The 72,089-nt window shown below is 42.3% G+C and overlaps 1 protein-coding gene and 1 pseudogene across 2 annotated transcripts; one reads left to right on the top strand and one right to left on the bottom strand.

The window, feature by feature from the left end:
• The first annotated feature begins 24,704 nt into the window (after positions 1-24,704).
• LOC129839098 (egl nine homolog 1-like) lies at positions 24,705-59,600 on the top strand. Of its 2 annotated transcripts, XM_055906376.1 has the most exons (5): positions 24,705-25,774; positions 45,748-45,867; positions 57,450-57,586; positions 58,021-58,088; positions 58,398-59,600. In XM_055906376.1, exons 1-5 carry the CDS (start codon positions 24,983-24,985, stop codon positions 58,451-58,453), a joined length of 1,173 nt encoding a protein of 390 aa, XP_055762351.1. In that variant the 5' UTR covers positions 24,705-24,982; the 3' UTR covers positions 58,454-59,600. The 2 variants fall into 2 exon arrangements, with proteins under 2 accessions (XP_055762351.1, XP_055762353.1); XM_055906378.1 differs by lacking the exon at positions 45,748-45,867.
• Positions 59,601-64,209: 4,609 nt separating this feature from the next.
• Positions 64,210-64,718, bottom strand: LOC129835184 (claudin-4-like; annotated as a pseudogene).
• Between the last annotated feature and the right edge of the window lie 7,371 nt (positions 64,719-72,089).

The raw sequence follows: 72,089 nt of genomic DNA, 5'->3' as shown, positions 1-72,089 counted from the left end.
TATGTGAGAATGCTGTTCATTGACTACAGCTCCGCATTCAATACCATAGTGCCCACGAAGCTCATCACTAAGCTAAGAACTCTGGGACTAAACCCCTCCCTCTGCAACTGGATCCTGGACATCCTGACGGGCCGTCCCCAGGTGGTAAGAGTAGGCAACAACACGTCTGCCATGCTGATCCTTAACACTGGGGCCCCTCAGGGGTGTGTACTTAATCCCCTACTGTATTCCCTGTTCACCCACGACTGCACAGCCAGGCACAACTCCAACACCATCATTAAGTTTGCTGATGACACAACAGTGGTAGGCCTGATCACCAACAACGATGAGATGAGACAGCCTATAGGGAGGAGGTCAGAGACCTGGCAGTGGGGTGCCAGGACAACAACCTCTCCCTCAACGTAATCAAGACAAAGGAGATGATTGTGGACTACAGGAAAAAGAGGACCAAGCACGCCCCCATTCTCATCAACAGGGCTGTAGTGGAGCAGGTTGAGAGCTTCAAGTTCCTTGGTGTAAGCATTTCACTGTAAGGTTTACACCTGTTGTATTCGGAGCATGTGACTAATACAATTTGATTTGATGTTAGTTTGTATACCTCAATTGTCAGTAGAAACCCCATTTGTTTAAGCAAGTCAGTCATATCAGCTGCAGTACCAGTCAGAAGTTTGGACACACTTACTCATTCAAGTTTTGTTTTTTTGTGACTCTTTTCTACATTTTAGAATAATAGTGAAGACATCAAAACTATGAAATACCACATATAGAATCATGTTGTAACCAAAAAAGTGTTAAACAAATCAAATTATATTTTATATTTGAGATTCTTCAAAGTATTCTTCAGTATCCACCCTTTGCCTTGATGACAGCTCTTGGCATTTTCTCAGGCAGCTTCATGAGGTAGTTACCTGGAATGCATTTCAATTAACAGGTGTGCCTTGTTAAAAGTTAATAATTTGTAGAATTTCTTTGCTTCTTAATGCGTTTGAGACAATCAGTTTTGTTGTGACAAGGTAGGGTTGGTATACAGAAGATAACCCTATTTGGTAAAAGACCAAGTCCATATTATGGCAAGAACAGCTCAAATAAGCAAAGCGAAACGACAGTCCATCATTACTGTATAACATGAAGGTCAGTCAACGCGAAACATTTCAAGAACTTTGAAAGTTTTTTTAAGTGCCGTCGCAAAAACCATCAAGCGCTATGATGAAACTGGCTCTCATGAGGACCGCCACTGGAAAGGAAGAACCAGAGTTACCTCTGCAGCGGAGGATAAGTTCATTAGAGTTACCAGCCTCAGAAATTGCAGCCCAAATAAATGCTTCACAGAGTTCAAGTAACAGACAGATCTCAACATCAACTGTTCAGAGGAGACTGCGTGAATCAGACCTTCATGTTCTAATTTCTGCAAAGAAACAACTACTAACGGACACCAATAATAAGAAGAGACTGGCTTGGGCCAAGAAACACGAGCAATGGGCAACAGACCAGTGGAAATCTGTCCTTTGGTCTAATGAGTCCAAATTTGAGATTTTTGGTTCCAACCGCCATGCCTATGTGAGACAGAGTAGGTGAACGGATGATCTCCACATGTGTGGTTCCCACCATGAAGCATGAAGGAGTAGGTGTGATGGTGCAGGGGTGCTTTGCTGGTGACACTGTCTGTGATTTATTTAGAATTCAATGCACACTTAACAAGCATGGCTACCACAGCATTCTGCAGCTATACGCCATCCCATCTGGTTTGCGATTAGTGGGACTATCATTTGTTTTTCAACAGGACAATGACCCAACACACCTCCAGTTTGTGTAAAGGTTATTTGACCAAGAAGGAAAGTGGCAGAGTGCTGCATCAGATGACCTGGCCTCCACAATCACCCGACCTCAACCCAATTGAGATGGTTTGGGATGAGTTGGACTGCAGAGTCAAGGAAAAGCAGCCAACAAGTGCTCAGCATATGTGGGAACTCCTTCAAGACTGTTGGAAAAGAATTCCAGGTGAAGCTGTTTGAGAGAATGCAAAGAGTGTGCAAAGCTGTCATCAAGGCAACGGATGGCTACGTTGTGTTGTTTCATAGTGTTGCTGTGTTCACTATTGTTCTGCATTGTAGAAAAGGATTCACTCCATGGTGCTGAAAATAAATCTCTGCTGTTGGGACAGCTTTATGTAGGCCCTAACCGTGTGTGGGCACATTTTGTTACCTTTATAGTGCAATGAATGTATTGTGTTGTGTTGTGTTGTGTAGTAGCTTTACTGGCATGCATCTGAAAAGAAATTGGGGAAGTTGCCCGACCAAGATTTACAAGCTAAAATTGCCACTGACGGCAGGTATAAACAGGGCTAAAGATAACTACAGTACACTGCAGGAACACAGGGCTCCAACTCAGATAAGTTGCCCTAGAGTACAGTGCTGTGCTAGTAGAGCTCAGTCCAGTGCCTAAGAGGGAACCTGTCATCTGATATCTCTTCCACACTGTAAACTGACCATGCTGATCCTCTGATCCCCAGTGTTCCCTCCTCATCCATCCTAGGGTTGTTTTGATCTATCCCAGCGTTGATTTGCTCCAGCACAGCCCAATGTGCTCTGGCCTTTCAGTCTCCACTGGACCTAACCAAGTATGACATGCTTGTGCCATTCACCCCTTACACACATACACACACACGCGCACGCACATACGCACGCACGCACGCACGCACGCACGCACGCACGCACGCACGCACGCACGCACGCACACACACACACACACACACACACACACACACACACACACACACACACACACATAGCCCTTTGCGCCAGAGAACAAGCCCCTAGGCCCCCATGTTCTTAATCTATCCTGCTGTGCAAGCGTTGTTGTCTTCTAGCTCCTCTTCCTCCCTCAGCCGGAGGTTGTTTGCAGTATTAAGATTGATGGGAAGTCAGGACTGTCCAAGCTCTTCCTTTGCAGTGTCCCCTGGTTGGCATGCTTTACATTTCTTGCTCAAAACATCTATGAGAAGGATTTAGTAGCTCAATAACTTTGTTTGAAGTTACTTTGACATGACTGATTGGGCATGACATTTAAAGCCCTATGTTTCAGAGGGTTAACCATGCAGGTTAGGTTTATTAAGTAGCAGTTCTCATAGTAATGTGCACCATAAGTAACAAACTGATTTCACAATATGCGCTTCGTCACATTAGTTAAATTTTTTACAAATACTGGTCTGGTGGATATGATCCGTTTGCTGCTGTAGCCTACATTTCCTTGAGAGGATGTCATTTTTTGTAAGATAATTACACAAACTTCTAAATGAAACTGGGCCATGCTGTCACGCCCTGACCATAGTTTGTTTTGTATGTTTCCATGTTTTGTTTGGTCAGGGTGTGATATGAGTGGGCATTCTTTGTTGTTTGTCTAGTTTGTCTATTTCTATTTGTTTGGCCTGATATGGTTCTCAATCAGAGGCAGGTGTTTGTCGTTGTCTCTGATCGGGAGCCATATTTAGGTAGCCTGTTTTGTATTGTGGGTTGTGGGTTATTGTTCCTGTTTTATGTGTACTTGTGTTCACGTTATGGGACTGTTTCGTCGTCGTCGTTTGTTTGTTTGTTGGTTTTTTGTTTTGTTTTTGTTCAAGTATTCTATTAAAATGAATACTCACCACGCTGCATCTTGGTCCTCCTCTCTTTCGCCCGACGAAGAACGTGACACATGCCAATTAAGTCACACATTATTTTAACTAACAGTGACTGTGGGCCAAGTTCCCCTACTCAGTCTTAAAGGGATGGTTAATCAATTTTACATATTTGTTTGGCTACTTTAACAAAATCAAAGTATCGATTGCAGTCACTCCATGTCCATAAACTGCTTTTAAGTAAGGAAATACATTTGTAAATATGTAAATTCACTGAACTGTTGTGACTTATTTCCTTGCTTGCTTCAGGAGACTATAATGTGAGTAATTGGACACACACTTTTCCTGCTGTCATGTCAAGATCTATCCGCCGGTCAGGAAATGCTCTTCTGAGCTACTGACTCACTGACTCATACTGTAGGCTCAGTGGAGATGAATTGAGCATGTGAAGTGAGTGCGTAAATGTCGAATTGGGGGCTTTTGGATTAAATATTTAATACACTTTGAGTGAACCTAATGTTTCTCAACATTCTTCAATGATATTTCTCTATCCTTTGTGAAGTCGAATGTCTCTAGTCTCAACGTACTTTTTTAGTTGTGTTCATGTGCCTGTGGGGGTTCTATGCTTGCCTTTCATTTATTTAATTTTTGTGGTCCTGTCTGCATTCTAAATGGTCAGCTGATTGTGTACGTGGAAATAATTGATGTTACATGGATAAGAGGAATACAGCTAATAGTTTATGCTCCATTTACCACACAGCACAAGCGTTTATTTCACCCGATTGCATAAAAGACAATGGTGGAGGGAGAATCATGGAGGAATGGTCCAAAATTCCTCCTGACCATCGTGCAGGTCTGATCCTCAACTACAGAAAACGTTTGGTTGAGGTTATTGCTGCCAAAGGATGGTCAACCAGTTATTTAATCCAAGGGTTCACATACTTTATCCAACCTACACTGTGAATGTTTAAATGATGTATTCAATATAGACAAGAAAAATACAATAATTTGTGTGTTATTAGTTTAAGCACATTGTGTTTGACTATTGTTGTGATTTAAATGAACATCAGATCAAATTGTATGACCAATTTATTCAGAAATCGAGGTAATTCCAAAGGGTTCACATACTTTTTCTTGCCACTGTATATATGTGATACGGTAAGAGCTGTATGTGCTCTCCTCTCACCTGTGCTAACCCTTCCTGGTCACCTGTGCGACCTCTGCACACAAGACCAGTGACCCATGACCAACATATAGTGCCCTCTAGTGTACAAAACAAGTAAAAAATAACCCTTGACAGACAACATATATATCATAAACAGGCCAAAATGGCTCCTACAGACAGGGAAACGTGTGTAGAGTGTAAGAAATGCAGAACGTGTTTTTAAAGGGACAACCTGGGATTCCAAAAAATGGATCAATCCCAGATTGTCCCTTTAAAAGGGCAGTCACTCCATGTCGGATCTAAAAATAACAAAGCGACTGATTTGTTAAACAGCTGAGGGGTGGAGCTGGAGAAATGTAACGACTCTCAAACTCATGGACAGAGCTATAGATACAAGGACTGATCATCCATAATATCAAATGTATAGTTTTAACCATGTTTTGAGGCTATACAGTATTTGTTTACATTCACGTTGTTGGATTAAAGCAAGCTTATATTTTGAGTTCTGATGGGGCACTACAGTTGAACTAAGCTCACGAGGCATCTATGAGTTATAGTATATTCTTCAATATTGAAGGGGTATATGTCACCCGATTCAGGAAACTAGGCATATGTCGCAAGTCCTGACTTCACATGAGAGCCGTTTGAACGTAAAAAAATATTTTTTTATCTAAATGTGTTTTTGGGCAGATATGTCTTCTTGAACATGTGAACTTTCATGAGCCTTAATAACAAACTTGTATGCCATCAAACTTGTATGCCATACGAATACAATTGTTAAATTATGAGCCTTGTTGGTTAAGCCACAGAAAAAGTCAGCAACCTTCCCACTAGCCATGATTGGTTGAGATAATGAGTGGGCTGGACATGCCGAGAGAGGAGTTTGGATTGGTCTGCCATAGAAGCTCTTCAGTCTGTGTTGGTAATCCTGTCGAACGCGGCCTTTTTTTAAATGTATTGTGTAGTGGAGCTGCATAAGTGTTGCTCCACTTTCTGGAGGATCACGTTTTGAACTCAGTGGAATTAGGGTATGATAGCTATAGAGATGGAGGAAACACCTGTCTCGGATTACATCTTCAAACTAAGGGCAACCGTGGCATGGCATTCTTGACAGGGAGACGCTTCAAAGCACGATGATGTATACAGGTAAGATAGTCTAGCGTTAGCTAGCTACATTTTCAGATATTACACGTTTTCTAATTTTGACAGAAAGTGCTTTCATTTCAAGTTAAAGTGTACTGTTAGCTAGCTAGCTAATGTTAGCTGGCTGGCTCCCTAGCTGATGTTATCTTTCATTTCCCAGAGCCGTTTGTAAATCTAGTTAGCTAACATTGAACATGGTTGGTTAGCTCCCAGTACTGTGGCATTGTTGTTTAACTAGCTAACGTTAGTTGGCTGGCTTGTTAGCTAACATTATGTGACTTGTGTGAACTTACACTTTGTTTACCTTTGTTTACCTTTGTTTACCTATATGTCTTAAACTAAAGTGTACTGTTAGCTAGCTAGCTAACGTTAGCTGGCTGGTTCCCTAGTTGACATTATTATTTGTTTCCCAGAGCCGTGTGCTGTTCTAGTTAGAGCCGAATGTTAGCTAGCTAACATTGAACATGGTCGGTTAGCTCCCAGCACCCTGGCATTGTTGCCACTGTTCATTGTTTAACTAGCTAACGTTGGCTGGCTGGCTGGCTGGCTGGCTGGCTCGTTACGTGACGTGTATACAACACCCTTTGAATATGGCCGGTGTCAGTAAACGTCTGCAAAAACGTGTAATGAAATTGTTGCCAGCAGAGCTGGTTAGGCTGTTTTCATGCTATCCAGAGGTAAACAAATCCTTGGCCAGAGCGTCAAGTGTGCGCTTCGAGAGTGAAACGAGATGGGGTGGCTAAAGCTTAGGGTGAGGTTGTGAACGATGCTGAATGGGTGTAGACAAAGAAGAGTTTTACAATAGATAGCAAAACATTCAAAAGCGATTTTGTCAAAAGTGAGTTTACAAGTTGATCAACTTTCAAAGCAGAATTACTTTCCCAATCTTCCTCAAAATTTGTGTATGATATACCATTTTGTATCTCTGAGTCTCTACTTTTATCTAATGTCAAAAACAACATTTCAAATTTTGCTACATAAGACCGAATCCAGCTCGTGAGTCACATATATCATTCATTTAAACGTCTAAATGGATGTAGCAATTGCAGATTGCCCCTTTAAATTTCTAATGTAAATGCACCAAGAAAAATGTAATTGAAGTACAGAATTCCATTGAGTACATTACAGGACAAGTACAGTCCAATAAAAGGCGAAGTCCTTCAGCAGTCATCTAAAAAAACACCCAAAAAGAAAATGTCCTACAGAGAGAGAGAGTCACAGAGTAAAATACCAGTAAAATGACCTTTTCTAATTTTACCACTGCACCAAAAATGCTTACCACTCTGGGTTTTTACCAGAGTGATATAATGGAATAATGGACGCACGCAATGACAATGTTACTACATAGTTCTGTTGTTGCAGCTGGAACTTCCATCAGAGAAAGCTATTTGAGGAAGACTGGAGGTCCTGTCTCCCCCGGGGCTACTCTTCAGGCTTGCCCGCCTCTGAACATCGACATCTCAAAGTGGAGCCTGAAGTGAACAAAGATTTTACAGCAGAGAGAACAACGACACAGCTGCATACACGCAGACATGGCCTCCATCACTCAACAAGCATAAACGAAACAATGACTTACTGAAGCAGTGTTCTCCACTTCACAGTTCTGATCTTAGAAATCTGTACATAGACAGTGTGTGCATTCTTTTATTCCAGCTCAACATTAAATCACCTAGTTTAATGATTCAGCTAATGCACTAATCATGGTCTTGGCCATTAGTTGACGAGACAAATCAGGTGTGTTGGTGCTGGGTTGAGACTAAAGCCCACACGTACTGCAGCCCACCATGCATAGGGCTGGTCAGTGACTTAAAGGGACAACACCCTCCAAAATCAAACTTTGTCAAAAGTAGTCTAATGTCAAGATGAGTTCATGTCCCAGGAGATCTGTTTTGTATATCCAGCCCTTTGCCACAATCCAAATTGAATAAGGTAATCACCATGTAATTTCGACATTTGCGGTGCTTATCTTTTCCATTAATTTGGGGTTGGGCTGGATCTACAAACCAATGGTGTTTGACATCAACAGGTGCTTTGGTATACTCTCTTACAAAAAAGGTGCTGTCTAGAACCTAAAAGGGTTGTTCGACTGTCCCCATACTGTAGGAGAACCTTTTCAAGAACCCTATTGGGTTCTATGCAGAACACTTTCTACCTGGAATCCAAAAGTGGGTTCTACCTGGAATCCAAAAGTGTTTGATCTGGAACCAAAAAGGGTTCTCCTATGGTGACAGCTGAAGAACCCTTATGAAACCTTGTTTGCTAACATGCTGACAACACCGCTCGCATCGCGTGGGCAAGCGTTGCAAAATAAATGTACACATACATGTTATTCAATCATTGCACCCACACCCACATTAACGAGTGTCTGCATGTCCAGGTACTAAAATAGGTTTCTATTTGGTTCTATTTGTGACGCTGGACGTGCTGCAAGTCCCGCCTCTCCCATCTACTCATTGGTTTTTAGGTTCATATACCTACGTGGGTGACTGAAAGACGAAATGAGGTCCACACTCCATTCCAGTTGGTAGTGGTAATGCACCTTAAAGTTGATTGCCAACCGCCATATGAAGACCAAAGAAGAAGAAGAAGCCTGAAGGAGGAGAGATTACCAGAAACAAACGTTTGCCATTTAATTTGTGGATTAATTGTCGGAGCAGAGGACCTTGTGCATTTCAGGTAAAATAACAACCCAATGTTTATATCCCAGGATAAATTAGCTAGCAATAGCAAGCTATCTAGCTAAATTGCCATAAATGTTTAATGTTTTTTGTCCCCAAATTAATATAGTTGGTTCAGAGTTTGTTTTGATATTTTAACCTAAGTGTCCTGATTGCGTCCAGTGTGGGGGGCACAGAATCAACATGCGCACCATGGCGAACACGGACGCACACGCATGTACGGTCTGGTCAGCATGTAGGAGGGTATTCTAGTGACAACCATGGCGAGGATGTCAGTAAGCTCTCACAGCATACCCATTAGGCTTCGCTGCTCTTGGTGGAATGGCTTGCGATTTTGACTGAGGGATGCAAGATTGCTCATTTGAAACCATCCTTTCCTCTGCCTACAAGACAGTACAATGAGAATTTTGTATATCTATGATTCCATCATATTGGTCAGACAGCATAACGAGATAACTTGGCATGGTATCATTCTGCAATATGACGATAGTAATACAACCAATTTGGAGGCATTTCCTCCATGTACTTGATAATGAACTTACAGTACTTGACATACAGTATATTCCGATATTCGATTAATATCATTTTCATAGATGCTAGATTGCAAAACTATATGCCTCAAAAAGGTTGAGATTGTCACATTCTGTATGACATTTAAATGACTTTGCAATGCTAAAGGCTTGTAGTGGGACAGCCATTGTCAAGCATGTACACACACAAATACACACACACACACTTTCTGTCATGTCATTGGTCTATTGGGACCTTGCGTGAGAACAAGAAGGTTTGAATCTTAAATGCATTTAACCTCCAGTCTGTAGTGGCTGCTAATTTCACTGGGTTAATTTGGTTATTGATGCATGAACAGACAATACCCACCCACACATTCCCATCCACACACACATATGCAAGCGTGTGCGGTCGCACATGCGCACACGTCATTCAACAAGCCTCTGTATACTCAGACTTGCTGATAAGAATACACACAGACAAGTATTATCACATAAACACACTCACACACACCAAACACGTAACAGTATAGCTTCCATCCCTCTCCTCGCCCCTACCTGGGCTCGAACCAGGGACCCTCTGCACACATCGACAACAGCCACCCTCGAAGCATCGTTACCCATTGCTCCACAAAAGCCGTGGCTCTTGCAGAGCAGAGGGAACAACTACTTCAAGGTCTCAGAGGGTGTGACGTCACCGATTGAAACGCTATTAGCGCGTACCACCGCTAACCATTTCACATCGGTTACACACACACACACACCAAACACACACACCAGTGCCTGCCCACTGGGCACAGACGTCAGTTCAATGTCTATTTTTGAATTACATTTGGTTGAGTTGTTAACTAACGTGAGTTCAACAAAAAATGTTACCATGACATTGGATTTAGGTTAAAAGTTCGTTAGAAAAAAACTCTAAATTCCCTTATGTTGTTGACGTTTTACAAACCCAATAATTTTTCCACATTGATACGTCATAAAGAAAATGTTTTAATCATGACGTGGAAACAACACTGATTCAACCAGTTTTTGCCCAGTGGGTGGCTGCCAAAGAGCCCCTGTCACTGGCATCCCCCTGGCAGCGGTGGAATTTCAACACTGATCTCCTTCCACGCAATAAGCTACTGTCACCTCCGTGAACAGTCACAAGTCTCAGCTCCTCCAACGCCAGCCATGCTATACACACACACACACACACACACACACACACACACACACACACACACACACACACACACACACACACACACACACACACACACACACACACACACACACACACACACACACACACACACACCCCTACACACAAACATGTGCTCGCACGCACACAGAGACACACCCTGATACAGACACACCCTGATACACCCCCCCCCCACCCCCAACACACATACACACACAAACACACACAGATACCCCCTTTCCACACACACCGCCCCCATACGCACACACGGCAGCCCCAGAAATGTCAAGTGGAAAGGAAGGTGCCTTGTCACAAAGGCCAAGCCAAATACTGTAAAGGTCAGTCCCAGAATCCACCTCTCAAATTGAACCCTATTCCCTATGTAGTACACTTCTTTCGGCCAGGGCCCATAGGGCTGTAGTCAGAAGTAGTGCACTATTTAGGAAATTGATTGCCATTTGGGACACAGTCACAGACTTCCTGGAGATAGCCATCATTAACTGTCAAACTGAAAAGAAGGTCTTCATATACCATTTTACTTTGTACTTTAAAAAAATAAACCCTGCTGTAAGTGATGTGGGTAAGTGTTTTAGGTCACAACTACCATAACTGCTTTTTCCTGTGCAGTAAAGTAATGTGTTACCCATGAAAAGATAGTGTAATTGAAAAATATGATTCTAGTTCTTTGGATTTCAAAGGCAATGGAGGGAGGGGCTTGCGTTGAGAAGCGCTGTCTTTGTTTTCCTTCTTTTGATACAGTTCTTTAGAATCCCATCTAACCATAAATCAAATGAAAAGAGCAGCCACAATTCTAACCGACAGACAATAATATCTGTTGTACACAATACTGTACATTTCTAGCTGAGCATTGCATTCTGTAATGGGGCCCTTCGGAACAGACTCCTGATTAAAGTTAGATGGGATTCTAGGTATCCTAGATGACCTATGCCCTTAAAGGTGAAAGGCAAAGGATTCCTGGTTTGACATTTAAAAAATAGAAAAATACAGTTAAATGTATTACATTTTGTTTAGACTCGAGCGACACTTGTGTGAGCATGCGTGTGCTTTCCATCAGCACAATGGGAACGGAAAGCAAGCGCATGCTCGCACACGGAAAAGTATCGCTCGAGTCCAACATAATGGAATATAACGTTGTGAAGTTCAGAATGACACATGTTCGTGTGTACAACATCTAAAGACCTACATCTCTACACTGAGAGCTTTGCCATTTCTAAAATCAAATCAAACTGTATTTGTCACATGCGCCGAATACAACAAGTGTAGACCATACCGTGAAATGCTTACTTACAAGCCCTTAACTAACAGTGCAGTTCAAGAAGAGTTAAGAACATTTTACAGAAATAAACTAAAGGGAAAAAAAATAAAAAATAAGTAACACAATAACAAAACAGTAACAAGGCTATGTACACTGGTACCGGTACCGAGTCAGTGTGCGGGGGTACAGGTTAGTTGATGTAATTTGTAGATGTAGGTAGGGGTGAAGTGACTATGCATAGGTAATAAACAGCGGGTAGCAGCAGTGTACAAAACAAATGGAATGGAGGGGGGGGGGGGAGGGGGGTCAATGTAATAGTCTTATGGCATAGGGGTAGAAGATGTTCAGGAGCCTTTTGGTCCTAGACTTGGCGCTCCGGTACCGCTTTCCATGCGATAGCAGAGAAAACAGTCTATGACTTGGGAGACCAGAGTCTCTGACAATTTTATGGGCTTTCCTCTGACACGCCTATTATATAGGTCCTGGATTGCAGGAAGCTTGGCCCCAGTGATGTACTGGGCCATACGCACTACCCTCTGTAGCGCCTTACAGGTCAAATGCAGAGCAGTTACCATACCAGGCGGTGATGCAACCAGTCAGGATGCTCTCGATGGTGCAGCTGTGGAACTTTTTGAGGATCTGGGGACCCATGCCAAATCTTTTCAGTCCCCTGAGGGGGAAAAGGTTTTGTGTGCCCTCTTCACGACTGTCTTGGTGTGTTTGAACCATGATAAATCGTTGGTGATGTGGACAACAAGGAACTTGAAACTCTCGACCCGCTCCACTACAGCCCCGTTGATGTTGCCTAACCTTACCACCTGGGGGCGGCCCGTCAGGAAGTCCAGGATCCAGTTGCAGAGGGAGGTGTTTAGTCCCAGAGTCCTTAGCTTAGTGATGAGTCGTGGGCACTATGGTGTTGAACGCTGAGCTGTAGTCAATGAACAGCATTCTCACATTGGTGCTCCTTTTGTAGAGGTGGGAAAGGGAAGTGTGGAGTGTGATTGAGAATACATCATCTGTGGATCTGGTGGGGCGGTATGCAAATTGGAGTGGGTCTAGGGTATCCGGGAGGATGCTATTGATGTGAGCCATGACCAGCCTTTCAAAACACTTCATGGCTACCGACGTGAGTGCTACGGGGCCGTAATCATTTAGGCAGGTTACCTTCGCTTCCTTGGGCACAGGGACTATACTGGTCTGCTTGAAACATGTAGGTATTACAGACTCAGTCAGAGAGAGGTTAAAAATGTCAGTGAAGACACTTGCCAGTTGGTTCACGCATGCTTTGAGTACACGTCCTGGTAATCTTTCTGGCCCCGCGGCTTTGTGAATGTTGACCTGTTTAAAGGTCTTACTCACATTTGCTACAGAGAGCCTTATCAAACAGTCATCCAGAACAGCTGGCGCTCCCGTGCATGCTTCAGTGTTGCTTGCCTCGAAGCGAGCAGAAAGGGCATTTAGCTCATCTGGTAGGATCCGGTCACTGTGCAGCTCGCATCTGGGTTTTCCTTTGTAGTCTGTAATAGTTTTCAAGCCCTGCCACATCCGACGAGCATCATATGGACATTTGTGGGTGTTTTTGGAGCCTTTGTACATGTTTTATCACCACACAAAGCTGATCAGTGTGGCTCAGTTGGTAGAGCTTAGCCCTTGCAACGCCAGCGTTGTGGGTTTGATTCCTATGGGGACCAGTACAAAAATGTATACACTCCAGCTGCTCTAGATAAGAGTGCTAAATGCCTTCATTAAAAAATATATATCAATGGTGGGGTAAGTGAAATCACAAAAAAAGTATCTGGACACTTCTATAATGTTCCATTTACATAAAAAATGTAGGTTTGGTTCACAAATATAATTTGTTCAAAAAGCTAACACCCACTGTAGCTGATCCTGGCTTCAAACTCCTCCGGGTATTTATCTGTGTGCGAGTGTGTTCCTGAAGGGGTTGGCTTTAAAGCAAAAACGACACATTTCGGTGATCTGAAAGCCCTCGCACAAAAACGTTTGACACGCCAGTGATTGAAAGACCAATCCAAAGTGTTCAACCAACATGCCAACCTATAACTTTGAATCTATCTTGACATTTACACTGTCCCTTTTACTGTCAAAAGACGTTGCAGAATCGAGTCACTCAAGTGTTGATTTTTCCTTCAAATGTGACAAATAAGCTGGCCCACTTTCCTGCTGAGAAGAAACCCTGCCAAGCATTTACCACGTCCTGCTATTTCTCTAAACATTTCTATGCTCTCCCTAGACATGGAGGGAGAAATGCTTGCAGTAGCAGCAGCGGCAGTGCTACCTCAACGACTCATGTCAGTTGTCCCTAGACATTGATCTTGGGTCAGTGTTGCATTTCCCCCAATAATGGTTAAGGTTAGTATTTGGGAAGGAGAAGCTGATCCTAGATCTGTACCTAGAGGAAACTTCACCCTGGAGCACCTCAGTGACTCACGTTCCAGAACAGGGAGAATGGTCCCAGACGGCACTGTGTGATGGTGTCATAAGCCCTGGTGCGGCTCCTAAAAGCAAAAGGCAGACAGGTATGCATTAGCCCCTTAAACCAGACAGCGGCCAATCTGGTTGAGTTCAGCATTCAGTAATATTGACCAGGCTAGACATATTCCAAAATAAAAAGTGTAGAATTCAGACTTGGGATAGTAATGTTTATGCCACTGTCTTCATTTATAAGTACACGCACAAACACACACAAGCACACCCCTCATAGTACACAGTAGGCCTATTTTACAGCTTCACTCACAACTGGGGCAAGAAGCCACGGGAGAAAATTACATTTGGGAAAAAAATACAAATATAAAGCAGTCTGTGAAAGAGACAGAAAGCGTCATGAATTCACAACAAAACATGGGAAATCTCTGGAAGCATGTGCTACTTGAGTAATTGTGTGAAAAGTCAAACTTGCTACAAATAACCCTCACACGAGCAAGGCATATTTAACCGTTTGGGACTTGAATTAGCCTAGTGCTTAAAGATTCATTACTTAAGAATCAGGTCGCTGTGCTGCCACCCCGAAACACTGTGACATGTAGACTGGTAGTAGCTAGAAAACAAACTAAATAAATGAAAAGAAGGAAATGACAATAAAGTCTTGGCAGTGATGGCTTGACTACTGTAAACTCACAGGCAGAAAACTCACAGGCAGCCAATGCAGAGACCTAAAAAGCGATGTAATGTTTGCTCTCCGTCTGGTCTTGGTCAGTACCCGTGCTGCATCAATCTGTATGTTTTGCAGTTGGCCAATGGCTTTCTTGGGTAGACCAGACAGGAGAGCTTGACTACTGTAATCCTCTCCTGTCTGGTCTACCGAAGAAAGTCATTGGCAAAACATACAGAATGCTCCAGCACGGGTACTGACCACGATCAGACGGAGAGCACACAGTACACCGTTTTTAAGGTCTCTGCACTGGCTGCCTGTGTTTCAGAATTCATTTTAAGATTGTTTTATTGGTTTTTAAATCAATCCACAATTCTGCACCCCAATACGTGTCAGAAATGCTTTTATGTGTCCAGTAGGTCCCTCAGGTCCTCTGGCACTGGCCTTTTAATAACCATCCCAAAGAGAGGTATTCTTTAGTTATTATGCTCCAGGCCTCTGGAATAGCCCGCCCGAGAACCCGAGTGGGGCCGAAACTGTGGACATATTTAAAAGAGATCTTAAAACACATATTTTTAGCTTTGCTTTTCCTTGGGGTGCTTTTTTAGTTTTTCAGTTTTTGTCATTATTTTAGTTTTTTATCTTATGTTTGTTGGTGTAGTAAATATTTCAGCTTTTATTTTCATTATTTTCATTATTTTTCCCCCCTGTGAAGCACATTGCGTTGCATTCCATGTCTGAAATGTGATCTATAAATAAAGCTTGATTTGATGGTTCTCAGCCATATATGTTTTTTTTTGCATGTGCTCGCTGTTTAGGTATATTTAAAAAATAAACCACAACCAATTACATCTGTGAGAATAATAAACCAATAAGCACACTTAAAATAAACTGTAATAATAAGCATAACCTTAACCATAGCCATAAACTTAAGGATAACCATAACCATGTAACTTGCTCCATTTCTCCAACACTGTGCATGCATTTTCACCATAAGCAAAGCCATATGACTTCCTCCATTTTCACCATACTGTAGCCTACATGCATTGATTATAGCTTGTGAAATCCAGCCGACTGGAAACTTTGACCACTAGATGAATCAAGTGTACAGAATGTTTTAACCAAGGTCATGAACCTTCCATTCACACGCAAACACACACGCGGAGAGATACTTCATGCCTGCAGATAAATGGCCAAACTCGCTGTAGCCAGAAAAGAGAGAGAGACAGAGAGACACAGAACAGAGAGAGAGAGAACAGGAGAAGGAGAGAAGAGAGAGGGAAAAGGTCACACCAATTAAGCAACACGGAGGTGGCGGAGAGTTCTCCAAATCGTGTCGTGGGGAGGCCAAGCGTGAGGGCCCTGATAGAGGCCATGCTCAACACTGACTCATCAAAAACAGGAGGGATGGATCAAATAAACAACCCAAAAAAGAAAAAAACACGTTTCTATTTTGACTATGGTTCCGGGCTACTGCTGTCCCTTGGCTCTCGAAGCTCTCACATATATTTCACTTTGCAACGGGGGTGATTTCTGTTTACAAATTTCACATGCGCCAAAGTGATACAACTAGGGCACACTGGCAGATGGGTTGGTTTATGTAAATCATGAGATGACGAGCCCCTCCCCACCGACTACTAGAGGCACAGTGAAGCGCAGATTGTCGACCAGACAGACGCCTTGTTGACCTGTTGCAATGCATTCATCCACCAGGCGGGAGTGTAACTACTCAAAATCTATATTGGAGCACTGAGGAGCCCAAGTTTGGCTCGTGTTCATTAGGACATACAACAGAATTTTTTTTTTTAAGTTTTAAAACAAGCAGTTCTTATTGGACAAGTACAGATAGCACCGCCCCATTTCACTCCATTTAGGTGCGTTTCCCTCCGTTTCATGCCTACCCAACACAGCTATGTTCTAGTTGTAGTGCTAAGATGAACCTGCCCATCGAACTGGGACAAACATCAAACGCATGTAGAAAAACCCACTATCTGTGTCTGCAACAACTACTGGTCTGAGTTACAGTAAGCATAGATGATGCTTGTTTCATTTCATTAACATCGACAACTCTGCAGAAATAGTGACTCCAGTCGATTGATGTGGTTCTTTTTCAAACAGTTTTGTTGTGACATTTTATTTTCTATCTGCACTGTACTGTATGTAAGACTAAATTTGCTGAGCACCAATTGCCTGTATTACAGCGACCTCTACTGGAAGCATGTTGGTGTGGTTCTCGTGACAGCTCTTTTGAATTGATGAGACGACAGACATTTTTGTTGTGATGATAATAACATCGTTGACTTGACATTTGACATCAAGATGTGCTGTGCTGTTTGTGTGACACTGCATTAAATAGTGCAGGAAAAATAAATACGATGTGATATCTTTACATTTGTATATTTTCACCAGTAGATCTGTTTTTCTCTTATTTTGCACTTTTTTTCCTCTCTTATATTGTGAACTTTAGTTAAGATGATTAGCACCCCACCACATAATTATAGACGGTACAATATCACCTCAAAATAATCTCCCTCCAGTACATTTGATACACTGTGACAGCGATGGGAAAAACAAGGAAACAGCTGTAGCCTATACATTAACTGTAAATCATCAAGCACATATAACAGACCAGAAAAGTAGCCGAGACACAAAATCAACACAGTTTAGCCAGCATTTCATCAGCTAGATGAGACTCTTAACGACAACCATGAACACAAATGAGGTCGTATGAGGTCTTGAGCGGCCCATCAGTAAATAATAGCTACAGGCCCAATAGCCACAGGAAGGAGGGTTCAGCACTTGGATCTATTTTTACTACCGCAATTAACATCAAAGAATGTGATATCTCTCCATTCTTTGGCCACAGTCTGACACGTAGCTTCGTCAAATGTTGGATGGCTCCTTTCAACGCTGCTGCTATCGCTTGGCTTGTCTCCATCTGTTGCAAGAGCATACCTCCACGATACAGATAGGAGGGAGATTGTGGTGGGAGAGGGGAAGGGAGAGGGAGATATAAAAAGAGAGCGAGAGAGAGAAAGAGAGAGAGAGAGAGAGAGTGTGTGTGTGTGTGTGTGTGTGTGTGTGTGTGTGTGTGTGTGTGTGTGTGTGTGTGTGTGTGTGTGTGTGTGTGTGTGTGTGTGTGTGTGTGTGTGTGTGTGTGTGTGTGTGTGTGTGTGTGTGTGTGTGTGTGTGTGTGTGTGTGTGTGTGTATCAGTGGAGTTCAGGGTTGGGGTCAATTCCAGGAAGTAAACTGAAAGTCCAACCCCCCCCCCCCCCCCCCCCCCCCCACCCCCCAAATGTAATGTTATAGGAGGCAATGAGGAAATTTGAGTTGATATTGGATAATTTACTTTTTGTATTGACTGAATTGATGGAGTTGCTACAGTAAACTTTGTGCTCTCTTTAAATGTGAACCTTTGCACTCTATGCTAGTTCAGGAAACACTGTTAATATCTCATTGGACATTTTCTTTTCTTTACTGAAACAATACATTTATATTATTCATGTTTAGAAGAGTGTTCAAGATGTAATTTCTGGGACATAGAAAAATTGAATAATGTGTCCTAATTAACAGTTTTATTTCATAAAGACCATGTTTTGGGGCCATCTTTCCATCATACATGTGTTTATGTAGTTTTTTATGAAATGACTGTATATTGAGTTGCCACAACTTAATTGGTTTAAAGTGTGTTGAGTTGTTGCAACTTAATAGGTTTAGTGCAATCGGTTTCCTTAAGCCATTTAAGTAGGAAGTTTTCATGTTCAAGTGAGCTTGTGAGGACAGACGCTGGGAGATGAGAAGCAAGTACATGGAGTGAGTATTTAATAAATAACAGACATGAAACAAAACAGGGACAGCATCTGGACAATGGGAACAAAACGACATTAATGCAGACACAGGGAAGAAACTAAGGAAGTGACAGATATAGGGGAGGCAATCAATAAGGTAATAGAGTTCAGGTGAGTCCCATGATGCGCTGATGCGCGTAATGATGGTGAAAGGTGTGCGTAATGATGTGAAGCCTGGCGCCATCGAGCACCAGACAGGAGCATGCGTGACAGAGCTTAACTCAAATAAGAATTTGTTCTTAACTGACTTGCCTAGTTAAATAAATGTTACATTTACGTTGATTATTTAAGTACGGTTAACAAGAACACGTGTTATGCTTACTCAAACATTGGCAGTACAGTATGCTCAAATTAGATATTTTTTTTAACTCAAATTGTTCAATACAAATCGGTTTTCTCAAACCATTTGAGTAAAATGAACTAATCAGGTTTTACAGTGACAGTATCCCTATGCATGCATGGGTGCATGTGAAAATATGTTATAAATATGTTTGGGAAAACCTGTTTATTACCTCATAACAATGGGGTAGAGTATAGCTGTCCTATGGCCTGAAACATTGCTGACTTTTGTCTACCTTATGACAACCTTATGTCTACCTTATGACTTACGACAGGGTTAGTTATGTCTAGCTTATGACAAGTTGTTATGTTTACCTTGTGACAGAGAGGTGCCTGGCAGTGCCCATGGTTGTGTGATTCGTGGGACCGTCTGGTTTATTTAAGGTGACGAGGACAAAGGGAAGAGAAAGAGAGAGAGAGAAAAGACAGCACATCTGACTTCCTCCACAATAAACAGTTGGGATCCATCCCAAATGGCACCCTATTTCCTATGTAGTGCTTAGGGCTCTGGGCCATAGGGCTCTGGTCAAAAGTGCACTAGATAGTGCACTAGATAGGGAAGAATATAGGGTGCCATTTCAGACGCAACCTCGTAAAATGAGCTGGCAAGAATATCAAGAATATCAAAACGTCTGCCCACATCGACAAAACCTCAACAAGACACCGGGTCCCTTGTTTTCCATGGGAGCGGTGAACCGCATAAGCGACACAAAAATGAGGACAAAACAGAGACGGTTAAATAGTATATTAATGACCTCCATCTTTTGCGGCATCTTCTAAAAGGGTTTGGTATATTGTGATACCCTCTAATGGAGGTGGTAATAGAGCAGCCGTGTAGATAGGGGCAGGAATTTATATCTGGTATGCATCTGATAAAAAAAACAGTGAACTTATCACTTTGGGTCGACTGGGCCTTTCTTAGCGAGACAATACATTATAGACTGAGAGATGTGGGAGTTTATGTGGGTCGTGAATGTGCTGTTGCTTGAGTCCTCTCTCCACGTTCTCTTTAAATGCTTACGCCCTTCTACTGTGAAGGTATGGCTTATTCAAAGCCCCTATGTGAGAATAATGGATAAATTGCAAAGATTTAAGGATAGCTTAAGGACTATTTATCCATAAATTGCAGGGTTCATTCTATCCAATCATTGATTATGATTTTGACTCTGCCTCCATAATGAGCTGGTGTTGTGCACTTTTCATTCATAACACTGCAAAAGGTCACTTTCACACAGCTGTTTTACATATACGTGCATCGGAGAGGTAAACACAGCTGCAAGCCAAAACTGGCAATGCCAATACTGTGACGCTTCCGACACCACGTGTGGGTTCAGGTCTACCCGCAGGTGCCAACGTCAGTACCGCCATGGCAGAGCCTAACAAAGCGTTCAGTGTTGGGGCGAGCAAAGTCGCTGCCGCCGTCAGATTGAGCAGAAAGGAGAAGGTGAGTTATTGCCAAACATACCCTGTGCCAATGTTGTTGAGTCATTGTGTATGTGGCAGTAAAGTGGGCCAAATAAGCAACTGAGGAGATGACCGTCAGGCTGGCCATGAAGTGAATATAATAGGCCTACCTACTATCTAAACATACAGTACCATTCAAAAGTTTGGACACACCTACTCATTCAAGCGTTTTGTAACGGCTGTCTAATTCCTCCTCCTCGGATGAGGAGAAGGAGTAGGGATCGGACCAAAACGCAGCGGTAGATGAATACATGAATGAATTTATTTAAAGACGAGACGAACACGAAAAAACACTTTGAAAAATTACAAAACAACAAAACGACGTAGACTGACCTGAACTTGAGAACTTACAATATACAACGAAGAACAGGAACAGACTAACCAAACGAACGAACACGAAACAGTCCCGTATGGTGCGACAGACACAGACACAGGAACAATCACCCACAAACAAACAGTGAGAACAGCCTACCTTAATATGGTTCTCAAACAGAGGAAACGTCAAACACCTGCCTCTAATTGAGAACCATATCAGGCAACACATTTAACCCAACATAGAAACACATAACATAGAATGCCCACCCCAACTCGCGCCCTGACCAACTAAACACATACAAAAAAAAACAAGGAAAACAGGTCAGGAACCTGACACGTTTTTCTTTATTTTTACTATTTTCTACATTGTAGAATAACAGTGAAGGCATCAAAGTATGAAATAACACATATGAAATCATATAGTAAACAAAAAAGTGATAAACAAATCAAAATATATTTTATAGTTGAGAATCTTCAAAGTAGCCACCCTTTGGCTTGATGAGAGCTTTGCACACTCTTGGCATTCTCTCAACCAGCTTCACCTGCTGCTTTTCCTTCACTCTGCAGTCCAACTCATCCCAAACCATCTCAATTGGGTTAAGGTCGGGTGATTGTGGAAGCCAGGTCACCTGATGCAGCACTCCATCACTCTTCTTCTTGGTCAAATAGCCCTTACACAGCCTGGAGGTGCATTTTGGGTCATTGTCCTGTTGAAAAACAAATGATAGTCCCACTAAGCCCAAACCAGATGGGATGGCGTATCGCTGCAGAATGTTGTGGTAGCCATGCTGGTTAAGTGTGCCTTGAATTCTAAATAAATCAGACAGTGTCACCAACAAAGCACCTTCACACCACCTCCTCCATGTTTCACGGTGGGAACCACACATCATCCTTGGAACCAAAAATCTCAAATTTGGCTTTATCAGACCAAAGGACAGATTTCCACCAGTCTAATGTCCATTGCTGGTGCTTCTTGGCTCAAGCAAGTCTCTTCTTCTTATTGGTGTCCTTTAGTAGTGGTTTCTTTGCAAGAATTCGACCATGAAGGCCTGATTCACACAGTCTCCTCTGAACAGTTGATGTTGAGATGTGTCTGTTACTTGAACTCTGTGAAGCATTTATTTGGGCTGCAATCAGAGGTGCAGTTATTCTAATGAATTTATCCTCTGCAGCAGAGGTAACTCTGGGTCTTCCTTTCCTGTGGTGGTCCTCATGAGAGCCAGTTTTATCATAGCGCATGATGGTTTTTGTGAAGAACCTTTCAAAGTTCTTGACATTTTCTGGATTGACTGACCTCCATGTCTTAAAGTAATGATGGACTGTTGTTTCTCTTTGCTTATTTGAGCTGTTCTTGCCATAATATGGACTTGGTCTTTTACCAAATAGAGCTATCTTCTGTATACCACCCCTATCTTGTCACAACACAACGGATTGTCTCAAACGCATTAAAAAGCAAAGACATTCCACAAATTAACTTTAACAAGGCACAACTGTTAATTGAAATGCATTCCAGGTGACTACCTCATGAAGCTGATTAAGAGAATGACAAGAGTGTGCAAAGCTGTCATCAAGGCAAAGGGTGGCTACTTTGAAGAATCTCAAATATAAAATATTTGTTTAACACTTTTTTTGGTTACTACATGATTCCATATGTGTTCTTTCATAGTTTTGATGTCTTCACTATTATTCTACAATGTAGAAAATAGTAAAACAATTAAGAAAAACCCTTGAATTAGTCAGTGTTTCCAAACTTTTGACTGGTACTGTATAACGGGCTATTTCAGAATTCAGAGGTGAGAGAGTGTATTATAAGGATGTTGTAACTACTTATGAGTTGTTATGACAGTTTACAGCAAGTGTTATAATACACTACAAGGGTAGGCCTATCACAAAGCATTATGAATGCATTTGCCTCATAGAAAGTTACTAAAAGTTGTGGTGAAGATAGCCTCCCCTTCTTAGCTTATCTAAGATAGCGTTAGCAGGAAAAGTTCCAGCAAGCCAACTGTTACTCAGACAGACCTTATCAAAGCACTTTTCATATCAGGGATAATTACGCCCCAGATGTAGCCACTGAGCGATGTTAATGGTTACTGGGCAAACAACAACCACTATAAAGACTTTCCCTGTGGGAGAACATAACATCTTAACCTTTAGGATTTACAATGTATAATTCAAGTTAAAACTCTATAGTGTTCAAAAGTAGTCAACTGTATTAGTGTTCATTTTCAATTCTTTACAGTTACTGAAACTCCCTGAAAGCTAACACTAATAGTGTTAAATGTAACACTAAAAAGTGTCTACACTTCACAGTGGTAGCTAACACAGTGTAGTATTTAACAACATCTACACTTTTTTTGCTGTGAGATAACCGTCACAAATGTTGGGCTGTCGATCAATTTAGAAAAGTTGATCAAAACTATATTTGTTGTTAAGAAAGCTTGAATTGTTGGGAAAGGGCCAGTGGTCAAGTCAGCTTAGATGAAAAAGCAATTCCCCCGGGACTGTAATCCAAAATTAACTCCAAGATAACTACAGTAAAAAGCAGTTGGAAAAAGTCCCTAATGTTCCCTTCAAAAACATGGCAGACAATATGTCTGTCCCAGACCAATTCTCTACCTCTCTCTAAGATAGCATTGGGAAATAATCATCTTTGGGTAGTTTTTTTTGTCTTATCCAAAGGGTGGCATGTCATAATCAGTGCCTTGGCACACTTCATGTGGTGGCTGAGTTGGCCCTAGTCTAGTGCCTAGAAGAAACTTGGTAACACTTTCCAGTGTTATAATTTACAATAAGTATATCATAAGGCATTATGCAATTTTAAGGTATGTGTGCCTCATAGAAAGTGTTACCAATTGATTTGTGTTGTTGTTTTATATTACATTTTATCCCTCTGATTATACAGCAAAATGTGTATTATCCCTATCCAAATATTGTTGTTATTGTTGATATTTTAATCATATTTTATTTAAAGTGCATGTTCAACTTTTTAAATGCCCCAACACCCTTTAATTCCAAAGTGGAGCATTATAATTTTGACTTTAGCAATGATACACTTCCAATTCACGGTTTATTATAACCCTGGAGACAGTAAGGTCGCAGGTTGGTCTTCCTTGATTTTTACAATGAAACACATGCATGTCTTCCTCTTCAGGAGAGGTGAAGGTCGAGTGTTATATGAGGTCCTCCTCTCTAAAAGGACGTGTGTACGTGCAGCCGGACTCAGTTCCAACAGTTCCTGTGAGAGTGCCAGTATTTACCAAGCAGGTGTTCAACTCGGTTTAATATTAATCCTCATTTATTATATGCTGCTGGTGTAGAGGAATTTCTAGGTAAAGGAACACGACCTTTCGTCAGTATCCGGTTTCAGTGAATGAGTCAAACATCAATGGGCAGTGAATTGCTGTCGACAGTTTTGATAAGGTGTTGCTGTTTATTATCATTACGGTCCAGGTATTTCTGGTTTATGACATAGGAGATGTATTCCTGATTTTATGATTATTACGATATTATATTTATAATGTTGCATCATATGTTTAAAATCAACTCTGAATATATAGTTGTTTTAATGTTAGGCTATAGTCACTCTTCATCCTAGTATAAAAGTCAATTTGATGACATCATATATACATTGAATGACATCATATATGGATGAGTGTCCAAAATAGGCTCATTTCATATTGCAAATTAACAAAGCTTCATTGTGGGTCAAAACTCTTTCTATTATGAAAACAACATTGGGGACATCAAATCATGATATGTACCTAAGGACTTCATAACACATTCATAATTTAGTGACACATTTATAAGCAGTAAACATAACATGCTTGTGTAAACAACCACTTTAACTTTAACTGAAAATATAAAATAATGAGTGGTTATAGCTTAATAATAATGATCTGAATGACAAAAACAACAGCGAATTGGAAAAAACGGCACGCTTTGTTTCTACCTTTGAATGGGCCTTGGCCCTCAGCGGTTGGCCCTGCCCTCGTTATGCTGACGTCAGGGGTTGGGTTACTTTGGACTACGTGTGGAGTGAAGTTGAGGGGGGAGGGGGTGGGGTACAGTACGGTGCGTCGGCGCCATGCGACTCGACCAGAACGACACACTGCAAACGACAGTCAGACAATTGGTAATGTCGTGCTCAAACAGTATTTTATCTATTACGAAACCCAAAAGGAGGGCAATTCACCACGTGATTAAATAATTTAGCTGGGATGCCGCCGCTCTCCAATTTCGTTTGTATTGTTTTAGGAGTCTTCCAAAACTTACACGGTAGCAGCGCGTGAAAAGAGCTAGGTTTAAAGGGGTGCTCGCTCTGCCTTAAAGCATGGAGACGGAGAGCGCAAAGGAAAGCGCCGTCGTGACCGATTTGGACAGGGACCAGCAGTATTGTGAGCTTTGTGGAAAGATGGAAAACCTGCTTAAATGTGGACGATGTCGGAACTCGTTCTACTGTAGTAAAGAACACCAGAAATCGGACTGGAAGAAGCACAAGCAGTTTTGTAAAGAGGCCGAAAAACCTCAGTGTCAGCCGCAGCCCGAATCAACACAACGGCCCGCACGGACTGCGAAAGGAGGGCAAGGCAAGCAGTTAAAAAAGAAAAGCACCGAGCAACCGAATGACACAGCTTCTCAGAGCACCACAAACACTGGACGTTCAAATCCGCCTGCAGATGGCGAAAGAATGAAAGATTTGATTACTTCGCCAACTCGCTCGGGTAGTGTGTCTGACAGCAAGCAGACTGGGGAAGGAATTAAGCTCAGCTATAAAACCAACGGACAAACGATGTCCCCCCCGCAAAAACTGGCTATGAACTATATCGTTCCATGTATGAATAAGCATGGCATCTGTGTTGTTGACAATTTCCTTGGAGAAGAGACTGGACTGAGTATTTTGGAAGATGTGAGAGCCCTCCACAAGACTGGTAAATTTACTGACGGACAGTTGGTTAGTCAAAGAAGCGACTCCACTAAAGATATACGAGGAGACAAAATAACTTGGACTGAAGGAAGAGAGCCTGGTTGTGAGAAGATAGCCTTTCTCATGAGTCGCATGGACGACCTGGTCCGACACTGTAATGGTAAACTGGGAAACTACAGAATAAATGGAAGGACGAAAGTAAGTAAACACTGAAAGTGAGTTGCACATTATTATTAGATGTTAACTTATTGAAATAGTTATTTATCTTCTCCAGTTAGGCCTGTTTAAAAGTTATGACTCTTAAACATTTGTTTTTGCAGCAACATAATAATCATAATATTGAAAACAGGAATCAAATATTTAAAAATGTGTAATAGAAATAGTATGAATATGGTATCATGAATAATACTATTATAAGAATATATAATACATATAATCTTATAATAACATATGCCTATTCTTAATATAATAATTAGTAAGAGTAGGCCTATTCTTGGAAAATATTTGGAAAATATTCAGACCCCTTGATTTTCCCCCCACATTTTGTTATGTTAGACATTCTAAAATTGATTAAATTGTTTTTCTCCTCAATCTACACACAGGACCCCATAATGACAAAGCAAAAATGTTTTTATAAAAATTTGCAAATGTATAAAAAAAAACTGAAATATCCCATTTTGCATATATTTTTTATTTACCCTTAGCTAAGTCAGTTAAGGACAAATTCTTATTTACAATGACGGCTTACACCGGTCAAACCCGGACGACGCTGGGCCAATTGTGCACCGCCCTATGGGACTCCCAATCACGGCCGGTTGTGATCCAGCCTGGATTCCAACCAGGATGTCTGTAGTGACACCTCTAGCCCTGAGATGCAGTGCCTTAGAACGCTGTGCCACTCGGGAGCCAGGTATTCAGACCCTTTACTCAGTACTTTGTTGAAGCACCTTTGGCAGCGATTACAGCCTCGAGTCTTCTTGGGTATGACACTACAATCTTGGCACACCTGTATTTGGGGAGTGTCTCTCATTCTTCTCTGCAGATACTCTCAAGCTCTTGTCAGGTTGGATGAGGAGCATCGCTACACAGCTACTTTCAGGTCTCTCCTTAAATATTCGATTGGATTCAAGTCCAGGCTCAGGCTGTGCCACTCAAGGACATTCAGAGACTTGGCTGTGTGCTTAGGGTCGTTGTCCTGTTGGAAGGTGAACCTTCACCTCAGTCTGAGGTCCTGAGCGCTCTGGAACAGGTTTTCATCAAGGATCTCTCTGTACTTTGCTCTGTTCATCTTTCCCTCGATCCTGCCTTTTGGCAAACTCCTTGAAGGGCTGATTGGTGGAGTGCTGCAGAAATGGTTGTCTTTCCGGAAGGTTCTCCCATCTCCACAGAGGAACTCTTGAGTTCTCTCAGAATGACCATCAGGATCTTGGTCACCTCCCTGACCAAGGCCCTACTAACCCGATTGCTCAGTTTGGCTGGGCGGCCAGCTCTAAGAAGATTCTTGGTGGTTCCAAACTTCTTCCATTTAAGAATGATGGAGGCCACTGTGTTCTTGGGGACCTTCAATGCTGCTCTGACATGAACTGGTCAACTGTGGGACCTTATATAGACAGGTGTGTGCCTTTCCAAATCATGTCCAATTAATTGAATTTACCACAGGGGCACTCCAATCAAGTTGTAGAAACATCTCAAGGATGATCAATGGAAACAGGATGCACCAGAGCTCAATTGCGAGTCTTATAGCAAAGGGTCTGAATACTTATGTAAATAAAGTATCTTTTATTTTTAATAAATTAGCAAACATTTCTAAAAACTGGTTTTCGCTTGGTCATTATGGGGTATTGTGTGTAGATTGATGAAGAAAAACATGAATTTCATACATTTTAGAATAAGGCTGTAACGTAACAAAATGTGAAAGTCAAGGGGTCTGAATACTTTTCGCATGCACTGTATGAACGAGAATATTAAAGTATTGTAGCGAATTCGGAAAGTAGCCCTGATATGACTAGAACCGTAGTCTGCAGCTGTGAGGCCGGTTGGACGTACTGCCAAAATCTTTAAAGCGACATTGGAGGCAGTTTATGGAAGAGAAATTAACATTAAATTCTATGGCAACAGCTCTGGTGGACATTCCTGCAGTCAGCATGCCAATTGTACCCAGCACAAGGTGCACCTGTGTAACGATCATGCTTGTTTAATCAGCTTCTTGATATGCCACACCTGTCAGGTGGATGGATTATCTTGGCAATGGAGATATGCTCACTGACAGGGATGTAAACAAATTTGTGCACAACACTTTGTATGGAACATCTCTGCAATTTTTTATTTCAGCTCATGAAACATGGGACCAACACTTCACATGTTGCGTTCATATACTTTTCCCACTGTAAATAGTAAAGCACAGACCCCCCCCTCCAAAATACTTTAGTAAAATTACTTTAAAGTACTACTTAAGTACTTTACACCACTACTTGAAACAAAACAGAATCAGTGTTACTCACAATAAAATAACTTGGTGCTTATTAAATTGTTAAATTAATTAAATATTACAGTCTTAATAAATGTAACTATTACTACAATATGCTACTTTCCATATGCTAGGATATTTTAGTTACAGGACAAAAAAAAACTGAGAGAATGGGGTATTCCCTATTACTGAGGAGTCTAGATTCTCTTTCCCTCCACCACCACCTCCCTTTTTTTGTAGGGATAATGGAGCTCTGTCGTCCTAACATAGGTTTTTCAGTATATTTATGAGGAAAGTGGTGGCGGGGGCAAGATTTGATCCCATGCAGTTATTGGCCATGTATGCTTAGTGGACTACAGCACAGCTACTGGGCCACACACCCTAACAACCTCTCACTCTTAACACTAGAACCTCTGGGCCTCGAGGGACCCCCCTTCAAGCTAATGAGGAGTCATTCTGACTGCAACATTCTAACAGTGTAATTTCTATATTTCATATATGCTATGCAAAAAAATATGATTTGGTTGTGTTTATGAAGGCCTTGGGTAACATTAGAATACAATTGTTATTTTATTTCAAATTACACAACATTTTCATTAGTTTATAACAGAAAACACCCAAATAAACTGTATGCTATATGTAAAAACAGAAAACACCCAAATTCAGGTGTTAAATCAATTTTATTCGTGGATTGCCATTGATACAACAGTGAAACAGAAAGAATATGTGTTCGAACACAGTAACAGCTTCTGTTTATAATGACAAAATAAATACCCCAACCACCAAGACACACGGTCAGCAAGACGTGTGGTCAGACGATGAAAACATCAGTAGCCTAAACATCATTATAAGCACCAATTGACCTTGATAGTGAAAAATCATAACAAAAGCAATAATGGCATTGTAATGAATGTGTCTATGACAGCAGTCAAAAATAGGTAATTGTTGTCAGCTCGTGCTTACATTGTGTCTTCACGCAATGGCACAAATCTTCGTAACTTTCACTTGCTTGACACACTGACGTACAGTGCATTCGGAAAGTATTCAGACCCCTTGACTTTTTCCACATTTTGTTACGTTACAGCCTTATTCTAAAAAAATATATATTTAAAAATTCTAGACATTTTTGCAAATGTATTAAAAATATAAAGATACCTTATTTACATAAGTATTCAAACCCTTTGCTATGAGACTCAAAATTCAGTTCAGGTGCATCCTGTTTCTGTTGATCGTCCTTGAGATGTTTCTACAACTTGATTGGAGTCCACCTGTGGTAAATTCAATTGATTGGACATGATTTGGAAAGGCACACACCTGTCGAAGCAAAAACCAAGAAATTAGTTTGAATGAATTGTCCGTAGAGCTCAGAGACAGCATTGTGTCGAGGCACAGATCTGGGGACGGGGTACCAAAAAATGTTTGCAGCATTGAAGGTCCCCAAGAACACAGTGGCCTCCATCCCTCCAATACATTTGTTAGCAAAAATAGATAAGATCTTGCTACCAATGGAAAGGCAAATACCTTTCTATTTGTGGAAAAATCACCCTGATTAACTCTTTAGTCATGTCCCAGTTGACCTATTTGTTTATGGTCTTGCCTACACCTAGTGAACAGTTTATTTTTATTATATGGAGAGAGAAAAAAGATTCAATTTTATTTGGAACGGCAAGCCAGAAAATAATTTAAACGGGCCTATTTATATAATGAATATGAATTCGGAGGACAGAAATGAATAACAAAGAACAAATAATACAACAAATACTGGTTAACTTCTCTGGGATATGTGGGACGCTAACGTCCCACTTGGCCAAAAGCCTGTAAAAATGCAGAGCGCCAAATTCAAATAAATTACAATAAAAATCAAACTTTCATGAAATCACACATGAAAGACACCAAATTAAAGCTACACTTGTTGTGAATCCAGCCAACATGTCTGATTTCAAAAAGGATTTTCGGCGAAAGCAAACGATGCTATTATCTGAGTTAGCACCATAGTAAACAAAGAGAGATAAGCATATTTTAACCCTGCAGGCGCGACACAAAACGCAGAAATAAAAATATAATTCATGCCATACCTTTGACGAGCTTCTGTTGTTGGCACTCCAATATGTCCCATAAACATCACAAATGGTGCTTTTGTTCGATTAATTCCGTCGATATATATCCAAAATGTCAATTTATTTGACGCGTTTGATCCAGAAAAACACCGGTTCCAACTTGTGAAACGTGACTACAAAATATCTAAAAAGTTACCTGTAAACTTTTCCAAAACATTTCAAACTACTTTTGTAATACAACTTTAGGTATTTTTTTACGTAAATAATCGATACAATTGAAGACGGGATGATCTGTGTTCAATACAGGATTAAAACAAACTGTAGCTAGCTTTCTGGTCACGCGCATCTAACCGGACACTTCCAGTGACCCTCGTTCAAAATTGCCGTACTTCTTCATTACACAAAGGAAAAACCCTCAACCAATTTCTAAAGACTGTTGACATCCAGTGGAAGCGGTAGGAACTGCAAGAAGGCCAATTAGAAATCTGGATTCCCAATGAAAATCCATTGAAAAGACAGTGACCTCAAAAAAACTAAATCTGAATGGTTTGTCCTCGGGGTTTCGCCTGCTAAATAAGTTCTGTTATACTCACAGACATGATTCAAACAGTTTTAGAAACTTCAGAGTGTTTTCTATCCAAATCCATCCAAAATAATATGCATATCTTATCTTCTGGGGATGAGTAGCTGGCAGTTGAATTTGGGTATGCTTTTCATCCAAACGTGAAAATGCTGCCCCCTCTCCTAGAGAAGTTAAACTCAAATATACTAATTGATAAAAAAAAAAATTAAATGTTTAAAAAGGCAATCTTTGTAAATTATATCATAAATACGACTGGTAGAGTTATGTCATACATACTTTTTTTCTGGGTGTTCGCCAGCTCATGTTTTTTATTCATACATGCAGCTAACAAAAACATATGTACATTTCTGCTCTACCCAAAATTACAACCAACTAATTGCAGCACTACCGCAAAAATGGAAGAGGAAAGAGTAAGTAACTTGTCTGTCGGCCCTGCATTAAATACCATCATTTGTTAGTTGTTTTGGTACTGTACATATGTAGCTTGTTTTTGGTCATAGATCCAGGAATGGCTGAAGATGATGCATAATAGTCTTCGGTTCTCCCTTTGTTGTGTCCCCGTCGTCTTGTCATTCTTCAGCCATATTGTGGAGTACAATGGCTGCGCAAGTGCCTTATTTTGCACAGAGGAAAGGATCTCCCACCTCACTTTGTTCACGGTGCCTGCCAATGACAGTGGAGTAAAGAAATTGTCCATGGTGACATTTCTCCCCTTGCCAACCCTGATATAGGGTACATACCATTTTGTAGATTATAATTACAACAGATCAATACAATAGAATGGCCCATCCTGTTCTTCATTCACAATTGGCAATTACATAATTATGCATCGTTCACTTTCTCTCGCTCATCAACCCATTCACCCCCCTTTTCCCCCATCATACTTTACTTCATTTATTTAATCTGATTTTATATGTGTGAAATTAGTTCCGGTATAGTTCAGGTTTAGCTCCGAGGCAATTATTGGGGTGATTATCAGCTGGGCACTGCACTTTCAACTGTCGGGAAAAGGAGGGCCCATGGGGAATAACCATTCACTCCAGTTCTGTTTGTGATAATAAGATTCTAACACCGACAGTGTGTTATAGAGACTTATTTAGGAAAAGTCAAGAACAGAGGGGGGACGGGCATGACTTAAAAAAATGGCAGAGTAATAAAAATGTAATTCATGGGCAGTAAAAAGTGTTAAGCCTAAAATAGATAGAAAGGATTCAGCGATGGCTGGCCACTGACTATTTTGTTACTCTTTGTTCGCCCTGAACAAGATTATACATGAATCTGGGAATGACGGCCAATCGCTCATGTGCAACTAACGGGGAGGATGCGGCAGACACCTGTGGGTGATGGTCGACCACTGACAGTGTTGGACTGATCGTCGGTTCCGATACGTTCCCTACTTTATGTCCGAGTTCCTGCCCGACTTTATTGCTTTATTGCATGCCAGACCTTACTATGCTTGGATAGGTATTTAACATATAAGCTAACCAATTACCTCCAGAAGTCACATAATTAGTTAAGATTGAACACATGTGGACTTTATTTAAGTGTCACATGATCTGAGAATATATACACCTGTTCTGAAAGGCCCCAGAGTCTGCAACACCAATAAGCAAGGGGCACCACCAAGCAAGCAGCACTATGAAGATCAAGGAGGTCTCCAAACAGGTCAGGGACAAAGTTGTGAAGTACAGATCAGGGTTGGGTTATAAAAAAATATCAGAAACTTTGAACATCCCATAGAGCACCATTAAATCCATTATTAAAAATGTTTAAAAATATGGCACCACAACAAACTAGAGGTCGACCGATCAGAATGGGCGATTAATTAGGGCCGATTTCAAGTTTTCATAACAATCGGAAATCACACACCTTTATTTAACTAGGCAAGTCAGTTAAGACCACATTCTTATTTTCAATGACGGCCTAGGAACGGTGGGTTAACTGCCTTGTTCAGGGACAGAACGACAGATTTTTACCTTGTCAGCTCGGGGATTCAATCTTGCAACCTTAGTTAACTAGTACAACGCTCTAACCACCTGCTTTACATTGCACTCCACGAGTATTATGCGATTGCAGTAAGAAGCCATGGTAAGTTGCTAGCTAGCATTAAACTTATCTTATAAAAAACAATCAATCAATCATAATCACTAGTTAACTACACATGGTTAATGATATTACTAGTTTATCTAGCGTGTCCTGCGTTGCATATAATCGATGCAGTGCGCATTCGCGAAACAGGACTGTCGTTGCGCCAACGTGTACCTAACCATAAACATCAATGCCTCTCTTAAAATCAATACACAGAAGTATATATTTATAAACCTGCATATTTAGCTAAAGGAAATCCAGGTTAGCAGGCAATATTAACCAGGTGAAATTGTGTCACTTCTCTTGCGTTCATTGCACTCAGAGTCAGGGTATATGCAACAGTTTGGGCCGCCTGGCTCGTTGCGAACCAATTTGCCAGACTTTTACGTAATTATGACATAACATTGTCGGGTGTGCAATGTAACAGCAATATTTAGACTTAGGGATGCCAACCGTTAGATAAAATAGGGAACGGTTCCGTACATTTATCGAGATGATAGTTTCCGGATTCGACCATATTAATGACCTAAGGCTCATATTTCAGTGTGTTATTATGTTATAATTAAGTCTATGATTTGATAGAGCAGTCTGACTGAGCGATGGTAGGCACCAGCAGGCTCGTAAGCATTCATTCAAACAGCACTTTCGTGCGTTTTGCCAGCAGCTCGTTGCTGTGTTTCAAGCATTGCGCTGTTTATGACTTCAAGCCTATCAACTCCCGAGATTAGGCTGGTGTAACCGATGTGAAATGGCTAGCTAGTTAGCGGGGTGCGCGCTAATAGCGTTTCAAACGTCACTCGCTCTGAGACATGGAGTAGTTGTTCCCCTTGCTCTGCATGGGTAACGCTGCTTCGAGGGTGGCTGGTTCGAGCCCAGGTAGGAGCGAGGAGAGGGACGGAAGCTATACTGTTACACTGGCAATACTAAAGTGCCTATAAGAACATCCAATAGCCAAAGGTATATGAAATACAAATCATAGAGAGAAATAGTCCTATAATAACTACAACCTAAAACTTCTTACCTGGGAATATTGAAGACTCATGTTAAAAGGAACCACCAGCTTTCATATGTTCTCATGTTCTGAGCAAGGAACTTAAACGTTAGCTTTCTTACATGGCACATATTGCGCTTTTACTTTCTTCCCCAACACTTTGTTTTTGCATTATGTAAAACAAATTGAACATGTTTCATTATTTATTTGAGGCTAAATTGATTTTATTGATGTATTATATTAAGTTAAAATAAGTGTTCATTCAGTATTGTTGTAATTGTCATTATTACACATATATATATATTTTTAATCGGGCGATTAAATCGGTATCGTTTTTTTTTTGGTGTTCGCGTTTTTTTTTGGTGAACACGTTTGGTGTTCGCCAAATGGCATGTGGGAGACTCCCCAAACATATGGAAGAAGATACTCTGGTCAGATGAGACTAAAATGGAGCTTTTTGGCCATCAAGGAAAACGCTATGTCTGGCGCACACCCAACACCTCTCATCACCCCAAGAACATCATCCCCACAGTGAAGCATGGTGGGGGCAGCATCATGCTGTGGGGTTGTTTATCAGCAGGGACTGGGAAATTGGTCGGAATTGAAGGAATGATGGATGGCGCTAAATACAGGGAAATTCTTGAAGGAAACCTGTTTCAGTCTTCCAGAGATTTGAGGCTGGGACGGAGGTTCACCTTCCAGCAGGACAATGATTAAGCATACTGCTAAAGCAGCACTCGGGTGGTTTAAGGGGAAACATTTAAATGTCTTGGAATGGCCTAGTCAAAGTCCAGGCCTCAATCCAATTGAGAATCTGTGGTATGACTTGAAGATTGCTGTACACCAGCAGAACCCATCCAACTTGAAGGAGCCGGATCAGTTTTGCCTTGAAGAAGGGGCAAAAATCCCAGTGACTAGATGTGCCAAGCTTATAGAGACATACCCCAAGAGACTTACCAGCTGTAATTGCTGCAAACGGTGGCTCTACAAAGTATTGACTTTGGGGGGGGTGAATAGTCATGCACGCTCAAGTTTTCTGTTTTTTGTCTAGTTTGTTTCACAAAAAATATTTTGCGTCTTCAAAGTGCTAGGCATGTTGTGTAAATCAAATGATACAAACCCCCCAAAAAATCTATTTTAATTACAGATTGTAAGGCAACAAAATGGGAAAAATGGCAATGGGGGTGAATACTTTCGCAAGCCACTGTATAGCCATCTGATGCCCAACTGCACAGTCAATGACATGGCACGCAACCGTTGGTACACATCTAGTCGTGAGATCAGTCTTCACCCCTCCACCAGACAGAACTGTACTAGGGTTACAATACAGTACTGTGTTATTCATCGAGTCTATCCACACACACCAGCTGAATCACGCTGCTAGTATGCACTCATTAATCCTAATCTCTTGACAAACTTTGAGGTCTTAACCATTCTATGTACAGTGTTGGTGTGTACTGTTAACCGGTGGACTGGTGATGCAAAATAATTCAATGCAAAGCAATTCGAATACCTTTGACTGAGCTGTATGGAGAGCAATGCAAGCGTAATTGCTGCCCTGCTCATGTCCCCTTGACTTTCGGATGTGTAGTGGACCTTGGCCCCTTGCGCCTCTCTCACCAGCTGTTAATGACACTCTACTGCCAAACTCTCATGGTTTATCATTACTTCATTCCACAATCTGCCCCCGTCGAGAGGACTAGTTCACTAAGGTATGCATCTGTTGTGGCCCCTATAGGTTCTTGCCAGGGGTTCATTGCAAAGTCCACAGGCCCACCACTCAAGCACAACACATGGGGCCCACCCCCTCTTAACACACACAAACTCAATGTTTTGAGGTTTGAAGATGTACCCAAAAAGTTGCTGTTATGTGCACTTATCTCCAGTTAGGAATCTGCTCAATAGGGGTTTAAAGGTAGAGGCTCAGCCAAACTGCTGTGTATCTTCTTTCTCTATTGTTCTGAACTCTCTGATATAAAAACTTGAGACCATTTCTTTAAACAGGGACTTCCTGGCAGGCTGCACCCTATGCTACTGATAGGACGTATTTGAGTCATCCATCGCCAGGACGACCTTCACATTTCCTGCATGTGAGGAACACCCCTTTACCGCCAGCTTTGGGCCCTTACTCAAAAAGGTTGTGTTGTGTTTTAGAGGACAATTGCCTTAAAGACACACTTTGGAAGTTTAGTTCTCATTGTTTAAGTCAAATTGTGGCTTGGATGTTGGCTGTGTGTTTCATATGCATATTATACGTTAATACATGCATTTCCTGTTTTCACACAAATCCATGAAAAAATATTAGGGAAACAATGTATGCTTTTTCCTCATGGTTGTGAAAAATGCCACTCTCTGTCCAATGAGGTCATTTCTGGACAATGGCCTATTTCAGTCCATTTAGGGTACCCCTTTGGCTCAAGATCACCTCCCAGCAGATGTTACATATAGCCTCTAAGTTGTTTAGACCAATAGAGAAAAAAGACACTGATGTAACTGCCATTTTGTTTGGGGGTGTGTCTGAACCCTTTGACCTGCTGTAGTTCTCTCTACACTGTTGGCTAGCAAGGTGACCGAGTTTGTTCTGTCACAGCTGTGAAGAAGGACGACCCCTGATAGATCAGTGACTGTTTGGACGTAGATTGGATCGCTTCCCTTATCAGTCTCTATACACAGACAGACATATGCATGAAGCTCAACTTTGTCTGCCATGGAAAACAGTCCAGCTCTGCTTGCTTGTAACGCAAGCCCCGGATTCTATGAACTTTACTTCTGGGTGTCTAACCAAACAAACAACTTCTAAACTACTCGGAGAATGTTGCTTTTGGAACCCGAACATGCTCTGTGTCTTGATGTATCTTCTGTCTATAATGATTGGTTCTGTGGTTGACATGGGGAATGCAAAAGCAACATTTCACTACAAGAAAAGCCTGGCTTTTGTGGTAACTAAAATTGGTATCTGGTGTCAAGATCTCAAAGTAATAGGAAATTACGGTAATTCTACACTGGAAACAACACTATGATATGGGGTTAAAGGAAAACAATCATCTCCCTAGAGTACAGATAGGGCTTTCAAGTGAAATTTGATAGGAAGTAATCCGCCCTGCAAGCTTAAATAGTGGCTTGTTTATTTTCTATAATAATTTGACGTTTGCCTCAGCCGTTAGTTTGTGAGAAGCAGAGTAGTGTCCAGGCTTGAAGGTTTCATTTAAACATTTTCCGGGTGTTAGGCCTAAACAGTAGGACAATAAACAGACTGACCATAATATTGTGCGCCGGGTATTCAGACTCCCCTGCCATATCCGCTAACAATTTGAAAAAGAACTATCATTATTGTTTCCTAATTGATTGTTTTCCAGCGGTCCTGGGACTTTGCACAAATGCACTCTGCCAAGGTCTTAAAGAACAAGAAAATGTCCCCTTTCCGTGATTGCAAGGCTTTGACTTATTTGCCCAAAACAATTGTACATCAATGTTTTTTGTCGCTTGTCACTATTTTGAAATATACATTTATCACCCAACGTGTTGGGAGCCTAACACGCTAAAGTTTTCTTGATTGGTGGACTTTGACATTTTAAAATGTGTTCATTTATCAACACTTTTCAAAGTTAATTGAACGCTTTTCCGAGGAATTATATGTACATGTTGAAAGTGTTTATTTGAGCACTGTGGGTGTTAAAATTGCTTAGGAGATTTTCCTGTGTACTTTCCTGTTTGACAATTCAAAGGACATGTCAACGGCAATTGATAGACTTTTGTACAAATTCAAGGAAATTGGCAGCAGTTCAATGCAGCTGGTCCAGTTTCATCTGTCAGTTTGCTCAGCCGTGTCATCTCCTTGTGGCCGTGCACTACAACAGGATGTTTGAGAAGCGCCAAAGCAGCACTTCCTGCAGACACTGATACGGGCAGCAGGGCCATACTTGTTTCTCTGACCTTTAGCACAATAGCATGTTAGCACCTACTAGACAATGAGGAAATGCTCAAGTTACTAGGCAAAGAATTGTACACTACCCCTTTCCCCTTAACATGGCCCATTGCATACATTTGGGATCCACCTGCGCTCCCTAAAGAATCTTACTTATGGGGACCTACAAAAGGCAGTGGTCCACACGTGGTAATGGGAAACCTATAGCATAATTCCTCCTGGTTGTGTATACTGGTTGTCTCAGGCCTCATAAAAATTCCCAAAACTTTTGGTGAGTTACTGGCTGCCTTAGGATTGTTTGGACCTGTCCTGGCAGTTTCCCCACCATTTTTGTCCTGTCTAGGAAGCGCTATTGATTCATTTAGGGGCTTGTTTGGACGGGCAGCGATGCAATGTGTTGACCCTCACAGGCTAAAGGCTAAAATAGCAATTTAGGGAATGTCAACAAAACAGCCTGAGCTCTCTAGTGAGACACATAGATGGTTTATCCAGGGTTGTGTTCATTAGTCCATAAACTGTGGAAAGCTGACTAATACTGGGATGGACTACGTGAGCCTGGCCAATAAGAAACGCATTTTCATTTTTCGTTGCAAAAAAAAGTTCTGTTGCATGCCCTAATGAACACAACCCTGGTGTCTGGTGTCTGTCAGCCTCTACTTACGTGGTGGTGGGTCGGTGCTGGAGTTCTAGCACGATGAAATGCCTAATGCCTCTATTTACAGTCTACGGTGGAGATGCACAGGCTAAAGACAGCCCATTTTGCCACGTTGTTTTAATTCCGAAGACCGAGGCTACTCCTTTCGCCCAGAACTCACAGTGGCACTGTGGAAAGTCCCCCTCGGGACAGTCTGTGAAACTGACAGGAAATAAGAGTTTTATGTTACTCTGTTTGAGAGGTTATTTAAGAAAATGTTCATGTCATAGCAACTTATATTTTTTCGATCCTTGAGTGCTTGAACTCCTTACCTATGCTGCAGCTCATATGTGAAAACAAAATGAATCCGGGTCCAAATGGGTTCTCATGTGCTTCTGAAACGAAATGACGTTGCTTTACCAATGGTTGGAGTGGGGCTACCGACTTTCGTCTCCAGCTGCACAGAAAGCTTTGATATGATGGCACAACTTGTTGTAACAAATTCTTACAGTAGTGCAATGCTCTTCAATCCTGATCTTGGGGGACCCACAGCTTTTGCACATTCAAGCCCCTGATAAATTGAATGTGGTGTGTTTAGCTCTGGGATAGAACAGAAATGTCTGGGTGGGTCCCCAGGACCTAAATTCTAGAACACTTTCGTAAAGAAGAGCATATTTATCGACTTTGATTGAATTGGATATTGCAGGCAATTTCAAACGTGGATGAGTTGCTTTGTGATCTAAGTGAAGTTGCATTGAAAGAGTGAAAACTGTTGCTTTTTAAAACAGCTGCTTTATAAAAATCCAGCTCAAGGCATAAAACAGTGCACATCCTTCTTGAAAGTCAGTCTCACTTTAAAAGGTCACTTTGAAGGCTGTTCAGGTCCTTCATCTCAAACAACACTAAATGTCTGCGTCAGACAGTAACTCATGTAGCGTAAACTGCACACTGCGGGGGTTGTGCATGACCCGTCTCAATCCTCAATTGACTCGCTAACCTCCCTCTCTTGACCATAACAAATGTGTTTACGCCAACACCGGTTGAGCCTGGCCTGGATGCTCTTCTAGTGCCAGGGCTAGTCCCCATTCCCTGCTAGAGGAACAGCAGCCAGCTAGAAGACAGACAGGCAGCATCACGCACCGCACGTAGCACGATCATTAAAATAAAGCCTGTCTGGATGGGCTCCAGCTGCCGACACAGCCACCGCTGAGTTTAGATCAGTTCAGCCACTTCACCCTGAAGTAGGCTTGGGCAGTATACCATTTATACCATATACCGCAGTGGAGGCTGCTGAAGGGAGGACGGCTCACAGTAATGTCTGGAACGGCGTGAATGGAATGGCATCAAACATATGGAAAGAATGTGTTTGATACCATTCCACTAATTCGGCTCCAGCCATTACCACGAGCCTGTCCTCCCCAATTAAGGTGCCACCAACCTCCTGTGGTATAGCAGGGTATTGGAAAAAGCCGCAGGATGTTTTTTCAATACCGCAAAACTGTTTCTATTAAGTTTTTCACTAATATTTTAACCATTTCACACGTACCAACAAACGGGTGTAATTCTCCTTAAGTGGTCCCTGATGCGTAGGATCATACATCTTGATTAGAACGCTTATTTCGAACGTCCATTTTTGATTGACACTACAATCAGCATTTGAGCTGGCCACACTTTTTTCCACAAACATTTTGCACAAACACAGTCCTTACAAAGTTATGTCCAGAATGTGACCAGTTTATTTTTGGATGGAATGATCAGACATTCACAGAAGTAGGTTCAGCATAACACAAGCAGAAAAAGCAGAAAAATGTAGGCTACATTTGTTCTAAAGCTAACTGAGGAAAGATTGAAGTAACACAAGCGGTTATATTTTTATAACTCTCGGCTGATAGAAACTACAGTATGAATTAGCTAATAGCAATTACATCATGGGTGAGCTCACCACTGATCGAAATAATTGAGTAAAACACTTTCTAGAAAGTAATCTGACGATGGGTAGTTTGTGCGCACCACCATGCTTGTTTTTTTTCTCACATCAACCAAAGATAAGAGGAGACAAGATGAGTTTGGTTGGTTTATAGTACAACCTTCAAAGAAGTATTTTGACACATAGGTGTCCATTACAATAAATGCAGTAATCAGAATGCATTATTTGTCATTAGTACTTGAAAACATGTGAATAAAACTGTAAATACATTATGCTCCATGGATAGATACTGTATGCGCCTACAGTAGAAACGACAACACGATATACAAAAAAATAAGGAACTTACTTTGATAGGAACGCACACATGTCCAACGTTATTATTTGTAAGGAAAACAACGAGGAAGGCAAAGCGAGCGCCAGCAAGAGAATTTTCCAATTCTTGCAAGACTGCGCAAATATATGCATATTTGATCTGCGCAAACATGAGTGAAGTTTATCCGGCTCAGTAAAGCCTCAAACATAAATTGTCCGCAATGTTGAAATGGGCTACTTCTATGTGAATTAATAAGGAGGCGGAACACACCTCAATTCAAACTGTTGTTAAAAAATACAACTTGTTATAAAATAATTTGAAATTGACAAGTTTAAACATAACCTATAGATAATTAGCAGCCAGCGCGTGTTAACTGTCCTGTTGCGTAATAATCACATTTTAGAACAGCGAGTGCATTCTGACATCACGTGCATAAAACAACGCACGCTGGGGCGACCATTGGAGATATTTGGTACTCACTTGTGAAAAGGTTTTAAGTTAATACCTGCAGTCAACTTGTGTTATACGTTAGGAGATAAAGTAGATTGCCTTCACATTATGCCTTCACATTATGAAGCTTACCGTAGTTCCCCAGAACAGTTGAGCCAGTGGTGTGTTTGTTTTTAAATAGCACAGCAGGAGCCGGTATGTCCATAGCGTTCTATATCTATCGGCGTGTCTCAGTTGTGTGGCGAACACATGAGGTGATGCAATTCACTAATAATGGCTTTCTGCCAGAAGTCAAAAACTCTGGATGAGTTATCTGCACAGTTACAATTTTTTCCCTGTGCTTCCTATTAGCATTTTTTCCTCTATTCTTTTTCCATCTGCTCGGTTTACACATGCTGCTCTTCCTTCAGAAACGCATGCATCACATCTTTGTTCATTTGCAGAATTCCCCTAGTTCACTTTTGCTTGTAAACGTCCATACTCACTGAAAATGACATTCGGTAGCTACTAACTTGTATAACTTATGAGCTCGATTTCCCTGTCTTTGCAATTAGTTTGTTCGCTTTTCACTCATTAGCAGTTAGCTAACAGTGTCTATATGATTTTGCTATTAGTTTGTGCTAATTTTGTTAGCATTTTGATAATAGACGGTCAATTAGCTTTTCTCCTGTTTTTAGCTCCCCTTGTGTGCTATGCCGGTAATATCGTAAATCTCGGGATGAGAGAAGGACGGTATGAAAATCTGGATACTACCCATGCCTACTCTGTAGGTAGCGCGAGTCAGAGATCGAGTAGGATGAGAGAGCGGGAAACATCACTCACACACACACACACACACACGCTGAGGTGCATTCACACAGACACACACTCACTTTCAAACGTTGAACCATGCAATTACACAGAAAGACTGAATCATGCACAGACACCCTCACCTTCAGACACACAAACACAGGAATACTCAGACATTTACACTCAGATACAGATACACTCACTCCAAGTGTGCAAAGACTGGAGTGTTGAAGTGCATTATGCGCAATGGCTATAAGTGCAATATAGCCTATTCCATTTGTGTGGCCTTATACAGTTCAGAGCTGTGACCCATTTATGCATTGTGCCTACAGTAAGCGAGTACCTCGCTCCAATACATGTCTATGGCATAACGCCTACATTGGCTTTCTCACGTCTGCTTGCAGCAGTGCAGTATAAAATGTAACTGATCACCATCAACTTTATTAACATAAAACATTCATTAAACATCTGGAAAATAAAGTAACAAAAGCAGCAATTTAAGGTCAAAGTTACCAAATTACCCTCAACCCCCTATAACAGTCTTGTTATGCATATTAAGTGCTTACAGTATGAGATGTTTCTTGCATTTTGTAGACTGCTGTTGTCATAATATGGTATGCGTAGGGTTGCAAAACTCTTAATCAATTCCCTGGTTTTTCCAAAATCCCTGTTGGTGGATTCCTGGATTCAGGAGCGAAAAAGCAGGAAATCCGTAATCCTCCTACCAGGATTTCTAGAAAACCAGGGAATTTATTGAAAGCTTCCGGAATTTTACAACCCTAGATTTTGTACGGGCACTGCCTGTATGAAGGTGGTATGTCTGCCAACCCCCTCACCCTTTTTCTCCATTCACCTGCCCTCTCTTAATGGGGGCACTTGAGAAATCGCTCTTGCACAGAGCTGATAGGAGGCATAGCATGTCATGGCAAGACATGACCACCAGAAGCCAAATGACGCAATGCCCACATAATGTAAACCCCAACGGCTCACCACCCCACTCCCCCTCTCGCACTGAGCGAAACCTCTCTGACGCATGTACCCGTTCACTCCCTCAATTTGCGTCAGCCCTCGGAGCTGTGTTAGCTTTGTCCCGAATCGTCTTTTGTTTTTGTTTGTGTGTGTCGGTGGTTCCCTTCATTTCGAGCCCAGCTTGCACCTGCCAGCAGGAAAAGCGCTAATGGTTGGATAACAGTTGAAATAATGGCGAGTGGATTGTGGGGGCAGTCATGTGTCATGCATAGCCTGTCACTAACTGCCGGCTGCAGCGTGGAGATCACTCAACGGAATCCGAGGGCGAGCGCGGGAGAGATCGAAGCATCGTCATTTATATTAAAAAAAGTTCAAGTCATTGAGCCGAAGCTCTTTTCCACAGTTACTTACAGGAGCATTTAGGGTTAAGTGCCTTGCTCAAGGGCACATCAGATTTTTCACCTAGTCGGCTCGGGGATTGGAACCAGCGACCTCTCAGTTCCTGGCCCAATGCTCTTAAACGCTAGGCTACCTGCCGCCCTATCCTGATGAGCTAAGCAGAAAAATTCAAACAATAGCAGTGGGCCTTTTTTTTCAAGTTTCTGCTGCCCTCGTTCCCAACGTTCCGACCTCGACATTCCAAAACTTTCGGGGATGGATTGTTCTGTTGTGCAAATCAAAAAAATCAAGACCTTGGTTATCACACAGTCTGGCCTTCGCTTCACGGCATGGTCTCCACACAGACAGACAACCACACGCACACACACAATTTTGATCACCCACCGCCTATCCCAGTTAGACTCAAAGTCTGACCCAGAGCGCCGCTGAGTTATTTCGTGACCTCAGACCCCCCTTTCCTCTCTTTGATTTCCTTTCTTTTGCGTGCGGGCCTCTCTTAAATAAAAAGACGAGGGGGTTTCCACCATCTGGAAATGACCCTGGCGGAGAGGCGTGAACGGGAGACGTGCAGAACATCCTGGTGGTTAACAGCCTCCCGCCCCCCTCTCCCCTCATCTCGTCTCACCCCACCTCTCCGTCCTCCTCCACAGATGGAAAAGAGATCAGAAGGCCTTCCAGTTCACAAATAAGCACCTATAATGGGCACATATCTCTTAATCTGCGATTAAATTTGGCACACGCGCTCAAGGATATGATAGCTAACCCATGCAAAGTCTCAGACACCACTGGCCCGATTTTGATTAAACTTGGGTGAATGATGCATCTTGAGTTAGAGATCTGTAATTTATAAAATTACACTGATTGATCCAAGGGAGGTGCTGCATCTTTCGTGGGGGACGACATGTTTACTTTTGCCTTGTTTGTTGAAAGTTTGACCATCTGTACTTTCAAGTTGTATTGTCGCTGTCACGATCGTGTGGAGGATTGACGGACCAAAACGCAGCTTTAGGAAAATAAGCCATCTCCTTTTTATTGAAGAAGAAGGCAAACGAAACAAACACACTTAAACACTAAACAAAACAAGAAAACGATCGTGAAGCTAAACAACGATGTGCACACACTGGCTACAAACGTATCACATAGACAACTACTCACAACCAATGAAAGCCTATGGCTACCCTAAATAAGGCTCCCAATCAGAGACAACCGAAATCAGCTGTCTCTAATTGGGAACTCATTCAGGTAACCATAGACTCTCCTAGACAACTAAACATACATAGACAACGCTAGACACATGTACTCAACACAAACCCATATACTATACCCAACAACCCCTTTACCATAAAAAACACCCAAAACCAACAAAACACAAACATTCCCCATGTCACACCCTGACCTAACTAAAATAATAAAGAAAACAAAGAATACTAAGGCCAGGGCGTGACAGTCGCATGCACAAAGACAGTGAAATGCCTTTTTTGCAAGCTCTTTCCTAACAATTAATGAATCAATATCAGAGCACAGGGCCATCTCTTTTGATCTCTAGATCATCTATATGGGACTATCCAAATAAAGTCTGACAAAATATACTACTTTGCACCTACTCAATTGTAGCCTATGTCCTTGGAAGTACTATACATCTCCAATGACCAAGCAAAAGGCATGTGTGTGTGTCCCTCCCCTCCACTTTGGCCCGGTCCCGTGGCAATACCCGAGCACCAAAAGGATGTATCCATTTATTTAAAAAATACATCTTTATTTATCTGTGCATAAAGAAAAATGTACAAAACCACCCACGGTTTGTTACGTAACAACTTGTGCCTGTGACCCAGAGACCGACATAATAAAGGGGGAAATGCTCGTTAGCCAACAGTTCTGACCTATTGTTTTCTAACGCTTGAAGTAAAGGCCTGATTGATGACACAGCAAAAACAACTTGGCTACTCCAATTAGTCTCTTTCCTTTCAAATCAGCCCAGCAAGTGTGTCAGTCGCGCCTCGGCCTCGTCTTTCACATATCAGCAATTATGAATAACAAGCTCGCCTTTTTGTTTGTGAATCTCTTTTTTGTTAGCATGCTTTGAACAGGAATAATTGAGTATATACACTTTTTATACACATGCATTTCAATAGCAGTATAATCCATTATGAATCAACAAGATTTCTTAAATGACATGACAATTTCATAATAGGAAATATGCTGTTGTATTATATGCTTTACCAGAGTGCAGCCTAATCATGGAGACAAGTATTCTGAAATGACATAGAATAGCGTGTTAAAAGGGGTCACTTTAAACAATTGGCTATGCGTTAATCATTTGTTGCGAAATGCATTGTAATTATTGTCACATTTAAAAATGTATTTGGAAAGCAACAGCCAAGCAACTGAATTGCATCTGCAATGATATCCTGAACCGGTGTAATTTATTGCTGACTTGCATGGACATCTCAGAAATAGGTGTTGAAAGTATGTCTACTGTTGGGAAGCATTTTTATCTTCTGTGATCACTTTTACGACACTGTCAAAATGGCCACCCAAAATATTTCCTCCTGACATGCCCTTCTCATGTTCTTTTTCAGGCTATGGTGGCCTGTTACCCGGGCAACGGGACTGGGTATGTACGCCACGTGGATAACCCTAACGGCGATGGGAGATGTGTAACGTGTATTTACTATCTCAATAAAGACTGGGAGGCTAAGGTATGTCAAAACAATGAACTGAAAGCAAACTTTATGTCCAATATTTAGTTTATACTAACCCAAAATGTGGCTTGTTGTAAACAAGTTGTAAACTGGTTCTCTGTTTGAGGAGACTTCACCGGGTAAAGAAGTATTTTTCATGACAAGATCTAGATGGCATGGGAAAGACTACATATTTTGGTCAAATTCTAACCAGTAAAAACAATTCTGGTTCCTTAAAAAAAACAGTAGATCTATACAAGGCCTTTTCATCAAAGATGCCATAATGACGTCATTGCAACCAGTTCTCTCTGCCGGGAACAACACTGTGGCTTTGAATATTGACTCTGTTAATTCCATGCCAGTCACCCTTTAGAGTTCAGTGTCTGGATGTAATCCCAAAGTTCACCAACCAGCCCACTAAATGAGTTTATGCGGAGGAGAGAAGCGTTGTTCCGATAAAGGGGAAAGGGGGGGTGTCTAAACAGGTACTGACACGCTATGGATTAATCCCATACATACTGACTCCATTGCCTGGCTACCCAAACTCCTTGCTCCAGAAACCATAATGGGTTGGGACAGAGCCAGAACACACGTTGGCAAAGCGTCGTTTTGAAAATGTATCATTGGCTTTGAAACTCTGATTGGTTAGAGATGATCTGATGACTTTGTTTTGTGAAGCGCCCCTCATTTTGACGTCGCCGCAGACGACTTCAGCGACGGCAGTCTGACTGAAGTATGTCGCAAACGATAGAGCAGCGGAAGAATTCCGGTTGAGTCGTCAGGTAACTGACTCCGTACCGTATGTATGGCGTCCGTGTTAGGACATTCTCTGATAGACAACTCAGAGGGATACCAACACCTTGTGAATCTGAAGCTGTTCTAATATGACAACCATACATGCTACGGTGTGACAAGTGATGACAAAAGCCATTTCTGACATGGCTGACTATGGAGTCCTGTTGGGATGGAAAACATGTAATGGACACAGTCTGCATAATTTACAGCTAATGTGGGCACTCACTGCTATTACATTTTCATCTCAATTGCACAAATAATACACACAATCCCACACACACACAGGCATTCATGCACCAAAGGGGGTGGCAGTAACTTCTAGAACAAACCCCAGGGCTACCACTAGAACATTGTGATTGCAGGTGGAAACTATGCTGGAATGGGGATGACAGGCAGGCAGGTCCTCTCACTCTCCCACTCTGACGTTGTGGGCCTTAATTCGAATACGATAGCTCCCTCCCTGCTCTTTCCCCCTTACCTTTGCTGACCCTCCTCTCAGATCTGAAAGAATTCACGTGAATAGGGAGATAAGGAGTTATCAGTTTGGAGTCCACTAGTGGGGTCATATAGTAGGGCTGCAGCCTAGGTTCTTGTAAGACTCGACAGAAGAGAAGCTGTCAGTCTCACTGCCCTACAGGCCTGGTATAACATTTACATTTACATTTAAGTCATTTAGCAGACGCTCTTATCCAGAGCGACTTACAAATTGGTGCATTCACCTTATGATATCCAGTGGAACAACCACTTTACAATAGTGCATCTAACTCTTTTAAGGGGGGGGGGGGGGGGTTAGAAGGATTACTTTATCCTATCCTAGGTATTCCTTAAAGAGGTGGGGTTTCAGGTGTCTCCGGAAGGTGGTGATTGACTCCGCTGACCTGGCGTCGTGAGGGAGTTTGTTCCACCATTGGGGTGCCAGAGCAGCGAACAGTTTTGACTGGGCTGAGCGGGAACTGTACTTCCTCAGAGGTAGGGAGGCGAGCAGGCCAGAGGTGGATGAACGCAGTGCCCTTGTTTGGGTGTAGGGCCTGATCAGAGCCTGAAGGTACTGAGGTGCCGTTCCCCTCACAGCTCCGTAGGCAAGCACCATGGTCTTGTAGCGGATGCGAGCTTCAACTGGAAGCCAGTGGAGAGAGCGGAGGAGCGGGGTGACGTGAGAGAACTTGGGAAAGTTGAACACCAGACGGGCTGCGGCGTTCTGAATGAGTTGTAGGGGTTTAATGGCACAGGCAGGGAGCCCAGCCAACAGCGAGTGGCAGTAATCCAGACGGGAGATGACAAGTGCCTGGATTAGGACCTGCGCCGCTTCCTGCGTGAGGCAGGGTCGTACTCTGCGAATGTTGTAGAGCATGAACCTACAGGAACGGGTCACCGCCTTGATGTTAGTTGAGAACGACAGGGTGTTGTCCAGGATCACGCCAAGGTTCTTAGCACTCTGGGAGGAGGACACAATGGAGTTGTCAACCGTGATGGCGAGATCATGGAACGGGCAGTCCTTCCCCGGGAGGAAGAGCAGCTCCGTCTTGCCGAGGTTCAGCTTGAGGTGGTGATCCGTCATCCACACTGATATGTCTGCCAGACATGCAGAGATGCGATTCACCACCTGGTTATCAGAGGGGGGAAAGGAGAAGATTAATTGTGTGTCGTCTGCATAGCAATGATAGGAGAGACCATGTGAGGATATGACAGAGCCAAGTGACTTGGTGTATAGCGAGAATAGGAGAGGGCCTAGAACAGAGCCCTGGGGGACACCAGTGGTGAGAGCACGTGGTGCGGAGACAGATTCTCGCCACGCCACCTGGTAGGAGCGACCTGTCAGGTAGGACGCAATCCAAGCGTGGGCCGCGCCGGAGATGCCCAGCTCGGAGAGGGTGGAGAGGAGGATCTGATGGTTCACAGTATCAAAGGCAGCCGATAGGTCTAGAAGGATGAGAGCAGAGGAGAGAGAGTTAGCTTTAGCAGTGCGGAGCGCCTCCGTGACACAGAGAAGAGCAGTCTCAGTTGAATGACTAGTCTTGAAACCTGACTGATTTGGATCAAGAAGGTCATTCTGAGAGACTTAGCAGGAGAGCTGGCCAAGGACGGCACGTTCAAGAGTTTTGGAGAGAAAAGAAAGAAGGGATACTGGTCTGTAGTTGTTGACATCGGAGGGATCGAGTGTAGGTTTTTTCAGAAAAAAAAAAAAAAAAAAAAAAAAACTAGTCTCACTGCCAGTCTCACTGCCCTACAGGCCTGGTATAAGATTAGCAGCTAATCATTAAATTAGGACCACTTAAGAGATCTTACCTGGGTCATGTTCAGTAAGGAGAAAACAGAGTGAAACAACAGGAACTACCTCAACTTTTCCAATAAAGACAGATTTTTATTTACTGTTGTGTAATTTCCCTATGGTGTGCCCTACTGAGCACGACCCTAAACTTGCAAATGCCTCACCATCGGACATCCCGGACATTTTGTTGTAGCCCTGAACCAGCACACCTGATTCACCTAATCAAGGGCTTGAGGATTAATTGAATCAGGCGTGCTAGCTCTGGAATATCACATATACGTAAAGTTGGAGGTCTCCGTGGAATAGTTTGAGGAATGCTGGAGAAGTTGATGCTTCATCCGTGTTTCCCACTTCCACTCATCCAGTACCTCCGGACAAGCACACCTGATTCAACTTGTCAACTAATCATCAAGCCCTCAATTAGTTGAATCAGGTGCGTTTGTCTGGGGCTACAACAAAAATGTGTGCTGTTGGGGGTACTCGAGGACCAGGGGTTGGGAAATATTTAAGCAATAATGCCTGAGAACCCGGGAATTATTGTCTGACAGCTCCCAACAAGGGTTGTTCTGAGACCCTAGGTGAAGCCAAGGGCCGGGATACAGCCCATGGAGGGAGTTGTCACACGATAATTCCCGGGTATGAGGGAGTCATTGCTTTTAAAAACTTTTGCCAACATATTTACACAAATATTTTTCCTAAAAAATATAATTTTAAGAAGTCAATTTGTTTTTGCATTCTGAAATTGCTACCCAAGTGGGATGGTCGTTAGTTCTTTTCTCAATAATTACATTCATTCGACATTGCTGTGCTAAACAAATCATTGGCATGTAGCTAGCGAGCAAAGATTCAATAATGATGAGAGACAAGAACCTCAAAAAAAATATATTATTATTTTTTTTTTTTCACCTTTATTTAACCAGGTAGGGTAGTTGAGAACAAGTTCTCATTTACATCTGCGACCTGGCCAAGATAAAGCAAAGCAGTGCGACACAAACAACAACACAGAGTTACACATGGAATAAACAAACATCCAGTCAATAACACAATAGAGAAAGTCTATATACAAATGTGCAAATGAGGTTGGATAAGGGGGGTGAGGCAATAAATAGGCCATTGTGGCGAAATTATTACAGTATGGCAAATTTAACACTGGGGTGATAGATGTGCAGAAGATGAGCGTGCAAGTAGCGGTACTGGGGTGCAAAGGAGCAAAATAAATAAAATAATGACAATATGGTGATGAGGTAGTTGGATGGGCTATTTACAGATTGGCTATGTACAGGTGCAGTGATCTGTGAGCTGCTCTGACAGCTGGTGCTTAAAGCTAGTGAGGGAGATATGAGTCTCCAGCTTCAGTGATGTATGCCAAAATGTGAGAGAAATAATATTGCTGTGCGTGTGGATGATTTCGGGGATATTTTATTTCTGCTCATGAAACATGGGACCAACACTTTACATGTTGCAATTATAATTTTGTTCAGTATATTTCAGAGCACATAATAGGATGTTAGATTACACCAAGACTTGGTCTGTGCCATCTACAGCAGTGTTAATCTTGGTCCTTGGGACCCAAAGGGGTGCACATTTTAGTTTTTGCCCTAGCACTACACAAATCCACTAATCCAAGGTTTGAGGATGAGTTGATTAGTGGAATGACTTGTGTAGTGCTACGGCAAAGCAAAAATGTCCAACCCTTTGGGTCCCCACAACCAGGCTTAAGAAACACTGATCTACACTATGTGTTTATTAACAGATTGATTAACAGATCACGTTTCTAAAAGGAGGCCTGGGTAAGCCCAGAAGACAAATTGGGACTGCAGGATGAATTAAGTATGTGTGTTTGGTGCCATTTACACCGTGCAGATACTCAGGGTGTTTCCACACTTGGTCCATTTCAGACAATTTTCGCAGAATTTTTTGTGTGCAGTGTGAACACTCCAAAGGAACTCAGACCCCTCAAAAGAGCCCCCCATATGGAAAGATGTTTTATCATAAATACATTAAATTTTTATATCAATAATTGTATTCCTTAATATCAATAATTTAATTTCTTAAATCAATGATTACATTTTTTATATCCCAAAAACGATTTATTAATATTATAAGGGACGTTTCATAACGGAGAATAAGTTGTCTTTTTAATTCTTAGATTTCAATCTTCTGATAAAATGTTAGCTTAATGAAATGCCTGCATATATATTATTTATTGTAAGTTTAAATTTGTCATTTTTATTTCTTTATCTTTTAATAGATTTTTATAAATAAAATAATATCTATATTTTTAATTATTGATTTTTTTTTTTTATTATTGATATAATTTTAAAATATTTTTTGATATTGATAAATCATTTTTGTATATCTATAATTCTATAATAATGACATTCATGAGGGCCGGATTACATTTGCATGCTGCTACATATCTTCCCCGCTCCCAACAGGAAGATACAGCAACATGGCCGCATGTGTGTTGCACAAAGTTAGGAGCGCTGCAGCAAAGATGCGCCGTGACCCTAACCCTGCTGCTACAGTAATATAGACATTATGTAGGCCTAAGCACAGCTCTTCTGGCACTGTTGAGGAGCAGCAGTGGATAGTATTTTCGGGGAGGAAGAAAAGTTTGCAGGGGGAATCGAACTCACAAACACCGGTTTCTCCATTGAATCCTATTGGGAGTTATTGATGTAAAAAAAAAAAAATGTTTAATTTCAATGAATACATGTTGAAAATATTATTTCTCTCCCACCACGTGATCTCGAGAGGTTTCTTGAATTCCGGTTCCCTTTTTTTAGGGCAATTTAAGCTCCTGAGGTTCGCTTGTCATTATTCTTGCACCACACTAGGCTACTGCAACATGGGTTTCCCCTGACATAACCCCTCACATTGGTGCCACAAAACAAAAGAGCGATGATGTGCAGGTTCGCCCAAAAAAAAGTGCTGTTTGTTTTTTATATTGATTAGCTATTGTCAAGGATACACATAAATTCAAAAATATGTGTGGACATTTTAGTTAAGGTTAGTTGTTTGCGATATGTGATCTATAGGCTAAGGGAGCTTCATACGCTGTTTATTCAGCAACATATTTGGTGAGCATCACAACAGGGTACAAAATCAATTGTAGCTCTTAAGGGAGCAGTAGCCTACATTGGGTGTACATTTTCACTTACAGCATTATTTAATCTGCAGTTATTCTTCCGCTATTTACTTTGTTACTAATAATATTTACATTGCATTCAGAAAGTATTTTATCGCTGGCCAACACACAATACCCCATTATGTCAAAGTGGAATTGTTTTGTCAAAATGTTCGCAAATGGATAAAAAATGTAAAGTTGAAATGCGAGTCAATACGTTTTCAACCCCAGTGTTTAACAAGATTTTTGAATGAATACCTCATCTCTATACCCCACACATACAATTATCTGTAACGTCCCTTCAGTAGAATTTCAAACACAGATTCAACCACAAAGACCAAGGTTTTCCAGTGCCTTGTGACGAAGGGCACCTATAGGTAGATGGGTAAAAAAATATCCTTTTGAGCATGGTGAAGTTATTAATTCCACTTTGGATGGCGTATCAATGAGGCCAATGGTGACTTTAAAACAGTTCAAGTTTAATGTCTGTGATAGGAGAAAACTGAGGATGGATCAACAACATTGTAGTTACTCCACAATACTAACCTAATTGACAGCGTGAAAAGAAGACAAGCTGTACAGAATACAAATATATTTGAAAAATGCATCCTGTTTGCAACAAACTTTTTGTCCCGAATCCAAAATGTTGCACAATCCAATTGTGGAAAGCTCTTAGAGACATACCCAGAAAGCCTTTTGTGTAGGTCGTTGACACAAAATTACAATTAAATCAGTTTTAATCCCCCTTTGTAACACAACAAAATGAGGAAAATGTCAAGGGGTGTGAATACTTTCTGAAGGCATGTGTTAATAGGATCTTCTGATAAAAATGATTGTCTGAAATCTTTTAACTAAATGCAATCTAATTAGCTTCCAAAATATAAGTAGGTATGTCTCGCTGTCCGATAACTGATGGAATGGCTTGTCTTGCACTTTGTAAAAATCCTGAGTGCATTGAGTGAATGTTAGAAAAATGTCTCGGTTCCTTTCTAAACATTTCAATTTGAATGCAAAGAGGACTCGGATCACAGAATAGGTGAAGTGAACTGGCAAAATAGTTGAGTCCTCATTTTAAAGGCAGGGGCAGTGTGAATACAAAGAGAACTGAGGTAATTACCTTCTCTCTTTTTTTACCCAAGAGTTCACTTTAAAGAGGACTGTAAAAACACCCTCAAAGAGCTCGATTGGGTGTTGGTTCTTGTAGAAACCATGTTGTAGACCGATTGTTACCTCGTACATATAAAAAATAAGTTCAACGGTATTTCCACATTTTTTCAGTGAACTTTATAAGCTCATAGTGGGTAACAAAATTGGAGGCATAGCTGTGATTTACTATGAAGGAAACAGCCAAGAGGACACACATTGTGGTACCAAGATAGTACATGGCACTTATTTACAAATACCTACACAATGAAATGGCCAATCTCTGAATAGAGAGAGTATTTGGTTAGCCAATCTATTAGCACATAAAGTCAACTAAAAGTGATTAAGGTACTGTTTAACTGATTTTCAATCATGTAAGCACGAGGTATCGTTTGGCTTTTTAAGTGTATCCACATGGCACTATGGAGTGATATTAGAGCTGACAGAAATAGAATCTGAATTGAATCATTTTGAATCATTTCAAAATGATTGAGATCAGATAAAATTTCTGTTGCCACTAAAATCACTCCAAATAGCAATACCTTCCCTTTTAGTTATTTTATACTTATGATGTAGGGTTAAGACCAAGTTGCTACTCTCTCATACCCGCTAGTTCCTCATCATTCCCCAGCCCCCCTTAGGAGGCGAACGGTTAACTTGATCCCCCAGAGAAGCTTGGGGAAACGTGCATGTTTGAAGGTCAACAGACCCCGCTCTCATGTCTTCTTCACATACTGCACACACACACACCGGACCCCACGCAGTCACACGCAAACACACACACACACACCCCTCACACATACCTGTCACACACCGGCCCCCAAGCAAACCTCCATTCATAAGTTATGTAAATCACGCCGTGCAGATTCCTCATAGCTATGTTTAGCACCAGGTTAACCCACAGGAAAAAGCCATACTCCTTTTAACATTTTCCCACCCTTTAACACTTCTATCCTGCGTGTTTCAAGGGGTGTGTGTGTAGGGATGCATGTGCACCTATGTGTGTTTGCATGCATTTATTTGTATGTGTTGGGATGTGTGATACATGGCCAATATACCACAGATAAGGGCTGTTATTAAGCACAACACAACACGGAGTGCCTGGACACAGCCCATAGCCATATTTTTATTTAAATAGGCAAGTCAGTTAAGAACAAAATCTTATTTACAATGACGGGCTACAGTGGGTTAACTGTCTTGTTCGGGGGCAGAACGACAGATTTTTACCTTGTCGGCTTAGGGATTCGATCCAGCAACCTTTCAGTTACTGGGCCATCGCTCTAACCACTAGGCTACCTGTCGCCCCATATATCACAAGCCCCCGAGGTGCCTTTTTGCTATTATAAACTGATTACCAATGTAATTAGAGCAGTAAAAATAAATGTTTTGTCATACCTGTGGTATACGGGCTGATATACCACGGCTGTCAGCCAATCAGCATTCAGGGCTCGAACCACCCAGTTTATAATGTGTATTTTGGCCTGTGTGTCATTGTGTTTGTTGCTTTGGTGTTACTCATTTTCCTCTTAACTCACACTGAGCCAAATCCCAGAAAATGCTACACGTGGTAACAGCTTTATCCGTGGACGTGATTGGTCCTCTGTTTGTTTTCCATGTCATGTGTGTACACCGAACCACATGTATCTGCATAGAGTAAATAGCAACAGACACATAAACTCAGCAAAAAAAAGATACGTCCCTTTTTCAGGACCCTGTCTTTCAAAGATAATTTGTAAAAATCCAAATAACTTAATTGATCTTCATTGTAAAGGGTTTAAACACTTTTTCCCATGCTTGTTCAATGAACCATAAACAATTAATGAACATGCACCTGTGGAACGGTTGTTAAGACACTAACAGGTTACAGACAGTAGGTCAATTACTGTCACAGTTATGAAAACTTAGGACACTAAAGAGGCCTTTCTACTGACTCTGAAAAACACCAAAAGAAAGAAGCCCAGGGTCACTGCTCATCTGCATGAACTTGCCTTAGGCATGCTGCAAGGAGGCATGAGGACTGCAGATGTGGACAGGGCAATAAATTACAATGTCCGTACTGTGAGACGCTTAAGACAGCGCTATAGGGAGACAGGACAGACAACTGATCCTCCTCGCAGTGGCAGACCATGTGTAACAACACCTCCACGGGATCGGGACATCCGAACATCACACCTGCGGGACAGGTACAGGATGACAACAACAACTGCCCGAGTTACACCAGGAACGCACAATCCCTCCATCAGTGCTCAGACTTTCTGCAATAGGCTGAGAGAGCAATTGGCTGAGAGAGGCTGGACTGAGGGCTTGTAGGCCTGTTGGAAGGCAGGTCCTCACCAGACATCACCGGCAATAACGTCGCCTATGGGCACAAACCCACCGTCGCTGGACCAGACAGGACTGGCAAAAAGTGCTCTTCACTGACGAGCCGCGGTTTTGTCTCACCAGGGGTGATGGTCGGATTCGCGTTTATCGTCGAAGGAATGAGCGTTACACCGAGGCTTGTACTCAGGAGCGGGATCGATTTGGAGGTGGAGGGTCCGTCATGGTCTGGCGTGGTGGGTCACAGCATCATCAGACTGAGCTTGTTGTCATTGCAGGCAATCTCAACACTGTGCATTACAGGGAAGACATCCTCCACCCTCATGTAGTACCCTTCCTGTAGGCTCATCCTGACATGACCCTCTAGCATGACAATGCCACCAGCCATACTGCTCCAGAAATGTCCGGGAGCTTGCAGGTGCCTTGGTAGAAGAGTGGGGTAACATCTCACAGCAAGAACTGGCGAATCTGGTGCAGTCCGTGAGGAGGAGATGCACTGCAGTACTTAATGCAGCTGGTGGCCACACCAGGTACTGACTAACTTTGGATTTTGATCCCCCCCCTTTGTTCAGGGACACATTATTCCATTTCTGTTAGTCACCTTGTCTGTGGAACTTGTTCAGTTTATGTCTCAGTTGTTGAATCATGTTATGTTCATAAAAATATTTACACGTTAAGTTTGCTGAAAATAAACGCAGTTGACAGTGAGAGGACATTTTCTTTTTTGCTGAGTTTACTTCCTCATTCCTCCCCGCTATTTGCCGACAAGCGGTTAATTTAGCCACAACTGAAGGTGAATCTGGTACAAATGGTTTGAACCGAAATACAACCCTGTTTCGCTCCCGAACCTCATATCACTTTTTTTTCTGCACAGTCAGGGTCACGTCATACACTACATGGACCGAAGTATGTGGACACCCCTTCAAATTAGTGGATTTCAGCTACACCCGTCTGCTGACAGGTGTATAAAATCAAGCACACAGACATGCAATCTCCATCAGTGACTTTCAACCTGGCACCGTCATAGGATGCCACCCTTCCAACAAGTCAGTTTGTCAAATTTCTGCCCTGCTAGAGCTGTCCCGGTCAACTGTAAGTGCTGTTATTGTGAAGTTGAAACATCTAGGAGCAACATAGGCTCAGCCGCCAGGTGGTAGGCCACACAAGCTCACAGGACGGACAGCCGAGTGCTGAAGCGTGTAGCGCGTAACAAACGCCTGCCCTCAGTTGCAGCACTCACTACAGAGTTCCAGACTGCCTCTGGAAGAAATGTCAGCACAAGACCTGTTTGTCGGGAGCTTAATGAAATGGGTTTCCATGGTCGAGCAGCTGAAGATCACCATGCGCAATGCCAAGCGTCAGCTGAAGTGGTGTAAAGCTCGCCGCCATTGGACTCTGGAGCAGTGGAAACGCATTCTCTGGAGTGATGAATCACGCTTCACCATCTGGCTGTCCAACAGACGAATCTTGGTTTGTCTTATGCCAGGAGAACGCTACAGTATCTGTATGCTACAGCAGACGATTCTGTGCTTCCAACTTTGTGGCAACAGTTTGGGGAATGCCCTTTGACTGGCCTGCAAATATATATATTGAAATATATTGAATGACACAGGTTATTGTTCGATGATATTTGCAATTGCTAATGAAACTTGGTGCTTGGTTTCCCTGCGGAAGATTGTCATATTAACAATGTACCGTGCTGCAGCATGGCATTTTGAAAGTAATGTTTCAATGCCCAGAACGGTAGGTGTTCTTAAAGGTGTTTTTAAAGGTTCTTATTCTTATGATTTCTTTCTATTCGCACCTTTTGCTGTTTTATGAGGGGATATGTTCTTTGACAAATTGAAATGGGGGAATACAATTTTATTAATTTCTGAATTCATTAATTATTGGATAAGTTTGGATAATTTATTGATGTCACACATGACTTGTTTTGTCTCGCAGGAACACGGAGGAATCCTGAGGATTTTCCCAGAGGCCAAGGCACAGTTCGCCGACATCGAACCTAAGTTCGACCGCCTGCTCTTCTTCTGGTCGGACCGGCGGAACCCCCATGAGGTGCAGCCGGCATACCACACCAGGTAGGGTGATCTCTTAGCTTGACCTCTGACCTTTTGACCGCAGAGAAAATGTCATACTCCTGACCTTCGACCCAGGGATGTCTGCTTGTCTTCCATCACAATCCCACACCTCCTGTTTTGTGTTGCTTATTGTAATGTCATTTAAGTAAAGCATCCGTCAGGCCATTTTGAGAACTTGGTTGAAGCGTGAATTGTGACGTAGTTTACATTAGGTTAATGCATGCCTTGATCTATGAACAGACATTATTGTAAAGTGTTACCACATTAAGCAACACCACCAACACTATCCAGCTTTAATATATTTGAAAATGCTCAATACTGTTAGAATAGTTGGACCATGACAAATGGTTGGGTAGCGTTAGTATGTATACCTATTATGTGAATAATTGTATGTTAGTTGACCTCTCTTTTTCGTTGTCTCACTTGCTGTCCAGGTATGCCATAACAGTGTGGTATTTTGATGCCGATGAACGAGCTCGGGCCAAGGAGAAATACCTAACAAGTAAGATGGAGTCCTGGGCACGTATTCATAAAACATCTCAAAGTAGGAGTGCTGATCTAGGATCAGTTTTTCCTTTTGGATCATAATAAATAAGATAAAATGATCCTAGATCAGCACTGTGAGACTACTTCTTTATGACTACAGGACCATAGTGATCATCATACGAAGTAAGAATTTATAGGAAGTCATTGGAAATAAGAATTTTGTTCTTAACTGGTTGAATAGAAATGAATAAAATAAGAATTTGTTCTTAACTTGTTGAATAAAATATAACTCCCCGCTCTCCCCCTTCTCTATTCTGTCCCATAGGTGCAGGAGAAAAGGGAGTAAAGGTAGAATTGAACAAGCCGTCGAATCTGAGCTAATATGAGAGAAGCGGTTGGTCCTGAGGCGCCACTGCCATCACCTGCTGCTGCTGTGGACAGATTCGGAACGAGGGATGGATGGAGGGAGGGAGGGAAGGAAGGAAGAAGGATGGTGGGATGAAGAGGAGAGAGACGAAAGAAACCAACTCGGACTAGTCCGCTTTCTTTACACTTCATATCCAAAGTTGACACACACACAACACACACACAGAGACCCTGAATGTGATGTCATTGCACTGCAAGGACTCATCATTATTTCCCAGGTTTCTGTTTTTGCTTGTTGCTTTGATTTTTTGCCTTTGTAGAATGTGTAGAATGCCAGTGTAAAAATTAGCTTTTGGAGAGAAAAAATATGTATGGAGGGAGCCGAATGCAAAGAAATTGTATTCTTGTGAATTTTGGGGTGATGTAAGAAGGGTACCCATATGTGCTTATCTGTCAGACCGGTTGTCATGGTCTCCATCGGATGGATCTCTCACTGTTAAAAAAGAAAAAAAAGGTACAGAAGACTGTGTATGATGTCCCTCGACAGGAGGTTGTGACACACTGTCCGGCTATTGCCTGATGCACACTATAAGGCCGACTCAAACCATACTGTGCTGATTCGGATACTTTCTTTCCACATGATCCTTTGCAGCACGGTTCGAGTAAATGAGGATGATGCCTAACCACGCCAGAACAGTACAGTATGGTTTGGCTTAGTAGAGTGAAAAGGCTATTAATAGCTTAAGCTGCACTGACTCGAACACGACAGAAGTTTTCACGTTTGTGCAAACGGGCTGTAGTGATTTCCACATTGCAGGCGTATGTTGATTGCGGTGCTGTTCTGTGTCCTGGCAGCCATTGCATGGTAACTGGGTCCTGTTCATTAGGCACCAAACAGAAGGAAATGGACTGAAACTGACATGCTCGTTCTCCGTGGCAAAAGCATTTTAAAAAGGTTCCTTGCGTGCCCTTATGAACACGGCCCTGTGTCCGTTACAGGAGCATCCTAACCTGCGAACAGAGATCTGTCTATTGTTGCAGGCGTAATATCACCGTTGTCTTAAAAACCAAAAACGGACACCTGCCTATTAGCCCTGCAGCGACCTTGCAGCTCTGAAGTTTAGTTTTGAATAAAAAGGCTGATTTTGTAAGTGCAGTTTGAGTCTGCGGCTGTGTCGTCTCGTCATTACAGCGCGTGTGGGGTGTGTGTGTATCTGCACGTATGCATTTGTGCGATTCTTTCTCTGACCACTGAGCCGAGATTGAAAGTGAGTGAGAGAGACTATAATAATACAGTCATGACTATTCTCTCCGGCTATACACCATCGCCATCATGTGGTCACCAAACCATAAATGATTCATCCCTGTTGAGGCACATCTGACCAATGAGTTTATCAACAGGAGAATTGGCAGACCTAACTGAATGCGGAATCCTAGCGGTTAAGAGCGTTGGGCAAGTATCCGAAATGTTGGTTAGAATTTCTGCCTTTCTGCCTTTGAGCAAGGCAATAACCCCCAACAGCAACTGCGCCGGTGACGTCGATTAAGGCAGCCCCCCCCCCCCCCCCCCCCCGCACCTCTCTGATTCAGATGGGTCGTGTTGAACACATTCAGTTGTGCAACTGATTAGGTTTTCCATTTCTCCATCCACCCTAAAGCATACCACAGAACCTTTGCTGTAACGGGTGTTGCTCTCCTCATCCTCGGATGAGGTGAGGAGAGAAGGATCGGTAGACCAATGCGCAGCGAGGTGTGATGACATAATGAATTTATTTAACAAAACGAACACTGACACGAACTATACTTTAGAAATGATACAAAATAACAAACGGACAACGTAGACGAAACCTGAACATGGAACTTACATAACGACAGGAAGAACACACGAGCAGGAAACAGACTACATAAACCGAAAACGAAACGAACAACCGAAACAATCCCGTATGGTGTAAGACATAACACAGACACAGGAGACAACCACCCACAAACAAACAGTGTGAATGCCCTACCTAAATATGACTCTTGATTAGAGGAAAATGCAAACCACCTGCCTCTAATCAAGAGCCATACCAGGCAAACCAAAACCAACATAGAAACGAATAACATAGACTGCCCACCCAAAACACATGCCCTGACCATAAACACATAAAAACAACATAAAACAGGTCAGGACTGTTACAGTACCCCCCCCTCAAGATGCGCACGCCGGGCGCACAAGCACAAAGTCCAGGGGAGGGTCCGGGTGGGCATCTAACCACGGTGGTGGCTCAGGCTCCGGGCGCGGTTCCCATCCCACCATAATCCATCCTAGCCCCCTCCCTTCAAGAATGTCCACCCTCTTACTTCCCCCACAAAATCCTCCTAATAACAAATCTAATAGTGACAATACCGGGACAGAGAGATAAACCAAGACAGAGGGATAGATAAGACTATAGATGTAGATAAAGATAGAGAGGGAGATCAGGATAGAGGGGCAACTCCGGACTGAAAGGCAGCTCCGGACAGAGAGACAGCTCTGGACTGATGGGCAGTTCTGGGTATCTAGCCTTTTCAGGCTGAAGGGCAGCTCATGGCTGACTGACGACTCACGACGCTCATGGCAGGCTGACGGCTCTCGACGCTCATGGCAGGCTGACGGCTCTCGACGCTCATGGCAGGCTGACGGCTCTCGACGCTCATGGCGCTCTGACGGCTCTCGACGCTCATGGCGCTCTGACGGCTCTCGACGCTCATGGCGCTCTGACGGCTCTGGCTGCTCATGGCGCTCTGACGGCTCTGGCTGCTCATGGCGCTCTGACGGCTCTGGCTGCTCATGGCGCTCTGACGGCTCTGGCTGCTCATGGCTCTCTGGCGGCTCTGGCAGATCCTGTCTGGTTGGCGGCTCTGGCAGATCCTGTCTGGTTGGCGGCTCTGGCAGATCCTGTCTGGTTGGCGGCTCTGGCAGATCCTGTCTGGTTGGCGGCTCTGGCAGATCCTGTCTGGCTGACGGCTCTAGCGGCTCCTGTCTGGCTGACGGCTCTAGCGGCTCCTGTCTGGCTGACGGCTCTGTAGGCTCATGGCAGACGGGCGGCTTTGCAGGCTCATGGCAGACGGGCGGCTTTGCAGGCTCCTGGCAGACGGATGGCTCAGATGGCGCTGGGGAGACGGATGGCTCAGATGGCGCTGGGGAGACGGATGGCTCAGATGGCGCTGGGGAGACGGATGGCTCAGATGGCGCTGGGGAGACGGATGGCTCAGATGGCGCTGGGGAGACGGATGGCTCAGATGGCGCTGGTGAGACGGATGGCTCTGGCCGGATATGGCGCACTGTAGACCTGGTGCGTGGTGCCGGAACTGGAGGCACCGTGCTAATGATAAGCACCTTCCTACTAGTGCGGGGAGCAGGGACAGGGCACACTGTATTCTCAAAGCCTACTCTATCCCTGATGCGTGGTACCGGCACTGGTGACGCCGGGCTGAGGACAAGCACATCAGGATTAGTAGGGGGAGAATATACAGTGTGTACAGGGCTCTGGAGACGCACTGGTAGCTTAGTGCGTGGGCCCGGAACTGGAGGCACCGGGCTAAATACACGCACCACAGGGAGAGTGCGTGGAGGAGGAACAGGGCTCAGGATACGCACTGGTAGCCTAGTGCATAGTGTAGACACTGTAGGTACTAGGCTGGGGCGGGGAGGTGGTGCCGGAAATACCGGACCGTGGAGGCGTACTGGCACTCTTGAGCATTGAACCTGCCCAACCTTACCTGGTTGAATGCTCCCGGTTGCCCGACCAGTGCGGGGAGGTGGAATAACCCGCACCGGCCTATGTAGGCGAACCGGGGAAACCATGCGTAAGGCAGGTGCCATGTATGCCGGCCCGAGGAGACGCACTGGAGACCAGACGCGTTGAGCCGGCCTCATGACACCTGGCTCAATGCCCAATCTAGCCCTCCCAGTGCGGGGAGGTGGAATAACCCGCACTGGGCTATGCACTCGTACAGGAGACACCGTGCGCTCTACTGCGTAACACGGCGCCTGCCCGTACTCCCGCTCTCCACGGTAAGCCTGGGAAGTGGGCGCAGGTCTCCTACCTGCCCTTGGCCCACTACCCTTTAGCCCCCCCCCAAGAAATTTTTGGGAGTTACTCACGGGCTTTTTCGGCTTCCGTGCCAGACGCGTTCCCTCATAGCTCCGGTTCCTCTCTCCGGTAGCCTCCGCTCTCCTCAGTGCCTCCAGCTGTTCCCATGGGAGGCGATCTCTACCAGCTAGGATCTCCTCCCATGTGTAGACACCCTTTCCATCCAGAACATCGTCCCATGTCCATTGCTCCTTCTTGCGCTGTCCCTTACTCCGTTTACCCCGCTGCTTGGCTCTGGATAGGTGGGTGGTTCTGTAACGGGTGTTGCTCTCCTCATCCTCGGATGAGGTGAGGAGAGAAGGATCGGTAGACCAATGCGCAGCGAGGTGTGATGACATAATGAATTTATTTAACAAAACGAACACTGACACGAACTATACTTTAGAAATGATACAAAATAACAAACGGACAACGTAGACGAAACCTGAACATGGAACTTACATAACGACAGGAAGAACACACGAGCAGGAAACAGACTACATAAACCGAAAACGAAACGAACAACCGAAACAATCCCGTATGGTGTAAGACATAACACAGACACAGGAGACAACCACCCACAAACAAACAGTGTGAATGCCCTACCTAAATATGACTCTTGATTAGAGGAAAATGCAAACCACCTGCCTCTAATCAAGAGCCATACCAGGCAAACCAAAACCAACATAGAAACGAATAACATAGACTGCCCACCCAAAACACATGCCCTGACCATAAACACATAAAAACAACATAAAACAGGTCAGGACTGTTACATTTGCATGTGATTTTGATTCAACTGTATTTATTTGCCATTGATCTATTCATTTGTCAATAAATCAGTTGACAAGTAAATAAGACAACATTTAGAGAATAAATGGTTTCTTGAGATAAACATGTATGTGTTGTTTGCATCAAGTTTAAAATATACATTTCCGTAAATAATTACAGACTTTTCAATTGGTTTCATTATAAAGGGCAAGCTCAATCAAGCACAGCTGAAATATTAGACATTTCTTCACCCATGTCTGAATATATCTCCATTGCAGTCTCCTCAGGAACTTCCCAGACCATGTCTCACATCACACCCACAGGAAAGCCAAGGATCTTTTTCTAGCCCCTACTCTTTTGGTTTTTACAAGTGTATGAAGGAATAAGATGGGTGCAAGGAATATGGAGGAAACTCCCCAAATAAACAAGAAATGACAGAGCTGTTAGAGGATGAGTGAGTAACAGAGTCCGGCTTGTTCTGCTCTAACCAGGAGTATGGTCACTACTATCAGGAGCAGGGCAGGGGCCCACCTATTGCATTCAGAAAAAACACCAAAATCATTCATGATTTTGAGTTTACATCAAGGGCAACCAAGAAGACAAAGATCAGATGAACGTTACAGGCCATGATGAGAAATGTTCCGCCAATGACCGTCACCCTGTCTTTGGACAAATTCCACTTGAGGTATTCAGTGCACTTGACCCTGACAATGGACCCCAACACCCCCAGAGTTCCAATGATGCTGGAGATGGAGGTGATGGCCAAAGCTACTACACTACTGTAATGGGGAAACAGAATAATTACCCGTAAGGACAAAGCAAAGGTCACTAGGGAGATCATCCACCCTGCCACTCCCGGGGTGTTGACCACAAACTCCATCCAACTCCTGCTTCAGTGGGGCTTTAGGAGATATTGGAGGGGTAGACAGTTCTGTACAGTAAGGTCCCCCTGGTCAGGAGCAAGGATGAGGCCCCCCACCTGATGTAAAGCCCTCAGCTCACTCCTCTGGGCAATCAATGAGTTTCAGATGATGTTTCTGGCTATCCAGGAGAAAGGGATGAGAAAGAAAGTTCCAGTTAGAATCACTATGGCCTTGGACTTTTGACTCTTGATGTGGTTGGTGCACTTGACCCTGATGAGCAGCATCACCCCCAGAACCCCCAACATGATGGGGATGATGGTCAGGGCTCTGGAGGCCTGCAGGTCCTGAGGTAAGGCCAGCATGGAGTCGTAGACCTTACACTGCATCTGGCCTGTGCTCTTGGTCACACATCTCATCCACAGGCCCTCCTAGATGAAAAGGTTGTCTCCTATGGTTGTCTCTATCCAAGTGGGGAGTGTGCAGACCACAATGGTCATGATAAATCCTATCTCCCTGGGCGATGCCTAAAATGTCCATGCCCATCAACATACTCTCTTCTATACCTGCCCTTTCTGGAGGAAAGGTGAGACAGAACAAGTAATTCCAGAACAACAAATAGGTCAAAACTTCAGAGGATTTCCTAAAAGATGTACAAACCAAGTTCTAGAATGGCATATTCTTCCACTTTGAGTTTCACGGACATTCGTTGCTGAAGTCTTCTGTGTGATTAGAGTGCAGCGCCCAGAATCCCTGTCTGCTTTACTGTGGTGTCAAAAATGAGGCTGTCATGGAAACACAAACTATTTAATAAAGACGTGGTTATACATTTTCATTGTATTTATTATTAAGATTTTTATTTATATGAGAAAGTAATTTGTCATTATGTGATAACAACAATTATAAGTGGACAGGCACAGCTATGTCCTTTTTAGGTTCCTTATTCCAAACACTGCTTGACGTGGCCTCCACACAGGGAGCCATAACTTCCATCTGCTGTAGCACACATACAAACCAATGGTGCATATAAACGCTAGATGACTGATGGGTGGCGCCATTTTTGTACCCCTCCACCAGTGTAAAAAAGGAAGTCTTTTTTTTGTCAAGCATATTATATTACAGACACCTTAATACATACGTTTAAATTGTATTATATGAACAAACAAAACAACCACAATTTTTTTTTTCCTTAAAGTACAATTCTTAGAGAGTATGAATGTTACTGTTCACCTTTACAACAAATAAATACTTAAATATATGTAATTTTGCCCTTGAAACATTAAATTGAAATAATATAGCATTCCATTTATTCCTATGGAGGACTGCTCTTTCCGAGAAGTACCAATATGGTGGACAGTGGCTTCAAAGTCTATCAATGGCCAATACAGAAAATAGCAATCTAGTGTTTTAATACATCATTGATACAAACCACTACAGCAGGGTTTCCCAACTGGGGAAACTTTTATTGTTTTAATTTTATTGTTGGACATAAAAGACTGTAAAAACACCAGGAAATCAGCTCCAAGTGATTTTAATTTTGGAAATCTGTTCCAAACTATTCCCACGCATTATAGACACATGATTGTATACAAATGTAAGCATGGTTTGAAATGTAAGCATCTGTTTGTGATTCTTGTGGTCAAATTGCAGTCTATAAATTATTTGTAATTATGTCCCCCCGTCTATCCTGTCAAGAAAAATCAGCCCATGATTTACTGTAGGGCAGTTGTTGATCCCTGCCCAACAGTAACTGAGGCTGTGGCTCATTACTGCCTCTGCTGGAAGATTGCACTGTAATAGAACAGTATTACAGTCATCATTACAAGTAGCCTACTTCAATTGATGTGGTTTTGAATAGATCACTATATCCCGAACAGACACGTTGATACTTTATGATTAGCAACAAAATAAAATAAAACCAAAATAATATATTTGTTTAATAGTAAGTGTGTCAGGTACATTTTTAACAGATCAGGTTCTGCTTCCTGTCAACAACCACACAGCCATGTCTTGTGTATTCTACTGCGTTCCAGTTTACCACATTCCCTGGAGATAAGACCTCCCCCTTCATGTGGCTTTGAATCTCACAAGGGGAGAGCACTCTGTCCCACATGTGGACATCGGTCTCATGTCCGTAAAAGGAGTCATACACATTAAACCCACCAACGTATGTATCTTGGTCCTGACCTAAAATAATACTCGGAGTACCAGAGATGGAGCCACCGGCTTGGAGAGTTTTCCTCGAACTTGGCTTTCCATTCACCCACAGTTGAGTCAGTCCTGTCCTTGATATTGGTCTAGATTAGAAAATAGAGTCATCTGAGAATCAAAGTTCATATGATTGATCAACATTGCCAGTTTATCAAGATGTTGGATGTTCTGCCATCTGACTTTCTAGGTCAAACCAATTTCTAGGTCAACAGGTGTATTAATCAGCATTTTCACACAGTTAGTAGGTAATGGTATTATTGGGCAAACATAGAAATTCTATAGAGAGTTTGAGCAATCTTTTAAAGTTCCAATGCAGCTGTTTTTATCTCAATATCAAATCATTTCTGGGTAACAAGTAAGCACCTTACTGTGATTGCTTCAATTAAAATGGTCAAAAATAAACAAAAATAGCTTCTTAGCAAAGAATTTTGCTAGGACTATCTGGGAGTGGTCTGAGTGGAGAGGGGAAAACTAAAAACTAGCTCTTATTGGCAGAGAACTCTCTTTCTTATTGGTCTATTAACTCATTTACCAACTGGTGATGTCACCAGGCAGGCCAAAACTCCACCCCACCAAAACATGCTGACATTTCAAGCTGTCTTTTTAAACAGCTCTTACACTAAAAGGGCATTATCATCATTTTCACAATTTCACATTATTATTCCAACCTCATAATGTGGAAATATGTTTAAAACACAGGGAAAGCAGGTTTTTGACTGCACTGGTCCTTTAACAATTGGTGGACAGCTTCTGCCACGGATTTGAACTTTATTCCCTCTCTATGGTTTTATCTCACACAGATGTGGTGCCACTTTAACAGACATACAGCAACGTTTAATTGGACACTGTAACTGTTCAATTAAAATTACATTTTTAGAAGCGCATATTCTGTTCACATATCAAAATAATGTTGTTGACTTGTACCTGAGACCAAAGCATAAATGAAAGAGAAAAAAAAAACACACCTCAAACTTGTATCTGAAACAGACGGTTTCAAAAATACTTGCTATTTCTTGATATTGTGTGAGCTCATACTTTTGCCAAAACGTAACATTTTCCCTTTGGCTGGACTAGAAAATCAGCTCTTTACTTTAAATTTATAATGACTGGTATACACCCACACAACTCTGTTTGTGAATGGGGCAAGCAGTGGTGTGCAGCAATGCTAGCTAGCTTAAGACATTGTCAAGCGGACTGTCAATTCTGTTTGCAAGGTAGAGAGCCCTGCAGTGCGGGCCAAGCCAATAAGCGGCATAAGCTAGTGCATCGGCAGTTTTCCACTTCTTATGTCAGTCACTGATAGTTACTGAATTAGCCCATGTCAGCTAACATTCTTTAGATTGCTAGGTAGTTAGTCTAGCCAGCTATCAAAACCTTGTATTAATCATGTCCGAGATCCCAGGGGCCCTGACCTCCCCCATTGATTTTTTTTGTCAGTCTCACTCAGACATTATATGAACATGGCATTAGTCTTGGCAAAATGTAGAATTGCATGAAATTAGCTTTAAAACGGATTTGATTTTCCCTCCAACTAATTGCAAAATGCGTAGAATTGCAGAAAATTTGCTTTAAAACTGCAAAATTGTCTCAGTCCCATGGCAAAATAAGTAGAACTGCATGAAATTAGTTTTAAAATGGCAAAATGTTCTCTCTGCCCCATGGCAAAATTAGGAGAATTGTATGAAATTTGTTTTAAAACTACAAAAATTATATATTTTTTAATAAAACTTAAAATCTCGCTTAGGGCCCCCAAAAGGCTATGGCTGGCCATGGGGCCCTGGTTCGAGTTGTTGTACACCCTGGGTGGTAGGAAGCTAAGCTGCTAAGCAAGCACACTTAGGTTCGACACACCACTTTAACAAAAGTTTTAAAAATGTACACTGTGTGCTCTTATGAATGCCAGAAGTAATACATTCCCCACTTCCTTGTTTTTGATGTTGGTCTAGATAAGAAAATAAGGTAATCTGAGAATCAAAGTTCATATAATTTATCAATATTGCCAGTTTATCAAGATGTTCTTTTTGTCATCAACAGCTGTGTTAGTAGGAATTGTCACGCATTTAGTAGGTAATCGTATTATTCGGCAAACACATCATAGAAATTCAATAGAGAGTTTGTGCAAGCTTTTACTTTTATGACCTCTTTTATGACCTCTCTATGGTTTTATCTCACACAGATGTGGTGCCACTGTAACAGACTTAAAGTAAAGTAAAGTTAAAGTTTCATTGGACACTGTAACTGTCCAATGAAAATCTAATTTAAAAAAGTTTATATTCTGTTCATTCACAACCAAATAATGTTGTTGACTTGTCCTTTACTTCTACTTGTGACCAAAGCATAAATAAAAAATATATATAAAACACCTATCTGAAACAGACAGTTAAAAAGATGCTTGCTATTGCCTGATTTTATGTGACCTCTGTTTATGTGTCATGAATATTTATGGTTCTTTGTTAAAACCTTTAGGGCCATTGTCTCACCAGTCAGGTACTTATCCAGTTCACACCTGACTGAGGTTTTTGGTGTAACCACTAAATTGACCACTTTGACACCTTACAAGCTTTACTCTGGAACTAAATAACTGTTTTTCCAAGATGCAGAAAAAGTTTGTTATCTGAAAGCCATTTAGTGATATTGGATAACTCTGCACTAAGGATCTCTTCTACTGAGGCTTTGTTCTTATTGGACACCAGTAGAGCAGAGTCATCCACATTCAAAAGTAAATGATGAGCGTTTTCTGATTTCATATCGTCAAGGTATAGTAGGATGAGAAGTGGGGCAAGGATGCTCCCCTTCTGGACCCCACACCTAATCTCCTTCGCACTAGAATGTTTTCCATTAACTTCACTGGTGTAGGGGGCAGTATTTTCACGTCCGGATGAAAAGCGTACCCAGAGTAAACTGCCTGCTACTCAGGCCCAGAGGCTAGGATATGCATATTATTAGTATATTTGGATAGAAAACACTCTGAAGTTTCTAAAACTGTTTGAATGATGTCTGTGAGTATAACAGTCGTCATATGGCAGGCGAAAACCTGAGAAAAATCCCACCCGGAAGTGTGAAATCTGAGGTTTGTAGTTTTTCAAGTAATTGCCTATCCAATATACTGTGTTTATGGGGTCAGATTGCACTTCCTAAGGCTTAAACTAGATTTCAACAGTCTTTAGAATGTTGTTTCATGCTTCTACAATGAAAGGGGAGCGAATAAGAGCTGTTTGAACCAGTGGTCTGGCTGAAAGTCTTTAGTTATGTCGCACGCAGCCGTGAGGACGAGCTCCGTTCCCTTTCATTTCTAAAGACAAAGGAATTGTCCGGTTGGAATATTATTGAAGATTTATGATAAAAACATCCTAAAGATTGATTCTATACATAGTTTGACATGTTTCTACAAACTGTAATGGAACTTTTTTGACTTTTTGTCTGGACTTGGATTACGGGACTAAACGCGCAAACAAAAAGGAGGTATTTGGACATAAAGATTAACTTTATCGAACAAAACAAACATTTGTTGTCTAACATGGAGACCTGGGAGTGCCATCTGATGAAGATCATCAAAGGTAAGTGATTAATTTTAACGCTATTTCTGACTTTTGTGACACCTCTCCTTGTCTGGAAAATGGTTGTATGGTTTTCTGTGGTTAGGCGCTGACCTAACATAATCGCATGGTGTGCTTTGCCGTAAAGCCTTTTTGAAATCTGACACAGCGGTTGCATTAAGGAGAAGTTTAACTTTAATCGTATGTTAAACACTTGTATCTTAGATCAATGTTTATGATGAGTATTTCTGTAATTTGATGTGACTCTCTGCACTTTCACCGAATGTTTGTTTGAGACAATGCATTTCTGAACATAACGCGCCAATTTCAAATTAGGTTTTTGGACATAAAGATGAACTTTATCGAACAAAGCACACATTTATTGTCTAACATGGAGTCCTGGGAGTGCCATCTGATGAAGATCACCAAAGGTTAGTGATTCATTTAATCGCTATTTCTGACTTTTGTGAGCCCTCTCCTTGGCTGGAAAATAGCTGTATGGTTTTCTGTGACTAGGCGCTGACCTAACATAATCGCATGGTGTGCTTTTTGCAGCTGATATTGGCATGCAACGCCAATGCAGCCATAGGCCTACAGCAGTAGTTCCCAAGTTCCAGTCCTTGAGTACCCCCAACAGCACACTTTTGTTGGGGGTACAAACATACTTGATTCAACTAATTGAGGGCCTGATGATTAGTTGACAAGTTGAATCAGGTGTGTTTGTCTGTGGATAAGATGAAACTGTATTGTTGGGGGGGTACTCGACAACCAGAGTTGGGAACCACTAGCCTATAGTATGATGATATTAGAGACAATTTATGCTTGATCCGAAAATGTGGTGGGAGGCGCTGTATAGATGGTGGTACACAATTTCGGAGCCTCCAGTCCAAATTGAGCTCCGTACCACTTTGCCGTGCACCTTTCAAATTTTGTAACAATGCGGAGGGCTTCGTATAGCTCCGCATTGACATGATTGGTTGACGGTAGGTGGGATCGGGAGGTCCTGTATAAACACAAACTCACTTCCTCGACAACTTCGTTCACAACAGCTCTGCGAAACGCAAGAATTATGAATGCCCTGACTTCTGCAGAGGCCTTATCACTGTAAATGCTGCATGGTCAAATGCAGACATCGGATTGACGATGGAGCGCCTTTAAGCCTTATGGACATTTGCGATGCAACCCTCCCCTTTACATTGTGCATCTGAAGCAGAGAATAGCTTAACTCACACACTGTTTACATAATGTTATATGTTCTCAATTTAAAAATGATTCCAGTAGACAATGTATTCGAGGCTAATCATCATACTAGAATTTGTACATGCCTTGTGCTGACATGATATTTGTTGGTGTAAATCCAACCCTTGTCATTTGGGCTCCCGAGTGGCGCAGTGTTCTAAGGCACTGCATCTCAGTGCTTTAGGCATCATTACTGACACCCTGGTTCAAATCCAGGCTGTGATTGGGAGTCCCATAGGGTGGTGCACAATTGGCCCAGTGTCGTCTGGTTGTAGGCTGTTATTGTAACTAAGAATGTGTTCTTAACTGACTTGCCTAGTTAAATAAAAAAACTACAGACAACCTGGTTTGAATCCTGGCTGTATCACTACAGGATGTGATTTGGAGTCCAATAGGGCAGTGCAAAATTGTCTGATTTCTTTTTCTTTTTCTTTTCCCATGATGTCAAGCAAAGAGGCACTGAGATTGAAGGTAGGCCTTGAAATAAATCCACAGGTACACCTTCAATTGACTAAAATGATGTCAATTAGCATATCAGAAGCTTCTAAAGCCATGACATAATTTTCTGGAATTTCCCAAGCTGTTTAAAGGCACAGTCAACTTAGTGTATGTAAACTTCTGACCCACTGGAATTGTGATACAGAGAATTATACGTGAAATAATCTGTCTATAAACAACTGTTGGAAAAATTACTTGTGTCATGCACAAAGTAGATGTACTAACCAACTTGCCAAAACTATAGTTTGTTAACAAGAAATTTGTGGAGTGGTTGAAAACCTAAGTGTATGTAAACCTCCGACTTCAACTGTATATATACAGTCTTGTAACGATGTGCAAATGGTAAATTACAAAAGGGAAAATAAATAAACATAAATATTGGTTGAATTTACAATGGTGTTTGTTCTTCACTGTTCTTCACCCTTTTCTTGTGGCAACA

This window comes from Salvelinus fontinalis, chromosome 3, assembly GCF_029448725.1.
Source record: "Salvelinus fontinalis isolate EN_2023a chromosome 3, ASM2944872v1, whole genome shotgun sequence".
Lineage (NCBI taxonomy): Eukaryota > Metazoa > Chordata > Actinopteri > Salmoniformes > Salmonidae > Salvelinus > Salvelinus fontinalis.
This window is presented reverse-complemented; position numbering and strand designations above follow the sequence as displayed.

Excerpts from the sequence above, each read along its gene's own strand:
- LOC129839098 (XM_055906376.1), top strand. The coding sequence starts at position 24,983 with ATGGAGACGGAGAGCGCAAAGGAAAGCGCCGTCGTGACCGATTTGGAC. Across the intron at positions 25,775-45,747 it reads GAATAAATGGAAGGACGAAA|GCTATGGTGGCCTGTTACCC; the intron begins GTAAGTAAACAC and ends GTTCTTTTTCAG. Across the intron at positions 57,587-58,020 it reads CAGCCGGCATACCACACCAG|GTATGCCATAACAGTGTGGT; the intron begins GTAGGGTGATCT and ends CTTGCTGTCCAG.